This window comes from Arachis ipaensis, chromosome B8 (genome assembly GCF_059453495.1).
Source record: "Arachis ipaensis isolate K30076 ecotype BB chromosome B8, ASM5945349v1, whole genome shotgun sequence".
NCBI lineage: Eukaryota > Viridiplantae > Streptophyta > Magnoliopsida > Fabales > Fabaceae > Arachis > Arachis ipaensis.
Genome location: NC_142443.1, coordinates 22,659,302 through 22,715,883, shown reverse-complemented (window position 1 = coordinate 22,715,883; position 56,582 = coordinate 22,659,302). Strand labels below are relative to the sequence as shown.

At 33.4% G+C, this 56,582-nt stretch overlaps 1 protein-coding gene across 1 annotated transcript; it reads right to left on the bottom strand.

The window, feature by feature from the left end:
• Positions 1–26,315: 26,315 nt before the first annotated feature.
• On the bottom strand, positions 26,316–26,906 carry LOC148547435 (zinc finger BED domain-containing protein RICESLEEPER 2-like). The gene has a single exon (XM_088495436.1). It carries the CDS (start codon positions 26,904–26,906, stop codon positions 26,316–26,318), a length of 591 nt encoding a protein of 196 aa, XP_088351562.1.
• Positions 26,907–56,582: the final 29,676 nt, after the last annotated feature.

Sequence of the window (56,582 nt, the reverse complement as noted above, 5' to 3'; positions counted from 1 at the left end):
GCACACCCCAGAATTCAAGTAAGTTAGAATTACCAAGTATAGGATTAGACTAGTTTAGAATAGAAGACTTATGAGCAATCAGAAATCTGGTAAAACAACTTGCTAAATGCTTAATAATATTTTTTTTGTATTAATAGAATAAGTCTATATGATATAATAATTTGTTAATTTATTTATTAAAAATCAATTAGAATTAACAAATTTTTTTTGTTGGGAGTTTTATTATTTTTTAAAGATAATTATCAAGGTCGTTTAAATTTTATTTTTATTTTTTATTATCTTTTCAAATACATTAGTTAAATTTGTTATGTAAAACTAAGAAATATTAGTGAATTTTAAATTATTTTTATTTATAAAAATTAAATAAAAAATATATTAACAATTAACGGAAAAAAGTTAAGAGGGAAAAAATTCACCAAGTGTTAAGTTTTTTGCTCTAGATACATTAGGCACACTTTTAAACCGCACCCAAAACTTAACAAATAGGCTACCCTCTAAAAGCGTCATCTTTGATACGAAAAGTGAACCTATAGATATCAACCTACGGCTACGCTTTATAAGTGATTTCTATAATACCTAAGGCTACACTTTTTAAATGATGCCATAATTGTGTATCCTTTTCTCTTATAAAAAGGCAACACAGAGAAAAGTGTAGCCTATTCATAGCTACGCTTTTCAAGTGTAGCTTAAAAAAAGTGTAGCTGAATGGATATTTTTCTTGTAGTGACAAAATGTATAGTAAGATATCACGTTTTACATTTTCAAATGAAAAAAATTAAGACAATTTATATTGTGTTCTCTTTAAAAAGTTATTCTGTATTTTTACACCTGAAAATGATAATATACTTTGATTTTCTATTTCTATTAATTTTTTTTGGTGGTTGATGACTAACATGAATAAATCACTATCTATCTTCCAGTAAAGTTCTTTCAGTTTTTCCACAAAAATCCTACTTTGGAAAATATTTATACCATAATAGTTAGCTAAGATAACAAATAGGAGGGGGAGGGGAATTTTCCAATATAGGATCAGAAAACTGAACGGAGATCCTTGTCATGTCTCTCAAATTTTTGAATATGTGAATTATCTTAATTATCCTTAGAGTTTGTGTTTGCTTCATCTGAGTGTTAGTTTCGATCTATGGATCTTTATGGTTAAGACCAATGCTAATAACCTTTAAGTTACTTGGAAAACTAGCAAATATTGTTAAGAGTTTTATTATTGTTATAAGATTTTTAGTCATTTTACACACACACACACACACACACACACACACACACACATATATATATTCCTCTAGACAGAATGAGGGGGCTCTCTTTAGAGACCTATTAGTGATTGGGCCACCCCTACAGGTCCTATCGAACCAGCCAACTCCCTCTAACTCTCTCACTCCAAGTATTACACTCGTACCCTATCGGTGGAGCATTCCTCCTCTATGGAAGACACCCCACTCACCTCTAGTTACCAGACTCTATACCTTTCTCACGTCAAAAATTAGGGAAGTGCTTTTTCTACGATTCGCTTGCCGGGCAAAACTCTTCTTTTCGCTATCCGAAATAGCGGAACTTCTAGCCATCCTGAGCTCTCTCTCACCTTCCGAGCAAGCAGAGCTCAAGAGTTAGGCTCCTGCCGAAGCTCGTCATATATATATATATATATATATATATATATATATATATATATATATATATATATATATATATATATATATCTTAACCCTAAGTTCAAAATTATTTTTCCTCACATGTGGATGTGGGATGTGGCTTCAATTCATTCTTGTCTTCTTTCTCATTCGTTGTTATCTTCTTGGTCAGTCTGGACTACGTCGTATATCTACCCTCCATTCTTTACTTCGTTATGTTATTTCTTTGCACCATCGTTATCTTCTTTGTCGCATGTCTTTGCTTGCTCCATTGTGAGAATCTTTCATCAACAATTCAAGCTTGTTAAGTTAGAATTAATTTTGATATATATTAATATGATGACAAATATTATATTAGATTAATAGCCCAAAAATATTTTGATGAAGTGTGTGCGCTCATAGTGCAGGCCTAAGTTAATTTTATGAAATGAATCACAAGTCCAACAATTCAGCAGTCCAATAAAAAGAACAAATGTGTATATAATGTTGTTACTTGGACCAACCCACAAAGGTAAAAGGAGGAAAAACAAAATTTTGGAGGTAAAGTCAAATCAATTGAGCCAAAATCAAAATACTTAAATCAAGTATGATAAAAAAAAAGTAAAAGATTTTTATTATTATGCAAGTCAATTGCTTGTTGAATCTACTTTCCATCTGCATTTGTATTTCGAATAATAAGAAGAATATGGAGGTTACTTTCTTCTACTATAAATCAATAGTTGAAATTAAAATTTGAGGTCAAAGCACAATATTAAGGGTGTTGATTTGACAAACACATATTAAGGACCTCATACCCATGAAGCTGTTGTTGTCCATCTCACCTCTACATCATATTACTCTATTCTCAATCCTTGATTTTCTTGTTTGATTTCTTGAAAGAAGGAGAAGACTTCAGCTGGTTCAATGCTCAAGAAAAATGCAAAGGCGGTGAAGCAAAATTGAAGAGTCAACCTCACACTGTATAGTTGGTCTCACAACATCATTTAAAGGCAGAGAAAATAGAGTAAAAAATTCATCATCTCATACATGCAAAATTATTTTTCTTCATCTTTGAGCTTCATTTTAGATCTCATTGTTATGGCTATCTGATATTTATCTTTTAGTAATTGAGAAAAAGACAAATTATGGTGAGGTGAAAAGCAAAAAAGCCATGAGAGAAAATAGGCAAGAGAGACACATTGAAAAAGTCAAAAGAAATCTTCTATATATTTGGTTATTATTGAACTAGGATTAGTTTTCCTTATCAAGTTGGGATAGCACTTGGTGGCTGTTGAACCAGGTTGGGTTTTCTTTTATCAAGTTAGGATAGCACTTCGTAGTTTTTAGACTTGGTTAGAAGCTTAGTGGTGGATACTAGATGAATTAGGTTGTAATTCATTGGTATTGGTGCATGTAATCAGTTTGATTACAATTGAAAGTCCACCATAATTGTAGTAGAGACTAGATATTTTATTGCACATAAAAACCAAACCAGGATATATGCTTGTGTGATTTCCTCCTTCTGTGCTTTGTTCTATTCTGGTTTTAGAGATAAAATGCAAAAAATCTTTTGTATAATCTGTTTCTGTGAAAATAGAGAAAAGAACTTCAGTTTTGAAATTAACTTGATTCAACCCCTTTCTCAAGTTCTAGCATTCCCACCAGTTGGTATCAGAGTCCGATCTTAAGGAATCAAGTTTCACAGCTTGGGACAAAAATCTATGGCTAACAACATGGGTGCAAACATTGTGGCTTACACGCTCACTGAAGGTCAATCCAACAACAGACCTCCCTACTTTAGTGGCAGCAACTACTCATATTAAAAAGAGAGAATGAGAATCTTCGTGCAGTCAATTGACTACAATATCTGAAATATCATCATCAATGGACCTGATGTTCCAAGTAAGCAAAATGCTTATGGAGACGTAGTTTTGAAGGAAGACAATAAGTGGACAGAGGATAAGGAGAAGAAGGTTGAATTCAATGCCAAGGTAATCAACCTAATACATTATGCTATCAGTTTTGAAGAGTTCAGACAAGTGTCAAGGTACAAAACTGCCAAAAAAATCTGGGACAAGCTACAATTCACCCATAAAGGAACAAAATAAGTGATAGAGACAAGAATAGACATGCTGATGAAAGAGTACAAAATATTCTTCATGAAGGAGGATGAAAGCGTTGATAAGATGTTTGAAAAGTTCTCAATATTTATCAACAATCTGGACGCTATGGGGAAGAGCTATTACGAAGAAACTTTAGTGAGAAAGATTTTGAGGAGTCTCACTAAGAAATGGAAAGTGAAAAGTGCAGTCATCTTTGAGAGGAATAATTTGATAAAAATCACCTATGATGAGCTAAAAGGCAAGCTGCTAGCCTATGAAACTACCCATATGTCTTAAGACAAAGATAACAAAAAAAAAAATATAGCATTGAAGTTAAGAATGATAGCAAATTAGAAGAAGAATCTGATGACGTCTAGCATTTCAGATGAAGAGACGATGGTGTTCTTTTCAAGAAAATTGAGGAGATTAATGAGATACAACGGTGAAGGAAAATAAACTAATTTATCCAAATATTTCGAAAAAAATCAGTCCAAATTCACTTGTCATCATTGCAAGAAGTCCGATCACTTCAAATTTGATTGTCCTCAAATAAAGAAAGGTAACAAATCAAGGAAGGACAAAAAGAAGGTGATGATGACAACTTGAGAAGATTTGGAGAATGATTCTGAAGATGAAGAAGACTCAAATCATGAGGCTCAAATGTATTTGATGGTTGATCACACAGATATGGATGAGATAGATTTTTCTGATTTATATACTGATGAATTACACTTTATTATTAAAGATTTAACTTTGAATTCAAAGAAATTATTTGATAAATATGCTAAGTGCAAGAATGAAAATGAGGCATTGAGAGCTAAAAATAAAATTTTATTAAAAAAAATTAAAAGCAACCGAAGTTTGTGATGAAAACTCTTTGAAAGAAGAAAATGATGCTTTAAGAGTTAAACTAAACAAATTCAAACTCAAGCATTCGGTATTAGCCTCAATTGATCTAATTGCTAAAAATGAGAGATTGCATGAGAAAATTAAGAACCTTAACGAAGATCTAGCAAAGTTTGTTCAAGGTTTTCAAAATCTTGACAAATTACTTGCTTGTCAAAGATCAAGTTTTGAAAATTTGGACTTGGATTCAAAGAGGAAAGCAAACCTTTTTTAAATAAAAAATTCAAAAAATCTGAAGCTTCCTCTTCCAAGAATGTTAAGTAAAAAATTTTTAGCAAGCCTCAAAATTCGGCAAATAGGAACCATTGTTATAAACGTAATAGAGATAGTCATGTTTCTCAACAATATTTTATTTTTTTGAGATCTTTTGGTGATCATAAATTATATAAAGTTGTTCATGATTATAATGCTCTTAGGAAACCAAGAAGATTTCACAATAAAAAATCTAAATAGATTTAGATACCTAAAGTTAGTTGAAGAACATGCAGGTTTGCCTTACATCTAAAAAAAAATATGTGGTATCTTGATAGTGGATGTTCAAGGCATATGACCGAAAAGTCTACTTTCTTCATCAAACTTAACAAGTATGATGGAGGATTTGTAACTTTCGCTGATGATGGTAAAGGTAAAATAATTACAATTGGTAAGGTTGGCAAAGATTTCTCTACTTGCATAGATAGTATTTTCCTAATAGATGGGTTAAAGCATAATCTCTTACGCATAATTAAGTCAATTATGTGATATTGGTTATGCAGTAACTTTTAGGAAATTAGATTGTAGGGTCATAGATGAAATAACAAGGACTGTTTTGTTTATTGCAAAGAGATATGACAATGTCTATGGTCTTACTCTAGATGATCTTAAAGTTCAAAATGTGACTTATTTTTCTTCAATAGAATCTGAAAAATCGATGTGGCATAAGAGATTAGAACATGCTAGTATGTTCCAAATCTCTAAACTTGTTAAAAAAACTTAGTTAGAGATCTTCCTAACATTAAGTTTGATAAAGACATCACATGTGATACTTGTCAAATGGATAAATAAACAAAAACTTCTTTCAAACCTAAAAAAGATGCTCTACAAAGAAACCATTGAAATTATTATATCTTGACCTGTTTGGACCAACTAGGACTCAAAGTCTTGGGGAAAAGGCTATGTTGCTATGAAATGGTAATAGTGGATGGCTATACTAAGTTTGGTTGGGTGTTCTTTCTAGCTTATAAGCATGACGTCTTTTCTGCTTTTGAAAAATTCAATAAGAATATTCAAAATGAAAAAGATTTAAAGATTGTTTTAATTAGAAGTGATCATGGTAAGAAATTTAAGAACTAACATTTTGAATCTTTTTGTGATGAACTAGGCATATCACACAACTTTTCTTGTCCTAGAATACCACAATAAAATGGTGTTGTGGAAAGGAGAAATAGAAGTTTACAAGAAATGGCTAGAGTTATGTTGTGTGAATATGATGTTCCAAAATTTTTATGGACTGAAGCTATAAACACAACATGTTACATTTTAAATAAAACTCTTATAAGAAAGTTTTTGAAGAAAACACCTTATAAACTTTAAAAAAGACGCCCTCCTAACCTCAAATATTTTTGTATGTTTGGATGCAAGTGCTTTATACTGAACATGAAAGAAAAATTAGGAAAGTTTGATCCAAAAATACATGAAGGTATTTTTCTTGGGTACTCTACTAATTGCAAGGCTTATAGAGTTTATAACAAGAACTCTAAGACTGTTGAGGATACTATGCATGTCACATTCTGTGAATCTAACATTATTCCTAGTGTTTATATTAATGAAAGTCCAGGAATTGGATTTGAAGTGACTAAAACAGCTAAGACAGAATAATCAAATTCGAGTTCACAAGAAGCTGCGCTAGAAAGCACAGAGAATGGCAATTCTGCAAGATCTGAAATTATCTCTTATTGCAGTAAAAAATTCTGAAGCTGAGGCAATTGTTGATCAAGATGAACCCGAATTATCAATCCAAACTAAAAGGTCAAGAGAATAGAAATTTTAGAATAGTTATATAGAGGAATTCATAATTGGTGATTCCTCCAAAGGTGTGGCAATAAGATCATCTTTGAAAAGAGCCAAATCAAACAATGTAGCTCTCATCTCAAAGATTGAATCTCAAAATGTCTAAGAAGCACTTGCTGATCCATCTTGGGTATTGACTATGGAGGAAAAATTACAGCAGCTTGAAAAATAATAAGTCTGGACTCTGGTACCTGATTCAAACGGAAAGAAAATCACTGGTACAAAATAGATTTTTAGAAATAAATTGGGTGAAGATGGAATCATTGTCCAAAATAAAGCAAGACTCGTTACTCAAGGTTATGATCAAGAAGAGAGAATTGAGTTTGATGAATCTTTTGCACCTGTAGCATGAATGGAAGCCATTAGATTGCTCTTAGCCTATGCGGCTCATTGTGGTTTCAAACTATTTCAAATGGATGTAAAATGTGCATTCTTAAATGGAATAATATATAGAGAGGTCTATGTGGCTCAACCTCCTAGATTTGAAAACCAAACTTTTTCGAATTATGTTTTCAAACTTGCTATAACTTTATATGGTTTAAGACAAGTTCCTAAAGTTTGGTATGAAAGACTTAGCTCATTTTTGTTTAAAAATAGTTTTTAAAGAGGAGCCATTAACACCACTTTATTTATTAGAAATTCCAATGGTCATTTCATTCTTGTGTAAAGTTATGTTGATGATATCATTTTTGGTTCTGCTATGGAAGATTGTATGCAGATTTTGCTAAACTTATGACTAATGAATTTGATATAAACATGATGGAAGAGCTCACTTCTTTCTAGGCTTGCAAATTAAACAAACTGTTGATGGCATCTTTGTTCATCAAGAAAAGTATGCTAAGAAATTTGTCAAAAAGTTTGGGCTAGAATGTGCTAAACTATGAAAATTCCTATGCATCCAAACATCAAGTTAGACAAATATGAGCATGCTAGAGATGTAGATGAGATAAGATATAGAGGAATGATTAGTTTCTTAATGTATCTTACATTCTCAAGGCCTAATATCATTCAAAGTGTTGGAGTGTGTTCAAGATTCCAATCAAAGCCTAAGGAATTTCATCTCTCAACAGTGAGAAAAATCATTATATATGTGCTTGGTACCACTGATTATGGTTTATGGTATCCAAAAACTAATTTCTTTCAATTAGTGGGTTATTGTGATGCAGATTTTGTTGGGGATCGAGTTGATAGAAGAAGCACAAGTAGCATTTGTTACTTTCTTAGCAAACCTCTCAATGTGTGATCAAGCAAGAAGCAAATAATTGTTGTCTTGTCCACTGCCGAAGTTGAGTATATTGTTGTCTCCTCATATTACTCTAAATTATTATGGTTGAAAACACAGTTGGATGATTACAAGTTGAATGCTTCTAATATTCCATTACTTTGTGACAATATGAGTGTTATAAATATTTTAAAAATTTCTATTTTGCACTCCAGAACTAAGCACATTGAAGTTAGATTTCACTCTATTAGAGATCATATGCAAAATAAAAATTTAGAGATTTAATTTGTTAAATCAGAAGATTAACTAGCTGATATTTTCACCAAACCATTGATTGAAGAGAAATTCTACAAACTGCATACTGCTTTAGGTATTACTAATTCTTCTAATTTTTCCTGATCATTCTAATACTTTGGTTTAGTGTTTTTTCTCGCAGGTTGTTATGAGATAATTTTAGGCCAATAATGAGTGGGCTTTATCATTAAAGTTGGTTAATTGGAATCTTGTGGAATTATCAGATTGTGTAAACCCTTTGTGTTTGTTTCTAATTTCGAATGTGGACCATGTGTTTCTGATTTTGTTAGGTCAACTTTGAACTTACATTTAAAATAATTATTTTCACATTATTTTTAATTAAATATATTTTTCTGATACATGGTGTATTACATGTACCTTGAGTCACAGCTGTAAAACTATTTTTTTTCAAAATTTTTATTTTTAAGCTGAAATATTTTTGCACTTACACACCCCACTCTTCACACTTTGAAACTGGCCAATGTTCCAACTCTACTGATAACGAGGATAACGGTGCCTCTAATGACTCCAACTTTGATGCTTAAATTATCTTTGATCCAAACTATTTCAAACTTTTTCTAATTTTTTTTAGAGAATTTTTTAATTTATCTTTATTTTACTTTTGTTGGATGATTGTAGATCTTAACTATTTTACTTTAATTGCAACTTATAATTTCTATTACCATGCCTATAACATTTTTTTTGCGAGTTCTTTATTTTTCCTCTTTGATGACAAAAAGGGGAGAAAAGAAAAGAAAACTTGATTATGAAGCCTTTGAATGTTGCTTATGCTTATGCTATGATGTTATATTTGCTCGCATTATGTGCTCACTGTTAATCTACTAATGCTATGTTTTGCATAATGGTACTTGTGTTGAATGATTATCTATTTTGTACGATTGTTGCTAAGCTATATTGCTTTGGTACTAATTTTTGGTTGTTTTGAGCATTCAAAATTTTAAGAGAAAGTCATGATTAAGGGAGAGAAATGTTGATATTAAGGGAGAGTACCTCACATCCTTACTCACTTCAAATGGTTATCAAAGGAAAATGTTCTTACTCCATTTAAATAAAATTTTAAATTCTTTTATCCTCTTTTATCATGTTTGTTATCAAGGGAGAAATTATTGAGTTAGAATTGATTTTGATATATATTAATATGATGACAAACATTATATTGGGTTAATAACCTAAAAGTGTTTTGATGGAGTATGTGTTATAGTGTAGGCCCAAGTCAATCTTATGAAATGAATCACAGGGCCAACAACTCAGGAGCCCAATAAAAAGAACAAATGTGTATGTATGCTGTACTTGGACCAAGCCCACAATTCCTCCGAACAGGCCCCAAACAAAGACTCCATTAGCTATAACTTTTGTCAAAATGGGTAAAGCACAGAGATAAAAAAGCAGTTTCATTTCTCAATCAAACATCAAAGAAGAAAGCAGGAAAAGCAAACTTTTGGAGATAAAGTCAAATCAACAGAGCCGAAATCAAAATGCTTAAATCAAACATGATCGGAAGAAAAAGGTAAAAGATTTCTATTATTATGCACGTCAATTGTTTGTTGAATCTACCTTCCCTCTGTACTTGCATTTCGAGTAATAAGAAGAAAATGGAAATTATTTTCTTCTGCTGTAAATCAATGGCTGAAATTAAAACTTGGGGCCAAAGCACAAGAATAAAATTGTTGATTTGGCAAACACATTAAGGACCTCATACCCATGAAGCTGTTGTTGCCCATCTCACCTCTGCGTTACATTACTCTATTCTCAATCCTTGATTTTCTGGTATGATTTCTTGAAAGAAGGAGAAGACTTCAGCTGGTTCATGCTTAAGTAAAATGTAGAGGCGGTGAAGCAAAATTGAAGAGCCAGACTTACACTATATAGCTAGTCTCACAATAACATTTGAAGGCAAGGAAAATAGAGTAAAAAATTCAGAGTATCATCTCATACATGCAGAATTACTTTTCTTTATCTTTGAGCTTCATTTTAAATCTCATTGTTATGGCTATCTGATGTTTATCTTTCTATAATTCAAAAAAAGACAAATCATGGTGAGGTGAAAAACAAAAAAGTCAGAAAAAAGGCAAGAGATATACATTGAAAAAGTCAAAAGAAATTTTTGTGTATTTGGTTATTGTTGAACTAGGATTAGTTTCTCTTGCCAAGTTGGGATAGCACCACTACAAGGGAATTGGAAAATAGCGGCAATTTTTTGGAATTGCAGCGGTTTTAAACCACCACAAAACGGCATATCAACAGTTCCATAAACGTTGCGGTTTAGGGTGTAGGCATTTGATTTTGCGGTGGTTTTTACGAACAAGCACAACCACCATAAAATTAATATATAGCGTCGGCTGATTTAGCAGCAGTTTTATATGACCAACCTTAAATTCGACGATATTTATCGACAGTCATGAACCGTCGCTATTTGAGGATCATTATTTTTATCAAATTTATTTGGCAGCGGTTAGAAACTGCCGGTATCTGATAACGTAGAAATTTTAACTTTATTTTTGGCCGTTTTGTAACCCCGCTATTTTCTTGGCTAAACTGCCACAAAAATATTGTATTTTGCACTGCAAATCGACGTTATTTTTTATTTGAATATATTAGGTTTTATTTTTTGTTTTTTTAATTTTTGAAATTTTTTTAATATTATTAATCTTAATTATTTTGTCTCTGAAAAATAAATTAATGGCAAAATGGCATAAAAAAACTATGAAGCAAATTCATATATTTATATAAATATCAATAAAGTGTATCCATTACTAAGAGTTGCATAGTCAACTTTAAAAAAGTGTATATTTAAAAAAATTATCTAATCTTAAGATCTACTTTCCACTCTATCCCTCCAAGGAATTCATCCATGTAGCAACGTCTGGTGGCAGCTCCCCACCTTGCCCTTGAATTAGACATCTTAGAGCACTCTCTATTGCCTGCATCCTTATCTCTCGGCTGCTACTTTATCCTCCACTGCCTGCCTTTTTGTCTTCTTAGTTGCTACTTCATCCTCCACTACCTTCCTTTTTAATTTCTTGGCTTCCAACTCTGCTTGTAGTTCAAGCAGCACTCTTTAGGTCTCCTCTCTTTGAGCTCCATCGCTTGGCTGATGGGAAGTCGTATCGAAGAGTTGACTAGAAGTCGGTCCGAAACCCACACCATGTACTTTACCCGGGTGCTCTTCTCCAAAAGCTTGAGCAAGCGAATCATTCTGAGACAACAGTCTAGAGGATTTATTATGTTTAATCTCCTAAATTCTTTCCTACACACATAGATAAGCAAACATAAGCATTTATGATCTAGTTGCTAACTATATAGACTTTCAAGACAATTTTATAAATTAAACCTATGGAAAACAACTTAACGATTCTAAAAGAAAGATACTCTGGTTTCAAAGCCAAAAAATTAAAATAGAAAAGAAAACCTTTCGTACAAAAAAAACAGAAGTTAGAGTTAGGAAAACACTTAAGACAAATGCATCATATAAGTAAACAATCAACTTAAAAAAACAAAAACTTAAAAATTATTATATTTGGATAAAAAATAAGTAAACAACTATACTTAGATAAAAAAAACATTAGTGACTAATGTTGTAAAATAAATAAGAAAGAAGTAATAAAATAAAGTATAAATAGAAAAATACTACTATCAGTATTTACCAATACTATTATACTACTATAAAGATAATATATTAATATTATATTAGTAGTATGTGAAGAAAGAAAGTAAAAAAGTGCTTTATATAAGAAAGAGAGAGAGAGAGAGAAAGAGAGAGAGAGAGAGAGAGAGAGAGAGAGAGAGAGAGAGAGAAAGTATTTGCTTTATTATTGCTGTGTTTTTCTCAAAGGCAAGGGCCTCTATTTATAGGCGTATATGATAGTAGTTTTTCAAACTATATTAAATAAGATTCTCTTTGGAAACTTGAGTCTTGTGAAAAATGGGCATCTACCTCAGGCTATCTTATCACAACACTCCTTACTAAAGAAAAACCCAGTAGGAAAAAACCTTAGTGAAGGGAAAAAGAGTACAAAATCCTTTGTGATGGGGACTGCCTCATTAAAAACCTTGTCAAGAAAAATCCAATGGGAAAAAAACCTGACCAAGGGAAAAAGAGTACAGTCTCCCCCTTTTGTCGACATCATTTAATTTTTCGAAATTGGCGCATCCCAATCTCATGTACCAATCTTTCAAACGAGGATTTTGGGAGTGACTTTGTGAATAAATCTGCTAGATTGTCACTTGAGCAAATCTGTTGGACATCAATTGTCCCTTGATTTTGAAGATCATGAGTGAAGAAGAATTTGAGAGAAATATGCTTTGTTCTATCACCTTTGATGTATCTGCCTTTAAGTTGAGCAATGCATGCTGTATTATCTTCAAACAGGACAATTGGAGCTATCTTCTGATCAATCAGTCCACATGATGACAGAATATATTGGATCAAACTCCTCAGCCAAAAACACTCGCGACTAGCTTCATGTATAGCTAGTATTTCAGCATGATTAGAGGATGTTGCTGCAATCGTCTGTTTCGTAGACCTCCATGATATAGCTGTACCACCATATGTGAATAGGTATCCTGTTTGAGATCTCCCTTTATGTGAATCAGACAAGTATCCAGCATTTGCATAGCCAACTAATTGTGACTTGGATCCATAGGGATAAAACAATCCCATATCAACCGTTCCATGAAGATATCGAAAGATTTGTTTGATTCCACTCCAATGTCTTCTGGTTGGAGAGGAATTATATCTTGCTAGTAAATTCACAGCAAATGATATATCAGGTCATGTATTATTAGCAAGATACATTAGTGCTCCAATGGTACTAAGATATGGTACTTCAGGACCAAGGATATCTTCATTTTCTTCTTTAGGACGGAATTAATCCTTTTCCACATCCAAAGATCTTACGATCATTGGGGTACTCAAGAGATGTGACTTATCCATATAAAATCTTTTTAAGATCTTCTCTGTGTATGTTGTTTGATGAATAAAGATCCCATTTTTTTATGCTCGATCTGCAGGCCGAGACAAAATTTAGTCCTTCCAAGATCTTTCATCTCAAACTCTTCTTTTAGAGTTTTTATAATTGTTGGAATCTCTTCAGGAGTTCCAATGATATTTAATCATCAACGTACACAGCAATTATAATGAATCCAGATGCTGATTTCTTTATGAAAACACATGGACAGATATCATCATTCTTGAATCCATTTTTGGCCAGATACTCAGTAAGACGATTATACCACATTCGTCCAGATTGTTTTAGACCGTATAAAGATCTTTGTAATTTGACTGAGTATAACCCTTGTGAATATTCATTGGATGGTTTAGATATCTTTAGTCCTTCAAGGACTTTCATATAGATATCACGATCTGATGAGCCGTATAAATAGGTTGTTACCACATCCATTAAATGCATATGCAGTTTATGATATGCAGATAAAGTGACCAAATAATGCAATGTTATCACATCCACTACAGGGGAATACGTTTCTTCATAATCTATACCGGGCCTTTGTGAAAAACCTTTACAAGTCGGGCTTTGTAGCGCACAACTTCATTTTTCTCATTTCGTTTTCTCACAAATACCCATCGGTATCAATAGGTTTTACATCTTCAGGTGTATGGACTACAGGTCCAAAGACTTCACGTTTTGCAAGTGAGTCTAATTCAGCCTTCATGGCTTCTTCCCATTTTGGCCAATCATTTCTTTGTCGACATTCTTCGACTGATCTTGGCTCAAGATCCTTACTTTCATGTACGATATTTAATGCCACATTATATGCAAATATTTCATTGACAATTGTCTTATTTTGGTCACATTTCTCTCTTGTAAAGACATAATTTATCGAGATCTTGTCATTTTTACAATTTTCAGGTACCTGAACGTCTTCTGGCGTTAAAATTATATCAGAATTTTGGACAACTGCAGGTGTCTTTTCTATGTCTTTTTCAACAGGAATAGTATTTACCTCTTTTCTTTTTCGAAGATTTTTGTTTTTGGAACCGACAGGCCTGCCACGCTTCTGGCGTGAATTTGCTTCAGTGGCTATTTGTCCGACTAGGACATCAATTTGAATTGGGGCATTTTCCGCTGGTATATAAGATTTGGTTATCCTCTTTGTATCGAAAAATGCATTAGGCAATTCATTTGCCATTCTTTGCAAATGTATAATCTTTTGAACTTCTAGTTCACATTGCCCTGATCGAAGATCTAAATGCATCAAGGATCATGCATTCCAATTAAGTTCCTTTTCAGGAAGCTTATTCTCTCCCTCGAATGTTGGAAATTTTGATTCATCAAAATGACAATCCACAAATCGGGATTTAAATACATCTCCAGTTTGTATCTCAAGATACCTCACTATAGAGGGAGAATCATATCCAACATATATCCCCAATTTTCTTTGGGGTCCCATTTTGGTGCAATTAGGTGGTGCAATGGGAACATATATGGCACATCCAAATATTCTTAAATGGGAAAAATTTGGCTGCTGGCCAAAAGCTAATTGCATAGGAGAGAACTAATGGTAACTCGTTGGCCTCAAACGAATAAGTGCTGCGGCATATAAAATAGCATGCCTCCAAAGCGAGGTTGGGAGATTTGTTCTCATAAGTAAGGGTCTAGCAATTAATTGGAGACGTTTAATAAGTGATTCTGCTAACCCATTTTGTGTGCAAACATAAGCTACTGGATGTTCAACACTTATTCCATTAGCCATACAATAATCATCAAAAGCTTGGAAAGTAAATTCACCAGTATTATCAAGATGAATTGCTTTGATTGGATTTTCTGGAAATTGTGCTTTTAATCGAATAATTTGAGCCAGTAATCTCGCAAACGCCAGGTTGCGAGAAGATAATAAGCACACATATGACCATCTCGAAGATGCGTCTATTATGACCATAAAATATCTAAAAGATCCACATGGTGGATGAATACGTCCACATATATCACCTTGAATCCTTTCTAGGAATTCAGAGGACTCAAATCCAATCTTTACTAGTGATGGTCTTAAAATTAACTTTCGCTGAGAATACTACTAGAAATAGGGCTTTTTTGGACAAATTTTGAGACGAAATCGAAATAAATTTCGAACAAATTAGAGACAAAATGTTTCTTTCAAACAAAATTGGGACGAATATTTTTTGTCCCAAAAAGCCTTGTTGCTAATTTACATTTTGTCTGAAATTAACGGTTTTGTGACAGATTTTGAATAAAGCATTTATCTGCTAGATTTCTAACTATTATGATGTATTTTAGACGAATTTTAGATAGATTAGCCAACATAAAGACAATATATTTTAGACAAATTTCAAACGTAAAAATATTTCATTTTAGATATATTTTATTTCAGACAAATTTCAAACAAAAAATATATTTTATTTCAGACAAATTTCTAACGAATTTAGTCAAATATAACAACTTTTTTCGAACAAATTTTAGACAAATCAAATATTTCTTTTCAATTAAATTTCAGACAAATTTAATTTAAAAGAATTTACGTATTTGAAACAAATTTCATACAAAACAAAAAATTATTTTCACACAAATTTTCTACAAATTTAATATAATATTTCAAATAATTTGCTATTTAATATATAAATATTTTAAAAAATAAATTGTGTTCGATCTGCTTTCTATATTAAGACCATCATAATCAATTTTTTCGTATTACATCATCGAAATCATAAACACATAATAAAGTCATGAAAAAGTTGATTACCATAAAAGAGTTAAAAAAATATTTATTATTAAAATACTTTTATCCATAAATGTAATCAAACTAAAATATGAAAAAAAAATACTTAACTAAAACAAAGAAAGCCTTTAAAAAGGTCAAATATCATGAATAAAATAAAATGTACTAACTAATTCACCTAAAAATTCCTTAATCTAAATCAGAAAAAACATATACTCCTGACATCAATCACTTATGTCATCATCCTCATCATCACTAGAGCCTATCCCAAATTCAGCTTCTGCAGGATCAGACAAGGTTGAAGGAAGTGAGAGATTCAACTTTTTATACAAAGCATGAATTGTCTTTTTAGTAGAACCAATTCTTTTCTGTTGAACCTTTAGTTGACGTCCTTGATCTTTTAACTTGTACTCAGCATCATTCAACTTAACATTTTGCTCTGACCACTGGAGAATACATAAATCAAAACAAAATGTTAAATTCAAAGACATTGGCAAATGATAGAAAAAGAAAAGTGTTAATAGAGTTGAAGGAAAACTACTAGTAGTGTTAATAGGATCAAGAGTTTGTATTGAATCAACAACCATAGCACGAGGAGAAAGAAGCTGAGCTTTCTTCAATATGTCCTAAAAACTAAATTAAGATAAAAAAAGCATACAAGTATTTAGACTTCACCGTACAGTTCTCGCAAGTTAAGGCTATTACATGAAATAATCGCTTAATAGGACCCAGACAATAACTTCAATAAAAATCTATGTATAAAACAGAAAATAATATAGCAAGAAGAATGTTAGCAGCAAAACTAATAACAAGAAATCCAGATTTCCACCTCAATATTAGTACTTAAATATAAATAGGTTTAATTACTCTGTTGGTCTCTATAGTTTCGCGAAATTTTTAATTAGGCCCTATACTTTTTTTTCCTTTTAATTGGGTCCCTGAACCTTTTTTTTCAATTAGGTCCCTATTGATGGTAAACGTTACAAAAAACGTTAAGAATGGGTAATTTGACCATTATAACCCTCGTCTACCCCTTATAAATCAACGAGACTTAGTAGGGTTCTGAGTTCTCACTCTCTTCCCTTCACCTCTTCCTCAAAATTCTCCTCCTCCATTTGCGTCCTTTACTATGTCAATACTCATGGATCAGAGTCAGTTATCTTCAGGAGTCTGTAGTTTTAGAACCCTCGTCAAGAAGAGACATCTTTGTTTTTGTGGTGAGGCAGTTGCTGTGATGTCTTCTTCGGTAGTAGCAAGCCATAGAAGAAGGTATGTTGGTTGTGGGAGAATGCTAAAACGCAAGTTCTTCGAGTGGATTGATGATGAAGAAGATGAGAAGAGTGCATGGTTGAAGCAAAAGGAAAGGAGGGTTCGTTGCTTTTGTGGAGACACTCTGATTCTTCGGAGTTCAAGTACATCAAAAAATTCAAACAGAAGATTCATTTCTTGCCCTAATAGGAGATGCAAGTTTTTTGAGTGGGTTGATGGGAAAGAAAAAAAAGCTATCTGGAGAAGATGGAGTAAATAGTTCACAGCAAGTACTTGGAAGGATTAGAGAATTGGAGGCACAAGAAAGGAAGATAGACAGATTAAATGTGGATCTAGAGAGATTAATTGCAGAGGTTGGAGAAATAGATGCCTGTGTAGAAATGTTATGTGGTGAGCTGAGTTCAGTGGAAGAGTAATTTGCTAAAATGGAAGATAGTATGAAAAAGCAAAACAAGATGCTAATTATGCTGGTTTTGATATTAGGTGTTTTGATTGTTCCAGTGTTATATGTAAAGATGTAGAAAGTATGGTTGTTATGATAATGTAATAGTCTATATAAGACAATAGTGTACTGTTTATGTTGAGTGCAATAAAGATATATGAAATGTTGTTTAATTTCTCTAAATGAAAGTTGTTCCTTTGCTATTTAATATGCATAGAAGTATGAGACAGAGACAAAAGTAGGTAAAACAAAAGATGCATTGAATTATAATAGATACCATTGTTTTTTATATTATATAATGTAGGACACCTAGATAGCCACAAAATAAATGTGACACCCTCTCATAACAGTTTTTCACCCACATAACAAAAGTGGTCCATAACACATAATAACAGTGGTCCAAACCATAAAGAAAGCAGAGTCACAGGTGAACACTAAAAATCCTACATAACACAATAGATATCAAAAGGAAACCCTAAACTCTCTTCAGCCTCAATCAAGTGTGAGGTCAACATGTTCAGGCGGCTGACTTGTTGCCTTCCTAACTCCAATCTTGAGTCTTCCACTTCTTCTCACACCAAAGATTTTGGTCTTGGGTAAAGGTTGAGATGCTGGTGCAGTGGACAGTGATGCTGGTGTAGGTAAGGTGACCGGCTGTGATGGTGGTGCAGGGGTTTGTGAAGGCTGTGATGGTGGTGCAGGGGTGTTTGAAGGTTGTGAGGGTGGTGTAGGGGTTTGTGGAGGCTGTGATGGTGGTGCAGGGGTGTTTGAAGGCCTTGATGCTGGTGTAGTCATAGGTACAGCCCTCCCTCTACCCCTTCCTCTGCCCATCCCTACTGCTGGTCTTCCTCTGCCTCTCCCTCTAACCATCCTGGATCTAGCAGTAGGAGCAGCTGTAGATCCATTTGCTTCAACAGCAGCACCAGGTTCATTAGCAGTAGCATCAACTCCTCTAGTTCCAGTTGCAGCATCAGATCCTTGTGTGCTTTCAGGAGCTACAACATGAAATAGCAATTAATAATAGTTTCTCAACATATGAACAAAATAACTGAGCAACCAATACTTGTCACTATAGGGTTTGGACAGAGTCTCCTATTGTGTCTGTATTGGCCACAATTACTGCAGGTAACAGAAGTTCCAGTTCTTCTATATTTTGTTTGTGTTCTATTTTTATCGGGTTTCCTTATCGTAACCATCCTTGGCCTTCCTGGTTTAACTCTGAAAATTGGAGGGATGATGGTATCACATTGTATCTTTGGCCACATGTTTTCTCCATTGATTGGTGATATTGACTGCCCATATGTAGCAAGGTATGCTGCCTTGCTGTAATAGTTACTACAATAATCTTCCGAGTTCACCCTTCTCAAAGATAGCACAACAAGCATGTGGACAGGGCATACCACACAAGTCCCAGAACCTACAACTACACCTTCCAGCCATCAAATCGACCACAAACCTTTCCATGATCATCCTGTTCTTATGGTGGACTTCAAACTTGAGGTCTCCTGCCCATTTAGCTTGCCACTCCATAGCTCTAACCGCAATGATATCTAACTGTTTCTTGGGCTTTGGCAAAACAGAGCCCTTATACCTCTCTGCCTTCTTTTTCTCTGTAAACCTTGTCATCAAGTAGCACCTAATCCATTCAAACATTGTTAGAATTGGCTTGTCTCTTGCCTCTAGGATTCTTCCATTGAATGCCCCTGAGATGTTGTTCATCAGCATGTCACTCTTGGCCAGAAATGTGAAGTGACTCTTTGTCCACAATTTTGGATCCAAAGCAAACAACTTGTCATAACAGTCTCTGTTGATCTCCTTTAGTTGATTCATCCTTCTTTCCCATTCTTCCACATAGGTAGCTTTGGCAATAGATAGAATGAGGTCCCTTAGTACAATACCACCCCCATATGCTTTTTTACAGTTGGCATATAAATGCCTCAAACAAAGCCTATGCTCCAGTGTTGGCAATGCCTCTTGAAACACTTGCATCAGCCCCTGATTTATAGTTTCAATGCAGAAGACAATATACCCATGTAACAGATTAATATAGCATCTAAACATAGCAGATTAATGTTCACAAACATAGCAAATTTTGAAGCAGATTAATATTCACAAACATTGCAGATTTATGTTCACAAGATTAGCAATTGCATATATGATCATATACATATCAGATTAATATTCACAAGCTTAGCAATTGCATATATGATCATATACATAGCATATTTATATTCCAATCAAATTAATTGCAAAAAAATTAAGTGCAAACAAATTAATTAATCCATTTGTGATACCTTTTGTTGGTCACTCATGAAAACCCACTTTCTTGATTTTCCAATGTCATTTAACAGCGTCTCCAGGAACCACCCCTAGCTGTCCTTAGTCTCTGCCTCTACTGCAGCTACGGCAATCGAAAAGTAATTGTCATTTGGATCTCTGCCAACAGCAACTAGCAGCTGCTGTCCATGGTCGCCCTTCAAGTGACAACCATCCATGCCAATAATAGGTCTACAACCCGCTAAGAAGCCTTTCTTGACTGCATCAAGGCACATATACATTCTCATAAATCGGGGCTGGTGCATAAGAGAAGGCCTATCAACCAATATGCTCAGACTAGATCCTGGATTTGCCCTAAGTATTTCTGCACAGTAATTTCTTAGCTTAGCATACTGTTGGATTGCCCGCCATGTACCTCTTCTCTTGCCTTCCTCCTTGTCCAGTAAGCCTTACCAACACTGATATTGGCCATGTATTTGTCTTAGATGGTCTGAATAACTGTCGCAAGCTTCATCTCCTTGCCTCTACTGATGTTGTTGGCAATCTTCTTTGAGATCCAACTACTTGATGCAAGTCTTCCGCTATAGTTCCTTCCACATGTATGCTTACCATTCAAAGTCTTGATCCTGAAACAGTCAGAACCCCCAACCTTACTTGCAAAACAAACCCACTTGCACTTTCCCTTTCTTCCTTTGCAAACAACTCTACACTTCACCTTATCATTTTTTCGAAACCTAATGTCCCTACCATTCAATAGGGCATGCTGCTTAACAGCATCTTTAAATTGACTAAGTGATTTAAATTCCATCCCCACCTGAAATTCATACTCTCTGTTCATCTCTGCCTCATTGTATTTAGGAAACCTCCTCTTTTTATCATATCATCAGAGTCTCCCTCATAACAGTCTATATCATCAGTCTCATATCCATCAGATATACCCACAACTTGCTCATCACCCTCCCTTAAACCTTCATCACCTTTAGTTGTTCCAGCTGCTGCAGTTCCCTCATCATTTAGTGGGCCAGTAAATCCCCTAAATGCATTTGATTGTGGATCATTATCCTCCACCTCAAACCCAAAGTGATCCTCATGGTCACCATCATCAGCACTATCATCAAATACCTCTTTTTCAGTAGAAGGCTCTGACTCAGCATCCACTTCAACCTCTATCAACCCAGAGCCACTGTCTTCACCTTCCTTTGGCACATAATCAGCATCACTTGAAGTAATTTCAATCCCGTTACTTTCTCTGGCTCCATCGACAACGTATACCTCACAATGTTTGCAGGAACTTGACACCAGTGACCTAGCCATTCTCATCGCATCCCCATCGAACTTCATCTCTCTAAGACCTGACTTCAAATCCATCCCAGGTTCCTTGTACCATACCCTGGCGAAACCCTTATACCCTAGTTGCTTTAGCTGACTGACAATCTCTTGCAATGACCATTCATCAACGTCAAAATGTAAATCCTCCACAACCATTCCTCCTAAATACTCTGATCGTTGTCCACTGTCAACAAATTTGCCACCATGGTGGATTTCGATAGTGAAATCCGAATCACCCATAACTTCATACCAAAAAAAAAATATAATACCATAAATCCCTCTTCAACCATTTTCAGAAATAAAAGGAAGCTCTAATAAACAATGTGGCAAATTTTCCCAGGAGAAAAAAAGAAAAACCCTTCAACGACTGAAAGGTTAAGCGTTGTCTTACCTAGAGGCAGCACCAACGCCTACGACGATGGCAGTGACATCGGAGACGCGAAACCCTCCAGCAATATTCCAGTGGAGTTAAAGATCTTGGCAGCTGAAGGAGTGGGCAACCAACGAATGTGAATGAGTTTTTTCTCTAAGTTTGGGAGAAGAGAACGAACAGTTTTCTTCTAAGTGTGGGAGGGTAAATTTGTATTTCAAAAAATAGGAGTGAAAGAGAATTTGAGATTTCACAAAAAGTTAGAGAATCTTTAATTTAGGAACGGAATATTCTGTTAAATCTAACTGTTTGGTCACGGTAGGGACCTAATTGAAAAAAAAAGGTACAGGGACCTAATTAAAAGGAAAAAAAAGTATAGGGACCTAATTAAAAATTTCGCAAAATTATAGGGACCAACAGAGTAATTAAACCATATAAATATATATCTGATTTAATCCTAAGGCGTTCTGCTCTGTTCCAATTTGCTCAAGACTCTGTCACATGACACAAAACAAAATAAATGCAACCAAATTAGAGAAGGTTAACTGACTCTAAACCCAAAGCACAGTCACAAACCAAATGCTAAACTTCAGTGCCCACATCAGGAAAATCAAATATTATCCCAAACTACAATACCAGGATGCAGGAAAGAAACCCAATAAAAGCTAACCTCTTCACCAGACACATATAAAACTCGAGACGCTTTGCCTTCACTGCAACCCTTTGCTATCATTATTGCCATCTTCCAATCAAATCATGACAATAAAAGAAAGCATTAGTGGTAAGAGTTCTGTATCCTCTTAATTTAAAAGAAATCAAATTGAACTCCTCCCAAGTCCAATCAGCAAAATTTGAAACAAGATAGATAATAATAACATTACAATCCACAAGATCGATTCTGTTACAAGTGAGCCAATCATTTCACTTCATTTGTATCCTCTTAATTTATTTTGTGGCATTGCGGATGCGATCCAGAAAGAACTTATTGTATAAATATTGCTCTCATAAAAGTTTAGTACCAGAAATAAAATCTCTCATACAAGGACATATTTATAAAGTTTAACTTTAATTCACTTTCAGGTTAAGCAATTTTAGCATGCATTCAATTAGGTAAAGTCACCTAGCAAAAGTAAACTACTTTTTTACATTGATTGTAGAAACTAACAAGTTTAGTATCTTTCAACTTGTATAACTTTTACTACAAAAGTTCAATTAGGCTAAAGTTTGGTTTGGAAACTACTAACTTATCTAGCAACGAGTGTGTCTTGATTGCAACTCAATTGCTATTCAATTCTAAGAGTTACAAGCATTGGAAGTTGATACATAACTTGCTGAAAACTGGTTCTTTCCAGCTTAAATCATTAACTTTCAAAAATTTACAAATCCCAATCCTTAACTCCTAAAATTATGAAGTTTTAGAGAAATAAACCAAGTTAATCAAATTTTAAAACAAAATTGGTTTTGCTCCAAAACTCAGCTCGTAGGAGTTGCAGTACAACAAACAAGTTGCTGCCCTGTTTGAACTTTTTTGCTGTAGGACAGATTTATCGACCTAACTTTAAAAATTCACCATAAATTGTGTATTTAACAAAAAGGCCTCAAATTTTTCAGTCCAGCTCCACATATTCCCAAGTTTAATCTGGACTTAGTCCCATGCAATTCTAATCATCACAGAATTAGTTATAGCTTTTCAAAGTTTTTGACTTTGTTTTGAAGTAATGCAGAAAATCAGATTTTACAATTCTTCTTTGAAAAATCATAACTAATTCTCTAGTTAAAATAAAACCTTCAAAATTGAATATTAATAACTATACTTGTTGTAGTTCGCTTAACTTTTAATCTAATAACATTCCAATCTCTATTAAGTTGCTGGTTCACTTTTAAAGTTGCCATTTAATTTCAAAACTCGAATTTTTCAGCAAGCAATTCAACATTTCAAATTCAATCCCTTAAACATTCTCTAAACCCAATTCCAATCAATCATCAACTAAATCCATCACCGATACAATAATCATATAACCAGCTCAACAGCAACAAATCCAACCTAATCCATCAAAATTTAGAATTTTCATCAATCACTCATCAACAATTCATATTCCACCCATGATCAATCAATTCCACAAAATCCACAATTTCAATCAATTCACAGCCACAATTCAACATCCACACAAACAATCAATTACTCACAATAATTCAACCTATTTGCAATTATTCAATAAACTTTATGGGCATTCTTAAATTAAAACCGTTTAAAATTTAAACCCCCTACCTCGATGTTGCAATCGTATTATTTGACGCAAAAAGCCCCTTTATCCCCAATCGTGGCAGCAGCAGTGACAATTCCAACGTAACCGGGATAGAGGCAATGGCACCAACTATGATCACACTCGCAGCAACAATTTTGACATTTTCGGCAGAACACAGCAGTACTAAAACAAAGATATTGGCTACCGTAATTAGAATAAGAATATAACAGAGAAACAATGCTAAACAGAACAAGAGTGGAAGCGTTACAGGGTTTTGAACGGGAGAATCGATGTCAGAATAAAAAAGGATGGCGCAACAACTTGTCTTCTCTGGTGACAAGCTTCAACTATGATAATTTCAGCAAACTCAACAGAGTCGAGAACATCAGAAGCAAGCACAGGGTTGTTACAGAGCAAATAAGGTTCAGAGGTGGTGATTATTAGGGGTGTGCATGGTTCAGTTTTTCTCTAAACTGAACTGAAACTGCACTAAACCATTTTAAATGGTTTAGAATCTGAACCAAACTGCTTTGTCACATAAGAAACTGGTTTTAAACCAGTTTATAATACAGTGCACCAGTTTAAACCAGTTCATAAAATAAAACTGGTTTTAATTTAAAAAATCAGTTTAAACTGGTTTATAGGCTAAAACTAGTTTTCACACCCTCTCTCTCCCTCAAAAAAACCAGTTTAAACTGGTTTATAGGCTAAAACTAATTTTTACACCCTCTCTCTCCCTCTCTCCTTTTCCTCTCTCTCTCCTTCTCTCTCTCTCCTTCCCCTCTCTCTCTCCCCTTTTCTCTCCCTTCCCCTCTCTCTCTCTCTCCCCTACCCTCCCCCTCTATCTCTCTCTCCTCTCTCTCCCCCCTTTTCTCACTCTCTCTCCCCCCTTTCCCTCTCTCCCTCCTCTTTCTCTCATCTTCCCCTCTCTCTCTCCCCCTTCCTTTCTTTCTCTCTCTCCCCCCTTTCCCACTCTCTCTCCCTTCTCCTCTCTCTCTCTTTCCCCCTCTTTCTCCCCCTTCCTCTCTCTCTCTCCCTTCTCCTCTCTCTCTCTATCTCTCTCCCTCTCCCCCTCCCTTTCCCACTCTCTCTCTCCTCTCTCTCTCTCTCCCCTTCCCATCTCTCCCTCCTCTTTCTCTCTCCTTCCCCTCTCTCTCCCCCTTCCTCTCTCTCTCTCCCTCCTCTTTCTCTCCCCTTCCCATCTCTCACCCCCTTCCCATCTCTCACCCCCTTCCCCTCTCTCTCCCCCTTCCTTTTTCTCTCTCCCCCTTCCACTCTCTCTCTCTCCCTCTCTCTCTCCCCCTTCTACTTTCTCTCTCTTCCTTCTCTCTTTCTCTCTCTCTCTCCCCTCTCTCTCTCTCTCTCTCTAAATCAAAAGTTGAAAGAATCATAAAATATTTACATAATAGTAAACTAAAGCATAGTCTTACTTTTTGTTCAATGACAACATTCAAAATATGATATAATATGACACTAACCTAAATGAAGTTAAAATAAACTAATTCAAATCTAACACAAATACACAATTTTGGCACATTACAATATTCTAATCATCTTCAAGAGAATCAAGCGTGCCGACATTTCTTGAAGAATTTCTCCCTACATAGAAAAAAAATATCTCATTAATTATAGAAAACTAACAATTAGTAACAAACAAGCAATAAGAAAAAAAGTATATTACCTTGTTCAGCTTTTTCAATCTCTTCAAAATTTTCAATTAGTCCAAAAGGGTAATCTATTACCCAATCTTGAGTGCATACAAGAGCTTCCACCATATATGGTGTCAAGGAGCTCCGATAAGGGTCAATAATCCTTCCTCCTGTACTAAACGCACTCTCAGAAGCAACTGTAGAAACCGGTATGGCTAAAACTTCTCGAGCCATACGTGCAAGAATAGGAAATCGGGTTGAATTTCCCTTCCACCAACCCAAAATATCCAATTCTGCCGACTTGTTTCTAGGCTCACAATCTTCTTTCAGATATCTGTCAAGTTCAGATTTAGCATCTGAATCACGTCCAGTTGATTGCAAATAAATATTCAGGATATCATCTTCATCCTCTTCATTGATCATTGCATCTTGATTATTTTGAGATTCATCTTCTTTGCCTTGGTAGTGATTATAAAGGGAATTCAAGCAAGTAAACAATTTTGACTTGAGTTCTCCTCCCTTTTCAACACCAAATAACTCATCCAAAATCCAATTTACAAAATCCAACTTGTGACATGGATCAAGCACAATTGCAATTAACAACAACATGTTAATGACATTTGGAGTTCCCCAATACTTATCATATTTCCTTTGCATCTTGGACGCCATTAATCTTATGCTCAAATCAGTATTTTCATAATGCAACTTGATTTTTCTTCCGATGCTAAAGACTTCTTTCATATATTTATTACTAGTGACATACAAACTCCCAGAAATGCGCAATGTAGCATCATAGAATATTTTCAAGAATGGTAAAATTGACTATGCATAAGTCCAATCATCATCTGTAGGCACACCATAAGATTTGCTCATCTCATTAATATATTTATCATCTTGCAACTCAAGTAAATCAAACGCTGCTCGAAGCTTAAATGCTGCCTCCAACATTAAATATGTCGAATTCCACCGAGTTTCGACATCCAAAGAAACAACCCCTTTATAATTGATGCTCTCCCGCTCAATGCACGCTTTGAAGCTTTCACATCTCATAGGAGATGACTTGACATATTTGACTGCATTGCGAATTCTTGTAATTGAATCATCAATCTCTTTCAAGCCATCTTTCACTATCAAATTTAGGATATGAGCACAACAACGCATATGAAGATAGTCCCCCTTTAAAACAAGACTATTCCATGCATTTAATCTCTTTTTCAAGTATAAAATTGCACCATCATTAGAAGTTACGTTATCAACCGTTACAGTAAAAACTTGATGCAATTTCCAAGCATCCAAACAACCTTCAATAGCTCTACCAAGTACATCTCCTGAATGACCCTCAACCCGACAAAAATTCAATATCTTCTTTTGCAACTTCCAATCATTATCAATAAAGTGTGCCGTTAGAGACATATAAGTCAAATTTTGACTCGATGTCGTCCAAGTGTCAGTTGTAAGGCACACTTTTTGACAATGATGAGAGAGATAACTTTGTAACTTCATTTTCTCTGTTTCATAAAAAGAAAGTATATCACGGGCCAATGTAGTATGCGAAGGGATTTTAAACTTAGGTTGCATGCTATGCAAGAGCTTTCGAAACACATTTCTTTCTACAAATCAGAAAGGTAGCTCTTCAGTCACAAACATCTCAGTAAGGATACTTCGAGTTACTGCTTGGTCAAACTTTGTAACACTCGGTGAGGTTATAAGACCACTTGTTCCCCCTTCTATCCTTTGTCTCTTGCTCTGTTCGTTGTTCGATTCAAAACATCGCTTCCAATGTTGCCGCATAGCACTTGTTCCCCCCGCATATTTTATTTGATCGTTGCAGCTTTTACATCTTGCATACTTCTCTATCCCTTCGATTGGAATGAAATGTTCCCATATCTCTGATCGATTCTTACGCCCAGAAGATCCACTAGGTTGAGGAGGTAATGAGGGATGAGCAAGAGAAACAGCAGGATTTGAATGCTCCTCTCTCTCAGACATCTTTGGCAGCCCAATGTGTTGAATAATAAATTTGTTGTATGTATTCCTGTCCGTTGAACATAATTAAGATTCTCAATTTAATAATAAAATTCATTTTCATTTTGTAGTTACTACATACCCTATATATATATATATATATATATATATATATATATATATATATATATATATATATATATATATATATATATATATATATATATATATATATATATATATATATATATATATATATATATATATATATATTTGTTTTACAATAACTACATCTAGCATATAGTTTTACCATGGTACCTTAAGCAAAAATACAGAGACAGAAAATTCCTTTCTTTACTTCTTGAAAATTGCTACAAAAGAGAAACGAAACAAACTATGGCTGGTCCTTTATTTTTCAACAAAGTATATAGGATAGTTGCATATCAGAAACAAAAGAACCATGTATCTAACTAAAGCTGCAAGTGTCTGAAATGCTAAAGTTAATGATACCCTGCATCTAAGTATCTAACACGGCAATTATATTTGCCTCAGGAACACACAAAATAATACAGCACTAGAAAGTGTTACACTAATCATAACTCATAAGCAACTCATCACACACATTAGGAGAAATACTTGAATATGATCAGCATATGTCACCTCCAAAAACATAACATGCAGAATACACATTATAGATACATTTTATTTAAGGTCAAAATGTAACAAAGCAATGCTGCCAATGGCTCAAGAGTTGCTAGCCTGAAAACAACATGATAATGCAAATTAAAGCAATACCGTCAAAAGATAGGCAAACATACCTAACAATGAGCAAAATGCAACATATTCAATTCGTTGAAGATGAACTGGAATTTTGTTTGTAATATCATGATGTATGATTGGAAAAAATGGTGGCCAATTCTTCTCCTCAATTACAATTCCAGCTGCAAAACAAAATGTAATGGAAGATTATTCCCCAAGCAAGAAACATGAGTTTAAGCTTCATAGAATTCTGAAGTGGCAACATTGCAACAATCAGATATAAGGACAAGGAAATTTATCTCCCCCCCCCCCGCCCCAAAAAAAACTACAACGTTTACAATTAGACAACATACATATATACATGCATAGAAGACGTCATCTACCACTCACAAAAGATAAAACTACCAGAAGAGACAAAGATTAAATGTTGCATTTATGCTAAGAAATGACGTGAAGGTTATGAAATGTAATTTACCATAGTAGAATATCAAACTAGCAATGTGTCATGTTAATCATTCCAATAATAAACATCTCAGACTCTTTTTAAATGGTTGCTAGTGTTAGTACATCTCTATGTAATAAAAATTCTTAGTTTCTACTAAGAAAATACCAAGTTCATTAAACCAAGATGCTAAAATTAAATTGAGAAATCTAACTCACAAGCAATGCATTCTGTTCTACAAAATAGTGAATATATTATGATCAGAATAGCAACAACAAAGGGGCATTAGGGCAATGTTGCAAGTGTCATGTGTTCTTATAATCAAGTTAATGGCAAGCCAACTTGTGCAGACCCTGACCTTCTTAAAGGGGTTATTCGTGACAAGTGGAAATTAAATGGGTAGGTAAAATTAGGCAACATTTTCAGTTCTTTGTATTTTAATGATGTCTTTATAGTAAATATGAACATGCTACATAATGTGACTGCAGATATATAGTTTCTTATTGTGACTCAGTAGATGTGTTTTTCAAAAATCAACACTACACTAAGACTCCTGAAGAAGCTGCAGCCAAATCCATTCTAGCAGGTTAACACTTGTGACAATCGCTATTAAATTACATATTCATAGGCATCTCTTAGATTTAAATTGAATATCATAAAAATTAGAACACAACCAAAAATAGAACAAAACCAAAACCCTAAACAAAAAATTAGAAGAACCAAAGAACAACCTAATATCCAAAAATCAGAAACAAAAATAATTAGAAGGGGAAACAGAAATTAGAACAGCACCAAGAACAATTAATCATATAAAAATTAAATTAGAACAAATAATTAGAAGAGGGAAACAGAAATTACTTAAAGCTCCATTCCAAATGCAGGGTACGACGGAACCGACGACAGCAAGGAGACAGAAACTGAGCGAAGATGGCGCCCGCGATGGGGCTAGACGGCTGAACAGAAACGACGGCGACTGCACAAGGGACTGGCGCCTTGATGGATCCAAGTGGTGGAAGCTGTAGGGGGAGGACTGGACGGTGGCGCTGCGAACGGAAGGGAAGGCGTGCGCCGTGTAGGGCTGGACAGTGACGCTGGAACACCCCTACTGCCCGACGGAGAGTGGAGTGAAGTGAGGGCCGAGGGCGAATAGTTCGACGGCGGCGAATAGTTTGACGACGACGACTCTGACGGTGGCAGCGGTGGGTTGGTTGCGACGGTAGAAGGGGAGAGACGAGAGAGGAGGTTGAAACGGCGAGATTAGCGTTTTTGAGTTTTTCAGATTTTTCAAACCAGTTTTGATTTAGAAGATTGAAGACTTGAAGTTACTGATGTCAATAAACCAGTTTTGATTTGGTTTAAAACTAAACTGAACCATAAAAACTGGTTTTTAATAAACTGGTTTTTATAAAAAACTATGGTTTCAGTTCAGTTTTTTATTTAAAAAAACTGATTTATTTAAAACAGTTTCAATGCAGTTTCAGTTCAGTTCAGTCAAGCCAGTTTTTTTGCACACCCCTAGTGATTATGGTAGCTAGGCACGATTAACTCACCATGAATTTCGGCGGCAAACAGGAAGTCTAGCGGCAGCAGAGGAACGGCTCCTCCTTTGTTGCGTCACTTCCTCACACACGTTGCTTCCTTCCTTTCTGCAGTAGCATCAACGACGACCTCCTCTCCCTGTTTGGTTCCTCCCAACGACGGTGGCGGCAACAAAGACGAGCTCCTCTTCCTCGCGTCGCGTCTATCTCCCTCAACGCCTCTGCAAAGCAAATCTCTCTCTCCTTCGGCGCCTTAACGACAACGGTGACGACAGTAAGGACCCAGCCGCGTCGTCCCTTCCTCTCTTCCCCTCTTCCCCCTCGAGCTCCCCCTTCTCCCTTCTCTGTTTTCCCTTTCTCCCTCACTTACTGAGTGTTGTGTACGTGTGTTTAGGGATTTAGGGTAGTAAATTGAAAATTTTAGGATATTAGGGTTTTTATTAGAAATTTTTAGGATTAGAGTAAAATATACATGGGTAATATAACAATTTTACAAAATATTTGAGATAAAATAACAATTCAAAAATCAAATATAATACTATAAAGATTACTTTTAAAACGCATAAGATTTTATTTATCAATATATCAATGAGTTTAAATAATTTCTTTTAATTTAAATTATAAAGTAAACATACTAATCACATTTTATAAAATATGGTTTAAATCCTAATATCAATTATCTAAATTAAATCATATAACCTTTTATTATTTTTCCGTCACCAGAACTTTAATTTCAATTTATATGAAATAACTAATTATAATAAAAGTTGTACAAAAATATTAACTGACTTAAACTTAAAGTATTTACAAAAATTCATTTAATTATTCCTAATAAGTTAATTTTTAAGAGCTCAATTTAATAACATAAACTGTAATTTAATCACAATACAAATTTCTTAAATTAAATTATATAATACTTCTATTACTGAATTTTAGTTTCAAATTATATGAAATAACCAATTATAAAAATTACACAAAAATTGTAATTAACTTAATTCAAAATATTTAATAAAACTAATTTAATTATTCTTAATTGATCAATTTCTAAAAATAAAGAGTTCTTATTAATAAAATAAGTCATAACTTTTTCATAATAAAAATTACCTAAATTAGATTGAATAATTCTTTCTTATTTTTCAATTACTAAAATTATACAAAATATTTCATTATATAAAATTACTTAAGAATCTTAATTGGTTTAAAATGAAATTATCTCCGAATCTATTTAATTATTTCTAATAAAATAATTTCTAAAATTATAAAGTTTAAACTTAATAAGATAAAATCACAATTTATTCATTTTTAAATTTTCAAATATGCGGGATGTTACAGTAAAAATATTGGATCCTAACATATTCTTAAATTTAATATGCCAAAATTTAAATTTTCATTTTCACATCTGCAACACAGGAACAGATTCACAGCTAGAGAACCAAAATAATGGCCATTATCATAAAAACAGAGAAATAGAGGGAAGAAATAGTTACCTTGTACTATTCATGGTGAGGGTTAAGCGCCGATTGAGGGATAGGCAGTGACAGTTGAGTGCCGATTAAGGAATAAGCAGCAATGTCTTTGGTGTTTAGAGTTTACGACAGACAGCGCCAATTGAGGAAGGGCATGCCGATGCAGGGTGCGCTGACGAAGCAGTGACAACGGAGCAGCGCCGATGGAGGGTTGCGAGAGAGGGTGCAAGGTTGCGAATCTGAGAAGGAGGCTTGCGGTTAGGGTGCGAGGGTTGCGACAGACGAGAGGGTGCGAAAGAGAGGGTGCGACGGAGGGCTGCAAGATAGGGCTCGGAGAGAGGGATGGGTGCAAGGGTTCTCTTAGTAGTAATAAAGGTTCTCAACAGTGATGATGATGAAGGGCTCGGAGAGAGGGCTGGGTGCGAGGGTTCTCATAGCAGTGATTAAAATGAAGGGCTGGGTGCCAAAAAACCTTTGATGTATTCATTTGTGTTTTCTTTTTTTAATTTTTAATATATCTTAATCTTATATGAAAAAGTATATGATTTTTTTATTTTACGTAAATTTTTTATTGTTATTTATTATTTGTATTATTTTTTTAGAAGATTGGATATAATTTATTTTTAAGTTTTTATAGATGTGATTCTTTTAGATACACTTTGTCTTAAATTTTGAATTATTATAATGAAAATAATTAAAAGAATAAATTAAGAAATAATAGACTAATTTAAAATATAAACAATATTTTTATACTAAATATTAAAATTTTTCAATAAACATTTGAAATTCGTTTGAAAACTGATGAACTTTCAAATAGAATTTACAAATGATGTTATTTTCATCTCAAATTTGCGCAAAAAAATTTTAGCTATTTCGACGGGTAAGCTATAGTAAAAGCATTTAAGACTAATTATAGACAAATTTGGGATAGAATTAACATTTTTCAAAATGCGTCTCAAATCCGTTTGAAGTTATTGCGCATATTCAGATGGAATACAGACGAATTATTATTTTTGTCCAAAATATGTTGCTAATCTCTATGAAAATTTTGGCGCCATCCAAAAAAAATTTGGCACCAAAATTTGGGACAAAATTTAGGACAGAATATATTATTCCAATGTCTCCACTAAAAGTTGTTCAACATTTGTCTCAAATTTGTCCGAAATGAAAAAGTCATTCAGATGGAATAAATTTTGTTTGAAATTTTCGTCCAAAAAAGCCCTATTTCTAGTAGTATTATAACATGCAACACAACAAAATTCACTAGTTTTAAGAATCTTCTGGTTCTTTAATGAATGTCTATGGGAGTTTTCAATAATTCTCCTCATCATGGTTGTTCCCATATGACCCAATCTATCATTCTAAGTTATGAATTCATTTGGGCTAGTAAACTTCTGGTTTACAATGGTATGTGATTCAATTGCACTAATCTTGGTATAATATAACCCAGATGAAAGTGATGACAACTTTTTTAATATAACCTTTTTGTTTAAATCATGAGTTGTGATACATAAATACTCATGATTTCCCTCATTCATTGTTTCAATATGATATCCATTTCGACGAATATCTTTGAAACTCAACAAGTTCCTCAGAGATTTGGTAGATAATAGTGCATTATTTATTATAAATTTTGTTCCTCCAGGAAACAAAATTATAGCTCTTTCGGAGCCTTCTATCACATTGCCTGAGCCAATAATAGCATTAACACATTCTTCTTTTGGCACAAGATGGGTAAAATATATATTACTTTTGAGAATGGTGTGTGAACTTGCACTATCCGCAAGGCAAACATCTTCGTTATATATCCTTGTCATTCTCTTCAAAGACAAATAATAATAATAAAATGAGTAGTAATGCATACACAGTCAAATTGAATTCTTGATTCGAATTATTTTTTTAAGAAATACTGTACATAATGTCATATACTAAAATTTTATTATTATCACTATTATTATTAAAACTTGACATATTTAATGATTTCAAAGCATAAACATTAATATTTCATTATTTATATACATCATATTTAAAAATTAAATATATAGAAAATAAAACTTAACAATAAGTTTCATACATGATTTATTTATATGAATACTTAACAATCTCACATATTAAACTATTCCATCATTGATCAAATGACCATATTTCCTTCAAGATCCTCAAAGAAATCAGATATATCATAATGAGTGGTGGAATTTTCAGTATCATTTGAAACAAAATTTGTTTCCTTTCCTTTGTCATCCTTTTTCAATGATGCTTGATAAAGATCAACTAGGTGCTCTGGGGTACGACAGGTACGTGACCAATGACCCTTTCCACCACAACGGAAGCATTTATCCTCAATTGATTTGCTTTGCCCATTGTTTCTTTCTTTATCCCACTTCTGGTGAGATCCTTTGTGAACATAATTTATTTTCCTTCCATAATTTTTCTTGCTACTAAAATTTTGCCATTTACCTCTTCTGGGGTAATTTGCCGCATTTACTTCAGGAAACTGGGCGGCGCCAGCTGGGCACGCTTCATGATTTTTTAAGAGCAATTCATTGTTGCGTTCAGCAACAAGAAGACAAGAAATTAACTCAGAATATTTTTTAAATCCTTTTTCTTGATACTACTGCTGCAGGAGCACATTCGAGGCATGGAAGGTTGAGAAAGTTTTCTCCAACATATCATGATCAGTTATCTTTTTCCCCACATAATTTCATTCGTGAGGTGATTCGAAACATTACAGAATTATATTCATTTATGGATTTAAAATCCTGTAGACGCAAGTCCGTCCATTCATATTGGGTTTGAGGAAGTATCACCGTCTTTTGATGATTGTACCTTTCTTCAAGGTCTTTCCAAAGATCTGCAAGATCTTTTAATGTGAGATATTCATTTTTTAATCCTTTGTCAAGACGACGACGAAGAAAAATCATGACTTTGACTTTATCCTTCTGGGATGTATTATTTTCAACCTTAATAGTATCTCCAAGATCCATTGAATCAAGATGGATTTCAGTATCTAGTATCTATGATAAATAGTTGTTTCCAGATATATCAAGAGCATTAAATTCAAGATGAGAGAGTTTCGACATAATAAAAATTTGTTACCTGAGTTTTCTTAAAAATTTGATCAGAGTCTCGTGCTGATAACACATTGTAAAATAAATAAGAAGTAATAAAATAAAGTATAAATAGAAAAACACTACTATCAGTATTTACCAATACTACTATACTACTATAAAGATAATATATTAATATTATATTAGTAGTATGTGAAAAAAGAAAATATTTGCTTTATTATTGCTGTGTTTTTCTCAGAGGCAAGAGCCTCTATTTATAGGCGTATATGATAGTAATTTTTCAAACTACATTAAATAAGATTCTCTTTGGAAACTTGAGCCTTGTAAAAAATGGACATCCAACTCAAACTATCTTATCACAACAACTAAATTAGTTATCCACATCACATTATGTTAAATATATATCAAATAACTCCAATTATTTATCATGATCAAGTTCATGAAATTGTACTGGGCCATAAATACAAGTTCAACTAGTTGTGATTGAAAGGATTAATCACAAAGCAAATAATTTCATGAACCACATCCTAAATAAATAATTTCAAGTCCAAAAACATTAAACAAAATTCTTCACACATCAGCTGGCAAAAAATGTAGACCCAGAAAATATCATATATTAAAGGGAATCTCGACTCAGATGCTAACAAGTTGTCCTAGAGGTTTTGCAATTCTCTGAGGAAATTGGCTATACATGCTTGAAATTTTCAGTGTATCAGTCGATTGTCTATAATAAGGTTCTTGACTCATCTTGTTGTGCATTTGTTACTCCATCTTGTTTTACTAGTTTTGGAAATTTATTTTTTACTTGTTTTCTGAAAGAGGACATCCTAACCTAGAGTCTTTATAATTCTCTTCTTTTTTGAACTTCTTTTTCTATCAAACATTATTTTCAACCAAGTAATTGAATTAGGCATAAATTGCCAGCCCTGAAAAAGACCAGTCATTTGATTCTAAGCAAGATAACTAGGTTAAAATATTGTGCAAATCTCTGATTTAAAAAGCATTGTCAATGCAGAAATCAAGTTATAAGAAAAGCTTATTGGCTCCCGAAAGAAATTCATGAAATAAACAATCAGATGTTTTTCTGAGAGATAATCACACAATTTATGCTAACTGAATAAATATGGGCATAAGCATTGTACCCAAAGAAAAATAAAACTCTTAAGTGTGCACAAAAACTAGGACAGTATCGACTAAAGTGAGCATTTCGTTTGTACAATTGAAAGTTGTCTATATCAAACAACTTTTAGTGCCTAGTGCAAGTGGAATGTCAAAAGCAGTACTTCTATCATAAATTCATGCCTAGTGCCTTTTATATTGAAGGAAAACAAAGTCTGAATTAGTGAAGTGTATACTTTTAGGAGAAAACAGGGGAGGTCAGCTAGAGGAGAAGGCTATAATAGTACTTAATTGTTCTAAGTTTATCATAAAGCATACTTGATTAGTGTATGATAGAATTCTTTTAACCAGTTTCAGAGACAATATGAAAATATAGATCATTAATCTGATCATTAACTAGGATAGGCTAAGAAGTATGCAAATAAAGTCGCATCAGTAACCTCTGGACTCAAATCACCAACAAAATGTTATAGTGCCCTGATGATTTTAAAATAAAATGAAAACAAATAAACAACTAAAAATAAAAAAGAAAAAGAACTCCCCCAGAAAGGAACACAAGAAAATCATCTTAAGTCAAAGAAATATAAATTGTGTGCGCTTAAGAGTAACCTGAAGTATCCTCTCTACAGCTATTGGCATATGCCCAATTCACCTTAAATGCTTGACCGTATCTGTAGGTAGGAATTAAAAAAATTAAAAAATAAATTAATTAATTAGTGAAGTGCTGCAGAACATTAAGGAAAAGTCTAATAAACTTGTCAAGATTGAATAATTAAAATGGCATCCACTAAGACATTACAATACATGTATATTGGCAACTATGCAATAGGTGTATCAGTAAGAATGGCTATATACGGCAAGCCTCCACCACAGTTCACATACCTATGCAAATAAGGGAGATTCAAAATAATCAAGTCTGAAACATGATGCTTACATGCTGGAACTAATTTTTGAAAGGAATCAATGAATTGAGGGACGTTTTCTCAACCAACATGAAGTAATCGAGTAAATGATGACATTTTTTAGAAAATATGTGGGTTTAAATATGTGATTCTTCATGGACTTTAACAAACTTAAAAACTTTATACCATTTACATCTTACAGTATTCACACCTGGTAACATTGTTCAAAGTTACAAAATGTCATTAGAAAAATCAAAAGAACAAAAACAGACTTAAACTATTTAAAGTTGAGTATCAGAAATAGGCAGGATTATATATAAAGATTTGATTGAATTGAATGGATGGAAAACAAGCCAGGAATGAAAGAACAGTGCATAGATTTGATAGAATACACAATATTCTTGCAATATAAAAGTGGATTCTACTAACTTTATTCAACCACACAGTCATGAAGTAATTTCATTTAAGCCAAGAGTAAAGCAGAGAATATTATCATTCATTATCAATGCCGAGGGTAAAACTATTTTGGACTTTTCCTCAACCTTTGACATTTTCATCGCAAATACATGTTTTAAAAAGAGATACGAACATCTTATAATCTATAAGAGTGGCATGACAAGCTCTCAAATCGACTTCTTCTTGTTGAGGAGAGTCGACCGAAAATTTTGCATTAATTGTAAAATCATCCCAGAAGAGAGTTTGATAACACAACATAGGATGCTCGTCATGGATTTTCGCGTTGAGTAAAAGTTGAGGAAAAGACATCATACGAAGAACCCAAGGACGAGGTGGTGGCGGATGAAAGGTGAGGAACAAAGAAGCTTCTAAGACGGGTAGAAGAAAGAGGCAAAGTGGGATAGAAATGGAAGCGCGAAAGAGATGTGGAGGGAGATGGCAGAAGTTATTAGAAGAACAATAAAAGAAAGTTTTGGTGAATCTAAAGGAATAGGACCAAGAGACAAGGAGTCCTGGTGGTGGAATGCGAGTGTACAAGAAAAGATAAAAATAAAAAAGGGAGTGCTTTAAAGAGTGGTCTTTATGCTACAATGTAGATAATTGGGAAAAATATAAGGCGGCTAAGAAAGAGACAAAAGTGACTGTAAGTGAAGCAAGAATAAGAGCATATGAGGGTCTCTACCAGTCTTTGGGTACGAAAGAAGGAGAAAAAGGTATATATAGAATCGCAAACAGCCGTGAAAGAAGAACGAGAGATTTGGATCAGGTTAAGTGCATAAAGGATAAAGATGGAGAGGTGCTGGCTCAAGAGGAGAAGATTATTGAAAGGTGGAAGAGCTACTTCTACAAGTTATTTAATGAAGGACGAAAGACTCTTCCGAGCCTAGGTCGGTTATGCACAAGAGAAGAAGATTAAAACTTTGACTAACTATCGAAGGATTCGAGACTTCGAAGTAAAAGAGGCTCTAAAGCATATGAAAAATGGCAGGGCAGTAGGACCTGATAATATCCCGATTGAGGTTTGGAAGAGCCTTGGAGGAAAAGGCATCAACTGGTTAATCAAGCTTTTTAATGAGATTTTAAGGTCAAAGAAGATGCCTGATGAGTGAAAAAAGAGCACATTGGTATCTATATACAAGAATAAGGGGGATATACAAAGTTGTAGAAACTATAGAGGGTTCAAGCTCATGAGCCATACCATGAAGTTTTGGGAAAGGGTGATAGAACGGAGGTTGAGAAAAGAGACACAAGTAACAAAGAACCAATTTGGATTTATACCAGCCAGATCCACCACCGAAGCGATATACTTGTTAAGAAGGATGATGGAGAGGTATCGTAGTAATAAAAGGGATCTATATATGGTGTTTATTGATTTAGAAAAAGCGTACGATAGGGTGGCAAGGGAAGTCTTATGGAAGGTTTTAGAAAAGAAGAGAGTAAGGGTTGCATATATTCGTGCAATTAAAGACATGTATGATGGGACCACAACTAGTGTGAAGACTCAAGGTGGTGTGACAGAGGAATTTTTTATTGGTATAGGATTACACCAGAGATCATCCTTAAGTCCATACATTTTCACATTAGTCTTGGAAGTACTCACAGAGCACATCCAATTGCCTGTGCCATGGTGCATGCTTTCTGCCGATGATATCGTCCTTATGGGAGAGTCAAGGGAAGACCTAAAATAAGAAGTTGGACTTATGAAGAGAAGCTCTAGAAGTGTATGGTCTGCGCATAAGCCGTAGCAAGATGGAATATATAGAATGTAAGTTCAGTCTTAGAAGAGAAAACCCTAAAATAGAGGTGAAGATTGGAGAAAACATCATACGAAAAGTTAAAAGTTTTAAGTATCTTGGGTGCATCATACAGGATAATGGAGAGATTGAACCAGATGTAAATTATAGGATCCAAGCAGGTTGGTCAAAATGGCGGAGTGCATCTGGTTTTATTTGCGACAAAAGTGCCTTTAAAACATAAAGGTAAATTCTATCGCACTGCTATAAGACCGGCTACGCTTTATGGTACGGAGTGTTGGACGGCCAAAGGGGAGCACGAACGTAAGCTTAGTGTGGCAGAGATGAAGATGTTGAGATGGATGAGTGGTCATATGTGATTGGATAAAATAAAGAACGAAGATATAAGGGAGAGAGTTGGAGTAGCACCCATTATGGAAAAGATGGTAGAATCGCGTCTCAGGTGATTTGGACATGTGAGAAGAAGACCGACAGAACACCCAGCCAGGATGGTGGATGAGATGGAAGATGGACAAGAGGTGAAAGGCAGAGGAAGACCTATAAAGACCATCCATGAGGTGGTCAAATGAGATTTACATGTAAACAGTCTCTCTGTAGACATGATATATGACAGAGCTCAATGGCGTCGTTTGATTCATATAGCCGATCCCACCTAGTAGGATAAGCCTTTTTGTTGTTGTTGTTGTTGTTGTTGTTGTTGTTGTATTATCATTTTGTACAGTTTTACAACAATTGTATCTATGCCTAGTTATACACATGAGGACCGCCAATGCAGTTACTTCAGCCCTAACATATTTTTCCCAACTTCTAAAACTACCTAACCAATTGTAGAGACTTACTACTAACTCCTCCAATATAGATTAAGCATGAACTGTTTTTGGGTAATTCACAAAAGTGTTGTTTTTATCAGTTTTGTTCAGTGATGACTCATTGATCCAAATATCAAGACACAGGAGGTTCAGAAATTAGAGCAAAATTTTATCAGAATAGGGTTGGAACCAAAATACAGAAGGTACAGGGATGAAATTGGAGCAAAATCAATCGACCAACAAGCAAATAAAATAAATTGAAACAAAAGTACGAAGACGAGGGGAAAGAGCGGACTAGAGAGGGGAGAGGAGCGATTGAGCAGCGCACAACAGGACAAGGGGAGAAGGATGACGACGACGACACCAGGACGGATGGGCAGCCACGCGACTCCATGACGACACGAACCTGCACGGTGGAGGAAAGAACAATGGATGTGCTTTTCCACTTTCCTTTCGTGCGCAGGAGCTACACGGTGGAGGGAGCAAATCCGTGACGGGGAAGGATTTAACGGTTGAAACTGACGGAGGGAAGGTATACGTCGGCAAGGATTCGAGAAACTGGTGATTCGCGCCTTTTCCCCCTTTGGGTTCGCGCGAAAACGGGAAGAATAGCCTAGATTGACAATTTTCGAATCTCACAGGTTGACCTCTATTTGAGGGCGGTTGGAACACCAAATCGCCGCTATCTTGATCGGTCTTTCACGGAGATAGATAGCACTATAAGATTCACTGCTATTTCGTCAATACACGGCGGTTCGAAAAAATGCCGATAATTTTTTTGCCGCAATTTTTCTGTTCTCTTGTAGTGCATTTGGTGGTCATTAAATTGTAACACCCTAACTACCAAAGCTCACGCTTCCGGCTGCGCGACTCTGATAGCTTGGACATTACGACGACACTTATATTATTTAATACTAAAATATGAGCCTGTTTAAAACTTTAAACCGTAATACCGCTCCCAAAAATACTTTCATCCGATAACATACATCTATAGATACCATACAACTTACAATAACTCATAAAGAGTACATCCATATATATACACACATATATATAAATAATATTACAAGTATTAACCAATACAATCCCTATCCCTCTTACAGAATATATCAAGATAAAGGCGAGGGTACAATAAACAATAACTAAAGCAATACAGAACATTTCAATAACTAAATAAACTCTTCGTAACTTCTGCGCCCATATCCTGAAAGGGGAAAAATGTAGGGGGTGAGAACATCATCCTCGAAAGGGTTCTCAGTAGAGGGTTTTTAGGAATTACTGTAATAGGATACATGAAGATAACCGCACCAGTGATTCATAACCGTCTTATGCCTCTTTTCAAAAACAACGGGTACAATAAAAGTAAGGTCAAAAATCTTTTCTGAAAGAAGAACCGTTCAATTCTCAAAAACTCAAAAGCCTTTCAAAACGGTTTATCTATACGAAACCAAAATAGCCTTTCATATTTTATTCCAAACCAGAAACACAAAACCGAAATCAACCATCAGTTCATCTTATTCCAACCACGGCCCTAGGCCCAAACAATCCAACCAACAACCAATCACCACCATCCAACAGAGTCCCAGATGCAAACACAGATAGGAAGTTCAAGCACAAACAAACAGTTATTACAAGTAGAACAGTTAGCAATTAATCACATAGGCAAACCAAGTATAATATGCACACCCAACCAATGTCACACAAATGCATATGATGCATGCCTGTCCCTAGTGGCTGATGATATCATCTGTCGGTTATAGAGCCAACCCGACAAGTCCTGATAGCTAACCATTGGACTGTCCCTCTGTCGTGCATCCCAACTCGAGTTATACTCATCATAAACTTGATCATAATCATGATCCATATCCATCACCCTCACTGGTGAATATTTATCCATCACCATCACTGGTGAATATTTATGGGGGCGAGCTCATCCGGGCCTTTCACAGTGCCCGGCCACACTTACGACATTGGGTTAACAGAGCTTCGAGTCTCAACCTGGAGCACATGGTGGCTAGCCATTGCTACTACCCAGGGAAACCCTCATCTCCAATAGTGGAAGTGCAAAAATCACAATTATCAATAATTCAGCATATACATGCATTCATTCTCATCCATGGATCAACATCCATCTCAGCCATCCGGCTTACGGTTCAGTCCAGAACCAGCCAATATTGATAATCATACATAGCCATTCTGGCTCACAACAAAACAGCACTTCCACATTCAAAATCATCAAATTCGTAAAATCGGCATTTGAGCCATAAATCACTTTTTCTCAAATCATATCACTTTGAAATCAAGTTTCAACTCTTTTCAGCCTTGGCTTTAAAGATCTCATTTCTCAATTTACCTCGGGCTCATAAGCCACTTTTACTCAAGGAAAATTCCCTTTTTAAAACAAAGCCACTCTCGGCATTCTCTTTCCAAAACTTCCAAAACCATGGCAAGTTAAGGATTTATTTCAAAGCATTCAAAATCACCCATCCAACAATGGAATTTTATAACAAGAGTTTCTCGGCAGAGTTCCAAGTCTTTAGGGGAGATCAACCTATTTCAATTCCTTAAAATTCATTGAAACTCTTAAAATCATGGATTCTCGGTTCAAGTAAATAAAACTGAATTTATTATGAAACTGACCATACAAAATCTCAAGTTCCAACCCGGTCCAAAAATCAACTCATTTGGAAAGGAACCGGTTCATTTGAATCAAACCACTTTCAGATTTCTTTTTGGAACCCATTTTTCTAACCCTTCCAAAATGCCTCAAACTTAATTACTCAATCAAAAGTCTAGATTCCTTTGAAACCACTAAAAGCTCCTTTTTATATTGAAATCAATATTAGAGCATCATTCTTTCCTTCAGTGATTCAAATGGTAAAAATAGTTCATTTCTAAGTAAGTCAAACTCAAGGCATAAAGTTCATTAAATAAATTAAGCTTGAAAATATAATTATTCTCTTAATAAATCAAATAATACAACTTCTCAAATCCAATCCTTTCTAAATAACTTTTCAAACAAGACTAGGATTTTGTAGAAATTTCGGCAGCACCTCCCCTAAAACTTGGACTTTTGCCACCCAGTTCGGGTCCCAACTAAACCGTTTCTCATTCCTTTTCAACAGCTCAAAACCAGAAATCAATTCAAAGCAAGCTAAATCCAACAGTTGCCTCAGTGGCATATCTCAAGAAAACCATTTCAAAATCAACTCAATATCCACCGATTTAACTCATTTTCAAAGCTTTAAAGAATCGGTTCAGCATTAAATCATTTATCAAAACCAAATCAATTAAAGCAACCCAGGCTGACTTTCAAGAGTATTCTATCTTTCACATCATCAAAATAATTAACTCAATTCAAACCAATCCTCAACGGATTAAACTCATATTTCAAATCTTTAAAGAATCAACTTCAGACATTACATTTCACAAAGCCGCACCACAATTCAGCCAAACCAACATCCATAGTCATTCGAGTTAATCAAATAATACATAAAGCAGATACAATCACCAAATACACAATATCTCGCACCAGTATCCATATGTAAAAATTCCAATACACAAAACATAGTTTTTGGAAAGCGCCCCTACCTCAAAACGCAAATTCCATAACTCAAACGCGTCACAGAGTCCTTTCCGCCTCAACCCGAACTGACGGCAACCAAAACCTCAGCTCCCAGTCACGTTCGCAATAACCATAGCAACACTAATCGCAACATACAATAATCAGGACTCGACCCCACGTTACCAAAACTCATTTATTAACCAAACACAACTGAAAACTAACGCGAGGCTTTTCGAAACATAATTTCTTACCGGAATAACAACACGAAACAGTTGCGATTTCGAACCGGCCCCGACAACAGCTCCGGCAGCGGCCAGAAGCTTCGGTGGATCAACTATAAAAAAAACTGCGCAGCATTAAAACCTTCTCAAGATCCAAAATGACCAAAACCACAAATTAACCCTTACCGGCAGAGTTCTCCGGCGACGGCAGCAGGGTCTCAAGTGGCAGAAGCTCAGCCCGGAGCTCCGGCGGTGATCCCAGAAGCCACATAACCACTCCCAGCGGTCAGAAACGCAGAGGCGCAGTTTCCCCTCCGACAGAGACACCTGCAGTGGCCAGAACCTCTTTTCCGGCGGCGGTGAGACCCCAACAGCGCCGGTGCGGCTCTCCCACTCCACCCCGTCGCGTTCGTCTCTCCTTCCTTAGCTCAGCTCACGAATAGAGTAGATCTATGGTGTGAGGGTGGCACGGCGATGAGGCCAACGCGAGTCCGCGGCAGTGGCACTCAGGCGCGACGGCGGCTCCGGTTTGAACGACGATGGCAAAGGCTCCAACGGCGCACCAACCTTCTCTCTTCCCTTGCCTGACAACCCTCAAGGCGTGAACAACGGCGTGGTAAGATGGCTGGGCACGGTGGCGGCACCCGCTCCCTTAAACCCTCCTCTGCGCGCACAGTGACGACACAGGAAGCTTCGGCAGCGACGCGACGGCGCGGAGGCTTGGCGACGGCGACCCTGGCGGCATGGACCATTGCGGTGGCGCGATAGCGAGCTCCCTCCTCCTCTCCTCCGCCACGACTCAGTCTCCCTCTCCTTCTGTTGGCGACGGCGGCGACGCTCCTCACGGTTCCGGCGACGAGGATAACCCTCTCTCTCTCTCTCCACACGCAGCGAACTCCCCTCCTTCTCCCTCAATTTTGTTTTCATTCCTTCATCTTGCAGCTGCTGCTGCGGTGGTTTTGGCTTGAGGAAAGGGGAAAGCAAAATTGCGTTGCTGCTGCTAGGTTGGGTGAGGAGGAAACCGGGTCGGGTACGGGTTACTGGGTTAGGGTTTCATTTTAAAAATTAGGGTTAAGGACATTATGGTAATTTCACATAAAATTGGGAATAATATAGTAATTGATACCCAATGTAAATCCAACACTAATTGTATATAAAAATATACTATTTGTTCATCAATTTTACAAATTATTTTCAATAAAATGCCCAAATCTAAAAATTAGAAATAATATAATTAATTTCTCTATTTTCCAAAATAGCAGTATTAATATTTAAAATATTAATTATTTAATCTAAATCATATAGAAATCCTTATTATTTCACAACTACCAACTTTATAAGTTGAATATAGAAAATAATCCAATAACTGTAAAATTGGATAATAATCTCAATTTATTTCAAATTCAATCAACCAAAACTTGCTTTAAATTTCTTTAATAGAGAAATTTTTGAAATTAAAGCTACAGAAATACTAAATTTGAAATTAGCTAATGATAGCCCTTTTTCAAAGGTTTTGGATCTTACATAAATCAATTGAGTTTTTCTTGTCAATTTAGGATAGTACTTGATGGATGTTGAATCAGGTTAGGTTCTCCTTTGCTAAATTAAAATAGCACTTCGTAGTTACTAAATTTGGTTAAAAATTTAGTAGTAAATACTAGATGAATTAGATTATAATTCATTGATATTAGTGCATGTAATCAATTTTATTATAGTTGAGAGTCCATCATAATTATAATAGAAATGGGATGTTTCATTGCACATGAAAAGTAAATCAGAATATATGCTTATGTGATTTCTTTTTCTGTGCTATGTTCTGTTTTGATTTTAGAAAAAAAAAATTTTGCATATTACTTTTGTAAAAACAAAAAAAGAACTCCAATTTTAAAATTAACTTAATTTAAACTCCCTTTTCAAGTTATAATATCTCCATTAAAACTATTGCAAACAGATACTAAAAGAAGAAATTGTGTATTCTGAATTGGATCCTTTCATCTCTCATAAGTATGCACATTCTAACCTGCGTTATGCTTTGTAATTTTCTATTTCCATCATTCCATGGTCCTTTTGTTAGGAATTTGTTTATTTATAAATGCTAATCATGAAAAGAAAATTAGTTTGAGGACATATTTCTATACTAATCGATGCATGTTTAGTTTTCTCACTTGCTAGACAGATGAATAAATGTAAAAATAATAATAGTCTATTAAGTTAGAAAATTGTCTGAAATATGCCATTTGCTTTTTTTTGGGATTTTAAAATAAAAAAAAGTATAGGTAGATAATAAAAATACTAAACAATGTGAATAATTAATATGTCAGATGTTCAATTTAATAGGTAAACAGATAGTTGATTATGCTGATTCTTAATTGGATGGTTATTTCTTTTGATTCGATTTACTCATACACAGTTAACAATGACGGGATGTTCAATTTACTAGGTGTGTGAATGACTATCCTAATATTAGAATTTATAAGATAATTTGGAGTAGAGTATTTTTTTTATTTTATTAGGTCAATTTTAAAATTCATTATTCACAAAAACCATTGTCTATCTAACAAAATCCTTAAAATAAATATTCTTTTCGCATTCAATGATCCGTGAAAAGACAAGAAACAAAGCTAGGGAACAATTTTTTACTGCAGTAGAGATTGAGACGAGGATAAGAATTTTTGAAGATCTAAAATAGGGGAGGCATCCTCTCGCCCTTTTCTACCCCTTTGGTAGGAGTAGAAAAAATATAATATTAAGGGTTTAAACTTTTGTATCTTTTATTTTATCTAAAAATTTTTATCTACTAAATTATTTGTTTTTTTTAATTATATATAATATTTTTAATTTTATTTAATTATTTATTTATTTATTTTACTATTTTTTACTTTTTAAAATTAGCAAGCTTTTTTAACTAATTTCAGAACAAGTCACACTTCACAATAAATAATTTTAGTATTTAGTAAATATCTTATAATAAATGATAGATCAGATTCCAGCCAAACCTAAGGTAATAAATTTTATTACAGACCTAATATGTTAAAGATAAAGTCTGACCTAATTTAATCTATTTTCACCTCTATCTATTTATATTTCTATCATCAATCAATAACTTAACCAAAAAAAGAAAAGAAAAGATTGATATGTTTAATTTTGTAAGATATCAAATTTATAGTACATATACTTTAGTTGTTATAATTTATTTTATATTCACATAATCATATATGATAATTAAAACAATTTTATATAATCTATTCTATTATATAAAAATTGAATTTCTGCATTTAATGATGGAACTGACCTGGCATATTTTTGAGAGTATTTTTTGATTTATTTTTTTAACTCATTAAATACAAATGACTATGGTAAATTAATTATAGCAACTAATTAATTTGATTATATATTTAAATATCACACAATTTATTATAATTTATATCAAACAATTAATTATTAAAAATATTTTTTAATTTATTTCTTTTAACTCATTAAATACAATTCATTACAGTAAATTAATTATATCAACTAATTAATTTAATTAGATATTAAAATATTATACAATTTATTATAATTTATATCAATTAATTAATTATACTTCATTATATCAATTATTTTAATTTATTAATTTATAAGGTGCATATTAAAATAGATAATTTGTTATTTATTCTAATTGAATATAATAAACACAGATTAATTTAGTTAAGAAAATCATTGTCTCCTAAAAGAGTGTTTCTCTATTTGTCTTTTTGATTCATGAAATTTAATAAACTATTTCTTAATTTATTTTTTAATTCAATACATTAAATCAAATTAAATCAATTATACTAATTATTTGTATTAACTAATTGATTTGATTAATTCTTAAAAATATTTTTATTTTATTTATTTTATTTATTTAAACATATTAATTATAACTAATCTGTTATTTAATTTTATTAGAATAAATATTAAATTCTATTTCTAATATAAAAATATAAAATTTTATTCCTTCTATTTTTATTTTATCATTATAAAAGGACATATATATTAGAAGAGGATCTCATTTTTTTATCAATTACTCTTTTATTTGATAGTTTTTACAACAATTTTTTTCTTTCTATAAGACGTCGTGGCAAGAAGGCAATTATCGACTTATCGTGGATACAAGCCACCAGACCCTCCAACTCCCACTCGGAACTATATATAATATGTTAACTATGAAGTATTCATGGACCATGAACTATGAACACTGAAAATGTGTTGGGATAGAAATTCAATGGCCAAATATTCAAAATGTTATCGATATAAGATCAATCTACAGAGGGTAAGAAAAATCACTTTTGAAATGTTAATCCGAATTATATAAATCTATCGTTGTCACTACCTTTGTTTTATAATTATTTTTTGGTCTCCTGGTTTGCTCCAGCTATAAAAGATTTGAATATTTAGGTCATGAAACATTTGTTAGATACTCCAGATACACTTCCTATTTTATATGAACACGGTCTTTTTGGCATGTATCACAATTGGTGTAAATTGTTTAGTACTTATCCTAGGTCCTACAATTTTCTCCATACAGATTATCTGTTTTCAAGACTCAAGAAAATGTGTGTATAATTATTTCATTTCTCATTCATCAAAACCAATAGTTTGTCAGATCATATCAATAGACAATAATTATCTGTATCATTTTGCTAATATATGTATTGGTCTCTTAGGTGCAATTTTCAAGTTGTTGTGGCTGAGATTGATCAATTTCTGAGACCCGAAAGTATGCTTCTTGTTCGAGACACTGCTGAGGTAATTAATGAGTTTGAGAGCATGGTGAAGTCTATGAATTGGGAGATTTGCATGACTTACACTAAATAAAATGAGAGCTTTTTAGGTGTTCGAAAGTCTACATGACGGCCTACAGAGATTGTGACGCTCGAATATTTTGTTTAATTGATAGAATGGATATGTGAATTTTGAATTATGGCTTAGAAAAATTCTTGTATAATTGTACTTCCACATTTATCTATGTATCATAGTAGTTAGACATTCATGTATTTAGCTTTTTTTTTTTCATTTGGTTATTGATTTCGATCTCCATTTAGAGGTTGGTGTATTTTGCTATAAGATGGTGATATAGATAAAGAAATTTCATCACATTCTTGAAAATGTAGAGATCCTCGCCTTTGAAACCAAATAATTAAGATTCTGAACTGTTGTATAACGAAGGAGATAGTATTTATGTAATTGAATATTTCTAAAGGAATAGGTTTAATTACTCTGTTGGTCCCTATAATTTTACCAAATTTTTAATTAGGTCCCTATACTTTTTTTCCTTTCAATTGGATCCCTACACTACTATAATTTTGTAATTAAGTCCTTCCTAGTGTAAAAAATATTAGAGTTAACTGAATATTTATTCGCAAATTGAAGGTATTTATAATTAAAAACTTAATTAAATCTTTGACCGCATGCATTCTGATAAAAATATTATGTTAATTTTAACATTTTTAACATGAAAAGGACGTAATTACAAAATTAAAAATAGTGTAGGGACCCAATTGAATGGAAAAAAAATATAGGGACCTAATTAAAAATTTGGTGAAACTATAGGGACCAACAGAGTAATTAAACCAAAGGAATAATATATTAGGGAACATAGACTAAAAAAATTAGAAGAATTAATATTATTAGTATGGAAATTGAAAAAAATTATTAAATTATATAGTTTAAAAATAAGGCCATTTAAATTTATAGTTAAATTTTTTCAATTTATATTTATAATCCAAACTTATCAATAGGTTATAATGATTTCACAAGTTATAAAATATGATATTAGTCATTGTTATATATATGAAAAACGTGACTCATTTAGTATCTAAATATTTTATTTTTTATTAATATTATTATAATAAGATACATGTAATTTTATGAGAATGATATAACCTAGATTTCGGTTATCTAAGAATTGACTAAGTGGCTGGTATAATTTCACGTTACGAACTGTGGAAATGCTAGCAATTGGAATGATAAAAAAAAAACAGCCAAATAGATATTCGTAGAGATTAATCGTGATTTGGGGCTTAATAGAAATATGTCAAATTTTCATGGGTGGAATTATGGGAACCTATCCACATGAAATAAACGGGGACATGAACATAGTTACGCTCTCCATAAGACATGTTAAAACAAAGCGAATATAAAATTACTAATTTTTTCTAATATATATATTTTTGAATTTAGTAACTTTAATTCTTGCCTCCAATTCAAACACTTTTTTTTAGACACATCCTTGGTCTTGATTTTTGCATCTCTCTCTCTAACTCACTTTCTCTGCCTCTTAAATTTGTCACTACATCATATTATAAGATAGTGCAGTCATTCATTTTTTTAACGGTAATTATTGCCAAATAAAGTGGTATAAAAATGGAAGAAAAATACAATCTAAGAATAATAATTTTTCAATAGAATAAATTATATATATTGAATACTAAAGTTATTATGATTTTTTTACACAAATTAATACTCAACGATAGTGCTTTAGTAATATTACTAAGGAATATTAATCAATTTAATAACTTTGTAAAGAAATAAGTCTATATATAAGTTTGAAAATTTGAAAATCATGTCATAAAATGTGAAATATTAATCGGTAACAACGTTGATCATATTGTTTTGACTTCAAGAATAAAAATGATACTAATAAATAAAGTTGTCACATTTAAATTTTAACAAAGACAAATCTCCACAAGTATTGCTATCAATGGTAATTGTTCTACTTTCAAGACAAATACTATTTTTTCCCTGTATTTTCCAACTCGGCAAGCCAAGAACTAATCCACCACGGATTGAAGCTCCATTTATCAAGAGTTTGTCGCTAGCCAATGAGTTGTTATATACAGAAATGGATACATGGGGGAAGTAGAGGCCTGCCCCAGCTTTTTTTAAAAAAAATAGTAGTATAAACTAAAAGGCCAAACCCAAATAAAATATAATGATTTTTAAATTTTTTAAACTCCTAAATAATAAACATTACATATGACATTCTCTTTCTTTTATGCTGTTCCTTTTGACATTAAAGTTTGAAACGTTTGGTCTTCTCTTCGAGGCTTGGAGCCATCAGCCATAGCCCATAGCCAATTCGGTCTTCTCTTGGTCTCTTGGAGGCTTGGAGACTGGAGCCATCAGTCATAGCCAGTTCGGTCTTCTCTTGGAGCACGCTGCACGCCCTCACAGTCTCGCTTCGGTCTTCAATCATAGCAAAGGTATTCACTACTCTACTCATTCTACTTTTTATTTTTTTTATATAATTGTATAAAATTATTAATTAATAAATCATATTTTTTATTATAAAATAATATAATTTTATCTTTTTTGTGATCACATAAATTATAGATAAATAGCTTATTCATTTTTAAGATTTATTCTCTCCTTTTTTTATTTTTTATTTTTTAGTGAAATTGATAATGACTTAGTAAAAAAATATTATTATTGATGTTTAAATAATAAAAAATATTCAAACTTTGTTTATTCTTGTGAGTATATAATTATTTAAAATTTTTTTTAGGTAACAAAATTAGAACATTTTATAATGAGAAAGCAAAGTAAAATTGATACAATTTTTAAGAGAAAAGTTACTGATGATGTTGGAGTTCAAACAAGTCAACCCTCTAATCTTGTTTCACAAGAAGTTCAAGTAAGTGAACTCTCTAATCTTACTCAAAATACACATCAACAAAAAGTCAAAGTTCCAAGATTAGAAAGAGACGTTGATATCTCTTTACTAGAAAGGGATCCAGGAAAGCGACGTCCAATTTGGCAGTATAATGTCAATGAACATGCTAAAATTCGTAGAGTATACATAATAGTTGAGCCATACCAACCAACAAATATTAGCTATTCAACTTCTGGTAATAACAATCACAGTCAATGTTTTCAATCTTCTTGGTTTAAGAAATTTTCAAGCTGGTTAACTCAAGACATATTGAATGCTTTAACTCTGGTTTCTACTACCAAGACTTTAATCCAACGAATGAGAGAATCAAGTTGGGAGGCTTTTATAAAAGAAGTTATATTATTTTGTGAGAAACATGAAGTTGAAGTTCCTAATATGAATGCATTGCATATTCCTAGAAGAGGCTGAACTCGCAAAATTGTTGACCAAATTTCAGTGGAACATCATTACCGTGTTAATTTATTTCTGGCTGTAATTGATACACAGTTGCAAGAGCTTAATGGAAGATTCAATGATAATATGGTGGAATTGCTTACTTTAAGTTCAACTTTAGATCCCAGAGATAATTATAAGTTCTTAAGTGTCAACAAAGTATGTGAATTAGTAGAACGATTTTATCTAGGTGACTTTAGTGACCAAGAAAAATTTCACATTAGAATGCAAGCTCAACATTATGAACTTGATGTTCCTAATCATGTTGAGTTAATTAACTTGTGCACAATTTCAGAGTTATGTCAAGGATTAACGAAGACAGAAAATTCTTTAACATATCCTTTGATTGATCGTTTGATTCGCTTGGTATTAACTCTCCCTGTTTCAACTGCTACAACTGAGAGATCTTTTTCATCTATGAATACTATGAAGAATAGACTCAGAAATAAAATGGAAGATGAATTTCTTGCTAATTGTCTTTTGATTTACATTGAGAAGAAGATTGCTGAAAGATTTGACACCGATTCTATTATCGATGAATTTTATGATATGAAGAATCGATGTGTACCACTTCGTTAGTAAAAAGTATGCATATTTTGTTTGTACTTTAAATATATATTCTCTATCGGTATATTTTTGTAATGCATCTTACATCATAATTTATTTGCATATTTCTTTAATATTATATATGTTATTGGCCCCACACGATAACATTTTTGAATCCGTCCCTGGTTATAAACATAAGTGAGATTTAAAAATACTTCCGTAAAATAGACGAGTGAGATAACTACACAACCAACTCAAATTAATTAAAATAAATATTAATTACTTTAATATTTTTAACATTAAAAATCGTTAACTTTTGATTTTAATTATAACTTTATAAAATATTTATAGTAATAATTGTTATATATATTTTTTGTTTAATTTTTTAATAAAAACTTCATATATTTTTATTAATTATTCCGTGCAGCACTGCATGAGAATATTGGCAAATAAAATGGTGTAAGAAATTAAAAGAAAATGTATTTAGCAATTTAGTAAAATAATAATTTATTTTACAATAGAATAAATTATATATCGAATAACAAAAATTGTTATTAGTTTCTCTTCCCACAAACTGATACTCAACGATGGTGTTCCAGTAATTTTATTAAGGAATATTAACTAACTTAATAGCTTTTGTAATGGCATAAGTCTAAGTTTGAAAACTTGAAAATCATATCATAAAATGTAAAATTTTAACAGGTAACAATATTGATGATATTGTTTTGACTTCAAGAATAAATATGATGCTAACAAATAAAATTGTTGCAGGTAAATTCCAACAAAAATAAATCTCCATAAATATTGTTATCAATAAGAAATTATTCTACTTAAAAAAATCTATTTTTTTTCTATAGTGTTCTTTTAACTGGACAGATCGAGAACTAATCCACTACGTATAGGATTGGCAGTGAGGCGGGTTTTTGCCTTATCCGACCCTGCCCGCCGTCCTTAAACTTCTCAACTACTCGCTCCACCTATACCCGCGGGTAGTAAAATATTGTACCCTAACCCTTTCCTGTGGGTAGTAAAATGTTGTATCCTAACCCTTTCCTGCGAGTTCCCTCCCCACTCTTACCCATCCTATAACAATGAAATAATACTTTAATATTTACATATTCATACATAAATCAAGATAAAAAATTAAAATTTATACATAAATTAAACTGCAAACATAAAATTCATATGATGTCAAATAACATGAAATAAAAAAAACTAATATATGATCACTACAAATTTAACATGAAGTGTATTAGCATTACTCTAAATGTCAATTTCAATATCATTAGGAGCAACACTGTTATTTTGTGCGTCCTCTCTAACATTACTAGTCATGAAATAATCTTAAAACACCTATATTGAAAAAATTGAAAAATCTAAACAAACCATATATAAAGTATTTATTGAAAAAATTGAGTAAACAATTACAACATTAGTATTTAGATCCATTGCACATATATAAATCAACCAAAATCACAAAAGCTCTAATTCTCAATCAACATATATAAGTACTGTTGCAACATGCCAACATCAGTAATTAAAACCCAAAGTCAATAACGATTTAAAATGAAAAATACAAAATGAACTTTATATAATGAGAACATTCACACTTCAATGAAGAATCAATCATGAAACATATTTATTTTTATATAAAATAATTTTAGAATCAATCATGAAAAATATTAGTCCATAATATGGACAGAAATCATTGAAATGTAGATTAGACCCATTGCACATATATAAACAAAATTGCAACACAAATTCACAACTTCACCAATAAAATTATAACACAAACTCACAACTTCACCAGGTAGAGATTCAATGAAATACAATGTGTGTGAGAGACAGGAAAACTTATCTGCGGACAGATAAATAGAGGAGGAAGACAGCGACATACTCAGGAGAAAGGGGCTCCGGTAACAGACTCATACAAAACTTCAGCGACGACCAAGTGATGAGTCTATGGAAGAAGAAAAGAAGAACTTAACAGACTTACAATGTGATGGGAGAGAGAGGGGGAGAGAAATTTACCTAGAAAAAAGGGTCTCAACAGGAGAAAGGCGGCGACAGGCTTAAGGAATTTACCTAGAGAAAGAGGGGCTCAACAGGAAGGTAGCGACAGACTCAAAAACGACGGTGACGGGCTCAGCAGCGACGACGACGAGAGCTGTGAAGGTAGGCAGTGACGAAATCAGTAGCGAGACGACAGAAGCTGTGACGACAATGAGAGCTGTGAGGTTCTCTGTAGAGAAGCCGAGAAGAAGAAGACTCTGGGTGAGGATGACTGAGTCTCTCTGGCGTGGCTATCGAGTATGGACTCAGACTAATCATTGAATCTGTGATGTGAGACAAATTCTAATCTATAAAAAGTGTTTATATGTATATACCCGACCCATTCTGCCCCACTCGAACACTCGCCCTTAACAAAACCTGCTTCGCCTCGGGTCGAGTTATTATTCGTCTTGACTGGGTAGGGACGGGTCGAGTACTCACGGGTTTCAGTACTCCTGCAATGTCTAACCACGTATTGATACTCCATTTATTAAGGGTCAATCGCTTGCTAATGGATTGTTACGCACGCAAAACGAGATTTGAACATCCTAATACTTGCTTAAGCGGATGAGTGAGATGGTCACCCAACAAACTCAAATTGATTAATACAAATATTAATTATTTTTAATATTAAAAATCTTTAGAACTTATTTTAATTATAACTTTATAAAATTTTATAATAATAATTATTATATATATTTTTATTTAATTTATTTTAATAAAAATCTTTATATAATTTTATATATTATCCCATATAAGATACTTATGCGGTAACATACACTAGTAACAAATTAAAATTGAATTGAAAATTTGATAAACATTCACTATATAGACCATTGGTTTGTGCCCCCTCGCATACTTTTTGGATTTACCCCTAACTGCATATTAAATAATAATAACGTAAATAGAACATCGTGTGAGTTAAAATTAAACTCATATAATTAATTAGCTACTAGTCCGAAATAATATGTACAATATGAACATGAATCTTTCTGGTAAAATGGATCGTATGGCAAAACACTACTGACAAAAATGTACATAATATGGTAATAATATATGCTTGACAATGTTTATGAATATGGTGGGTGCTTTACTTTAATTTGTTATATTATCATTATGGTCCTTGACCTAGCTACTACTATATATATTACTAAAGTGGCTAATAATTATATTATACACTATATAGGAGAATTATCTCATCGTAATTGTTGCTTCGAAAGTCTGGATAAGACAATATATATACAGTGAAAATATTGAACTAATTTGGGAAAATCTCGAAAGATTTTAAATAATGCAAACTACTATCCACTTTTAGAGATGTAGTGTTGGGATTTGTGATGTAAGATTATGATTTTTTGTTTGGATTCAATTCTAAAATTTTTAAAACAACACTAGTGCTGATGATAATAATATAATGATAAAAGTAGAAAAAGTTTACAGAAGCAGAAGAAAAGGAGAAATATTTAGGGAATTTTTTTTAATGAATTTAACATTTTGTTAATATTGTAAACGAATTAGAAATAAATTTTGATGGTTATTAAATTCATTTAAATCTTTTATTGTCATTTTTGTCGACGTTCATATATTTTATAATAAATAAATAATTTTTTATTCTTTATAAATCTAGATTTCTTACTTAATTAACTACGTACTTAAAATAACACTATTCAAAGACTTTTAAGTGTTCAGCTAACACAATTATTAATGGTATATATATAATTAGTTGTTATTTGTTTAGATCACATATTACTAGTATAGTAATCTTTTAACTTTTAAGAGGTAGTTTATATTAAATAAGATTTAGACTCAACCAATCTTAGCTAAATTAGGTTATATTGAAGGTCCTTATAGACTACTACCTAGCCAACATAAATATTCTCCAATATAATATATATGGTGTCGATATCAAACACCGTGAATATATTAACTTTGAATTAGACCAAAGCCAAGTTGTCTCCATTTTCTTCAATAGTCAATTATATATATACCTTGCTAGGGAATACTCGAAAATATAATAGACCACACATATACATGGTTTATTGTATGTTTATGAAATTAATAACAATAAGAAAATACGACGAAGAAAATACAATATTATATTATTATATCATACAATCATATATACTAGCTGTATATTAAAATTAGTTATTGAAATCAATCACCAATATAAAATACATATAAAAATATAAAATATGCACTAAAAATAAATTAAAATATATGTTTCTATATATAATTACATAATGTGGTTAATTTTGGTGTCAAATACCATTTTTGTATATCATTATATTATGTGATTTGATGG

Coding starts and splice junctions, on each gene's coding strand:
- LOC148547435 (XM_088495436.1), bottom strand. CDS start 26,906: ATGTCTCTAACGGCACACTTTATTGATAATGATTGGAAGTTGCAAAAG.